The 72,089-nt window shown below is 44.3% G+C and overlaps 1 pseudogene and 3 gene segments (V, D, J or C); 1 reads left to right on the top strand and 3 right to left on the bottom strand.

Moving 5' to 3' along the window:
* Window positions 1-19,763: 19,763 nt before the first annotated feature.
* LOC130037494 (immunoglobulin kappa variable 1-39-like) lies at window positions 19,764-20,240 on the bottom strand. The segment is given in 2 exon segments: window positions 19,764-20,080; window positions 20,192-20,240. Coding segments are annotated over 2 exon segments (366 nt in total).
* Window positions 20,241-34,617: 14,377 nt separating this feature from the next.
* Window positions 34,618-57,162, bottom strand: LOC130037486 (immunoglobulin kappa variable 1-39-like). The segment is given in 3 exon segments: window positions 34,618-34,937; window positions 55,637-55,723; window positions 57,099-57,162. Coding segments are annotated over 3 exon segments (471 nt in total).
* A 5,621-nt stretch (window positions 57,163-62,783) lies between these two features.
* On the top strand, window positions 62,784-63,453 carry LOC130035433 (high mobility group protein B1-like; annotated as a pseudogene).
* An 8,190-nt stretch (window positions 63,454-71,643) lies between these two features.
* Window positions 71,644-72,089, bottom strand: part of LOC130032021 (immunoglobulin kappa variable 1-27-like) — a 479-nt gene continuing 33 nt past the window's right edge. Inside the window, 2 exon segments of the V gene segment in view lie at window positions 71,644-71,963; window positions 72,074-72,089. The exon segment at window positions 72,074-72,089 is cut by the window's right edge and continues 33 nt beyond it. Coding sequence covers window positions 71,644-71,963; window positions 72,074-72,089 — 336 coding nt within the window.

Raw genomic sequence — 72,089 nt, 5'->3', positions numbered from 1 at the left:
ACACAGAAGGACTGTCCAAGATTTAGGGTGGCCTGGGCAGCCCCATTGAGCTCTCCAGAAGCCGTTTATTCAATGTTGTGTTACTCTCTTAAAACTGGGTCTCAAAAGGTTAGTCAGTGTTTAAGTTGACAGGGACATTAAGAACAGTTGGTGAGCACATCCACATTCAGTGGGTGCATGAACAGCAGAGGCTGGGGTGTCTCATAGAGACAATCAGAAGGCACCTGACAGCACAAAGTCTGGACACTTTCTGATTATATTCTTGCTTCTGATGCCCTCTACATCCATAAGACCAAAGCTTTTATTTTAGCCTTTTATTGGTGTATTTATGTTTCTTTCGGCTACAGTTTTGCATGCCTGATTATACACTCTCAGTCTCAAATTGTTTTTCCCAGGGACTATCACAAACTTGGGATTTGTCACAAGGGAAAAATTTCCAACAAGACCATGTGGGAACGAAGTGGTTCATATTCCTAAAATAATGGTCAACTAGTTGAGGAGAAATGATGACCAAGTAACCAGGATAGAGAGGAGATGTTCATCACAGGTAGGTAAGTGCTAAGCATTATGATCCCAAGTGATGTGATGGGTGTTACTTTGGAAAATGGAGGAGGGTCCAGAGATGAGGAGGAGCCTGTAAGGATAATGATAAAGATGTGGGTGGGAAGGCAGAGAGAAGAGGTCTCCTGGCTCCTCTCTAGTGTGGTTAATCCAGGCTCATTCCTCCTCTAGGATAACCCAGACCAGCTCTGATAGGATAACCCAGGGCCCGACTCTGATGCACCATAGGAGGCATCATTTAGAAGGCCTCGAGGCCATTCGCTCTAGACCAAGACTCATAAGGATTGTTTCCATGGCTTCATGAGAGACCCAAAGTAACTATCCATCCACCATTGATTCATAATGCTTCCTTGGTGTGTTAGGATTGAAACCCAGGGCCTCAAACATGGAAAACATTTTTCTATGACAGTTACATGTCTGGACCTAGAGTAATTTTGTCTTGAGATGGTGCTCCTGTTTTTTCACAGTCTGACTGTCTCTATAATAATTATTGTGGAGAGATAGAAAATACAACTGGCGTACGCAGTAGCTGTTTTGCATTTGAGTTTAGTATAAATTGAGACAATGCAGCCATGTTTTTAATGCATATTTTATACACTATTCAACACTCTTGTAGACTATTTCCCAGCTAACAATTGTGCTTTTTAGACACAAAAAAGCAACACCAAGACAACCAGACTGCCCATTGTTAATTATAGACTCTGCCCATGTTCATGACACCTCTCTGGAGTGTCAGAGACCAACGAGAATAAATCCCTTGGTGCATAATTGTAACTTGTCCTAATATAAGTTATTTCTAGTGCAGACATGGAGACCCTCTCTCTTAGGAACACAGAAAAAAAGAAGCTTTAGGCTTGCTTGAGCTATGCAAAGTTGCACTGAATTACAGAGATGGAGAAAAATCACAATGAAACAAATATGAATTTTGTCCCTCCCTGTAATTTTGAAGTAAATTTGCTGCCTATTCCAACCGGGCTTGGCTGTTGAAAATGAATGACTTTATTCCTTGGTGATTACCGAACACCTAGTGAATGTTTCTATGGGAGAAAGATGAAAGACGAGGGTGGTATTAGATAGTTAATTTCTATATGACTAGATGTAAAACTAATGGTTGCTATAATGTATGCTTTTATCTTTTAAATGTTTCCACAAATGTGTAAAATCATCAATGTTCTCAGCTCTCTGACCCACCCACCAAACAGCCAGCATCATGCGGGACAAGTCCGCACCAGGGGACTTTATGAGCCCATAGGAGCTGGACACAGCTCTGGACTAAGTTACATGGAGGATTGGAGCCCTGGGACTCAGCAGGAAACTGAAGTGGAACCCTGAGACTCATGGGTCCCTCTAGAACCCAGCTTGGGACAGAATCTATCATAAACATTGTCTGACTAGAGCAGCACAGGGGGCTCAGGCCAGCCTGGTCCCAGGATAAGACCACCCTCATTCCATTGCCAGATTCCCATGGGAACCACAGTGAGAAAGGTTCCCTGCCTGCCCCATTGTCCCTCTTGCTACAAGGTCTCAGCTCTCAGAGAACTGTGACTGCCCCAGTGAGAAAGAGTCAGGGAATTGAGAAATGACTAAACGGGGGACAAGGGTAGAAAGGAGATATTCATCACAGATAGATGAGTACTATGATCCCATGAGATATAATGAACGATATTTTAGAAAAAGGCTGGAAGATCCCAGGGATGAGCTGAAGCCTGTGAGTACAATGGCACAAGTTGGGGGGGATCCTGCTCTACATTCAGCTTCCATGACCCCACTGACCAAGAATATCCTGCACAGGAGTCCACGGAAAAGGTCAGAACCACGGAGACAGTTGGCAGGAGTAAGAGAAGCCAGGGCCCGACTCTGAAGGCACTCGGACCCCTGTGTGAGCAGGATGAACTGGGGGCTGTGAGTTCAGGACAGGAAGTCAAGCTGACACACTGGCGTCTCCATTGGGGATGCAGACGAGAAGCCCTGGAGGTGCAGGTGGAGAAGGTGAGAGGGTCTGGGGAAGGGTGGCCTGGGATGTGGGAGCTGTGAACTTCATTTGTTTCATTGTTTTGGAGCCACACCAGGCAGTGGTCAGCCTTCTTTCTGTCTTAGAGAAAACTCTTGAAGGAAACAGTATGGGATCCCAGGAATGCAACATGGGTTGACCACATGCGAGATAAGCATCTTACCTGCTGTACTATTACTTTGACCCAATAAAAAACATTTTTCAATAAAATTGTAAATGCTATTATTGTTTAAGATATTCTTGAAAAAAACTGTGCCACTCAATTGATACATAGGTAACAGCATTTCCCTTACAAATGTGGACAAAGCAGGGAGGATCTTCTGGGGTTTCCCATCAGCTGTCAGTTCACTACAACTGGTTATTCATGGCACAGACCCCCCTGCATATTTGCTGCCCTGCCAGGCCAGCCTTTGCCTCTGACCAGGTCCTAATGTGGGGTGTCTGCAGTACAGCAGGGACTCTCAGGGTCCAGACCCACAGCTGCAGCCTCCTCTCCTGAGACCCCCAATGCCTCCTTGCACTGACTCAGAGACTCTGCTGTCTGTTCATCAATAAAGAACATGTGTGGCCTCTCACCAAGGCCACAAAAGGAGGTTGATGTTGGTGCTGTATCACTGTGGAAGGATACTTTATATCTTGCATGCAGTAGATATAAGTTGCGTACAACATCCTCAGGCTCCATCCTGCAAATCTGAAGAGTGAAATCTGTCCCTGACTCACTGTCATTGAACCTGTCTGGGACCTCAGGATCTCGACTGGAAACTCTGTAGATCAGGAGCTTTGGAGGCTTTCCTAGATTCTGAAGAAACCAGTAGAGATAGGTATTTCCATTATTTTCTGGGTTAGCACAACATCAACTCTAGGTCCTGAAAAAAGAGGATTGGAAATACGGCAAGATTCTATTGAAATATAATTAACATATATAATTAATATAATTAACAACAATGTTTCCATTCTTTAATGAATTTAGTCAAAATACTCCCTTCCCTTATTGCAATTCTTGAATGGTTTGATTTATATATCAAAACCATGCAATGGAAGAAGAGAGTTTAATGAAGAGAAAACAGTCTCTGACCATCTGTGTCATCTCTACTTTCTTGTCTCATCTTGTCCCAACTCTCCAGAGTGCAGCCCTTGTTCCTTCCAGAATGTGTCTCACTCTCAGCTCTAACCATCACTTCCCCATCGGATCATAAATGTATCATCCAACACACAGATAGATGTGAAAGGCTCTCCCACTTTCCCCTCCTGAACTGTTTCCATTTCTCATTTTCTCTGTGTCCTTTCCTGGGATCCAAAGTATCAGCAGCCCCATGACCTGAGCAAGGAACCTCATTTTGAGAAGTTGACTTGAGGAGTCCTGCTGAGGGAAAGCAAGAGCAGAGCTGACCTTCATGTAAGACTTAAGCATAATTCCTTGTAGGATAACATTGGTTTGTTCTTCCAGCCTTACCTCAGGGAGCTTAGGTTTATTGGGATACTCCCATCACAGTGCTCCCATTCCTCTGTGTTTATTTGTAACTTCTTTCTTTGTGTGCTGTTGACTTGTAAATATTGTTTTCTAGTCTCTTTAAGTCCTTTGCATAGTTTATTCAGAGCAATGTCCTTTTTGTTTGGGCACAGGAAGACAATGAGTTGGAGGAATAGCACAGTGGGTAGGGCATTTACGTGGCCGAGAAGGCCCACCTGAGTTCCATACCTCTGCCTCTCTTGGAGAGCCTGGCAATGTACCTGTGATGTATTTCATATGCCGAACACAGTAACCAGTCTCACAATGTTACTGTGCCCACTAGAGCAAATCGATGAACAACAGGAGGACAGTGACAGGAAGACAGTAAATGCTATGTTTTTGTAATATTAGTAATGAGGGAGTTAATTGACTCTCAATGATATTTTTCTCCTGGGCATCTGTTCTCTTTTTTTTTTTTTGACTTTTTGGGTCACACCCGGCGAAGCTCAGGGGTTACTCCTGGCTCATGTACTCAGGAATTATTCCTGGTGGTGCTTGGGGGACCATATGGGATGCTGGGAATTGAACCAGGTCGGCCTCATGCAAGGCAAATTCCTTACCTGCTGTTCTATCGCTCCAGTCCCGTATCTGTTCTCATGACCTAAGTCTCAGCTGCGCTTACTTCCTAGCACCCCCAAAAGCAGGGTCCCGACAAGGGCAAGCCGTGAGCTATGTACTACCCTGGCATCGAGATGAGCCTGGTCAAAGTGCCTAATGCTTAGTTATAAGTTAAGAGCTTGGTCAAGGACAAATGATGTCATAATACAAAAAGCAATATCTAGATTTTGACCCTGCTAGGGTTAGGAATGACTAATCTGGCCTAGCACTGTAGTCTGAGTCTGTGGCAAGATATTCTCAAGAGAGCTGCCCTACAAGCCTCAATGTATCTCTTACTGTGTACAAACAAAAATAACTAATTTTAAGATGTTAATGAAGGTGTTAGGAGAAGAGGAATAGCCCTAGGTGGTGTTTCTGGCCTTGAGTCTGATGGGTAGTCAGGAAGGGCTTTCTTATGTTGATTTTGCTACCAGACTGGGTTTAGCTTGTGCCCAGAGGGCAAAGTGTGGAGAGACAAGTAGGGGTGGAGAGACTAGTGGGGGAGAGGCAGAATCCTGGGAGCTGAGATCTAGAAATGGGGGACTAGGAAGGAAGAGTGTGTGAGATGAGAGAGACAAGAGATTGAATAAAGGGCAACTAATCAGCAACCAGCTTGGTTCTCATTCTTCCTTTGCCTGCCCATCACCAATAGCTGTTCTGATCCAGTCCATACACAGAGGCTTGAGAGCACTGAATGCAGGCAGTGAGAAAGAGCCGCCTGAAGAGCCCCAGAACGCAGCCCTTCTGCGTGAGTATTTTATACAATTCCTCACCCAGGAAAACATGTAAATGCTTGAGTTGGTGTATCTGTGCAAAAACATACCAAGGGAGGGACGCCTCTTATATGAGCAAAGTGACTATGTTTTCAGTTTTTTATATATAAAACAACCAAAATCCTTGGGGATTGCTCAAAAGGTAGAGGCTTCAATAGGAACTTTTCTTTCATTCTTCATGTAGAATGACTGTGATTTTCTCCCTTTATCTTTTACAAATAATAGATTTCTGGTGCATCAGATACTTTAATCCTGTGGAAATGTGTCCACATCATCCTTAGGAAAACTCTGGCCATGTTGCATATCCATCTCCCACATGTCCAGTATGAGATAATTCCCTGCTCAGATATTCAAAGTGTAGGATTTTAAGACAGTCATGGGAGTCAACAATTACTTGCTGTCTTTTGATATAGCAGGTTAACAAAGTTTCATATTAGAAACAAGAACTAGAAACTGCCTTTTCCCAGACCTAGTGAATAGAATTCATTATGTTTATGTACAACAAGTTTGACAGAGAATGTATAGCCCTCTCTCAGTGACAAGGCTTTGTAACTTTGATAAGATAAAAATAGAAGAAATGAAGAAATGCTCACCTGTTTTTCCCTACATAATAAAGCAACTCGAGTCCTACTCCTTCCTGCTTCCTTTCCCTAGTGTCTGACCATTGAGCTATGAGAGACCCTGCTGTCTGTGGAACAGTGACTGCCTGCAGGACAATCACCTAGGAGCAATGTAAGACCAATTACCCAAGAGTTAATCCTGATTCTTCTTCCTCTGCAGTAGGAGCAGTGAGGGGTGAGAGTGGGGAGAACAGTGAAGCTCCCATGCCCTGAGATGCCCCTGAGGCTGATCCTGCTCAGCAGGTGCCTGGTGTAAAGCCTCAGTTCAGGCTCCCTCACAGGAACACACAGGCTGGGGGTTCACACCACACACAAGGGATTCCCTTACTCAAAGAGGCTGAAGATGAGAGGTCTAGATCCCTCAGGGTCACTTCTGGTGAGACCCTCCTCCTGTCAGCAGGAGTCCCTCCCTCCTCTTGTCTTCATAGGCCTCTCCTCTGTGGTACCTGTGGGGACAGAGGGTGTTTCCCTCGTCTCTTTATATTCTCATCTAATTCCCCTTCTGGGACCTAATTTCACATTCAGTGATGGTTTATCTTCTCTATCACTAATGGTCATAGTGAAATTAAGTCATTATGGAGATGTGGGGACCATGGGTGCCCCCACAAACGTTGATAGCAGACAGCTTGTACTGCACATGCGTTCACACTTCAGAGAACATGATCATTTGTGTAAAATCAGCCTCTGAGAGCTACTTTTACACATTTACCCTCACACCCACAAGACCCGCTGCCCCTATTGACCACAGGACACTAACTCAGTTATTGTCCCAGCACTTCTAAGATTCAGCTCTCTGCTTTGCCAGTTCTGGGTTCTGCCTCCCAATTAGTGGCTGTTTTCTGATACAGCAGCTGAAATGATTTCAGGTGCTTGTGCCAGTGATTCTGTTTGAGACTTTTTATAACTATATAAAATAGATTGTCACTGTCACCGTCACTGTCCTGCCATTGTTCATCGATTTGCTCGAGAGGGTCCAGTAACATCTCCATTTTGAGACTTGTTGTTACTGTGTTTGGCATGTTGACTACGTCACAGGTAACTTTCCAGGCTTTGCCGTGTAGGTGAAATACTCTTCGTAGCTTACTGGGCTTTCTGAGAGGGGCAGAGGAATCGAACCCGGCTCGGCCGGGCTGGCTGTGTTCAACGCAAACTCTCCACTGCTGTGCTATTGCTCCAGCCCATAAAAAATAGATATTACAATAAATATTATCAGTCCAGTCAGTAAGAACAAAAATGACTCCTCTTCTACATAAACTGCTCAACTAGTTGGGAAGCAACGACTAACAGAGGACAGGAATTCAAGAGTGTTGTGTGTCACCAGGAGTTAAGTGCGAGTTTCATCGTCACATGACATGGATGTAATTTCAGAAAGATTTTCAGGAAGTAGGAAGAAATAGCAGGTGCGCATGGCAAAATGTCAGGGAGCAGAGGGCTCCTGACTCCTGATGTCGACTTCTCAACCCAACTTCATGCCTCTTCTGAAATTATCCAGACCCAGTAAGAACCCATAGAACCTACTTGAGCAAGGAACCTCTGGGGAGTCAGCCTATCATCCCACATCAGACAGGACATCATGGCAGGGGAGGATGCACCCTGTGAGCCTCCCTCAGTGTGAGGCTATGAAGCTGCTCACGTGTCCTCACAAGTGGGATGGCAATGTGTGTGATTATTAAAAATATCTATTAAAACATGGATTCTTGGCCTTCTAGAGTAACCAGACCAGCACATATAAACTTTGAATGACACAGTCACCGATTACTTCATGAAAATTATCTCTATAAATTCAATCAGCATATCTGTTGTCATGTCTGTTCTGCTGGGATGAGAAGGAGAACAATGGAGCCTAAAACTGTTCCTTCGACATGTAGCAGAACTCTGCAGCACTGCACAGTCTGGCTGCATCTGACACACATTCAGCCGCGGAGACTCTGGGAGAAGCAGCTGGGGCAGCCCAGCCTCACATAGCTGCTCTCTGGGGGTTTATCTTCTGACATGTATCTCTGTCGGAGGGAGCTTATCATACTGTAGACAGTAATAAGTGGCAGCATCTTCAGGCTTGAAGCTGCTGATGGTGAGAGTGAAATCTGTCCCAGAGCCACTGCCACTGAACCTGGGAGGGACATCTGTTTGTAAATTGGTTGCCCTATAGATCAGGAGCCTGGGGGCTTTCTCTGGTTTCTGCTGATACCACTTTAACCAATTATTAACACTGACTGGCCTTGCAGGTGATGGTGACTTTCTCTTCCAGAGATGCAGACATGGATGGAGGCTGAGACATCTGGATATTACACCTGGCACCTGAGATAATATACATATATATGGACATCATTTTCATTAATCATAAATAAGATAATTTCCCTGAAGAGTCAGGCAGTCCAAATTCATGTAAACCAGTATTTCATGCTTATCCTGGAGCCAGAGAAGCAGGAAGCTGAGGAGCTGCACAAGGGACCTCATGTCCACTCTGGGTGTGACAGAAACTGACCCTGTAGGGTAACACAGACTATTATTGTGTGTCCTGGCATGAGCTCTGGGGACTTGCAAATGAGAGGGGGCTGGGCAGGCAGAGCATGGGAGGGTGTCTGTGGGGACCAGCTCAGCTGCACGGAAGTCAGGGGTGTGGGTCCCTGTGGGAAAGCAGAACTTTGCCCACAGAGAACATGCTCCTCCCTTGGACCCAGGAGGACCCCAGTGTGAGCACAGAAGGGCGAATCATCTGGTCTCCTGAGAATCAGTATAAAGTCTCTTGCTCTCTCTGCCCAAGGACAGGCACTGTCAGGCCACAGCCACACAGACGCTCTCAGGAATTGTAGACCCCTTCAATTTCACATCTTTGTATCAAATTCAGGTCATCCAATCTTCCGATTAGCTTTGATATCCTGGTATTACTGGTTTTAGAGATGTCATCACTACCAACCAGAAATGTGCGTTAACAGCAGAAAACCTGTGGGGCCGTGGTTAACAGTCTGTATCCAAATTAATTCCTGAGAGACAGTCTCACCATTTCAAGCTCAGCCTCAGATTGTGGGGTTTATTCTCCATGTTTAGAAAAGTCCTCTGCCTTCCCAGAACCACTGACATTCACTCATTTCTCTTTGAACAGCTTTCCATGTCTTTTAGTCCCTCTTTCCCTGAAAGATTCCCTTCTGAGCTGACAAGATAGAAATGAGTCCAGAAGGGATAGGTGAGATGAGTCGCCTCCATGGAATTCCCCTTCAATGCACTGTACTCCTTCAGCTCACATCCTACATCACACATCTCTTTTTCTTCTTTTTGTTTTTGTTTTTGTACCACACATAGCAGCTCCCTAGGCTTACTCCTGGCACTATACTCTGGAATCACTCCTGACAAAGCTCAATGATGGGGGTCTGGGGTGCCCTATGGGATGCCAAGGATTAAACCTGAGTTGGCCACATGCGAGGCAAACACCCTACAGACTGTACTATCTTTCCACACATCTCTTCTAACTTTGGAAGCTCTCAGCAAGCTGAGGTGCAGGGCATTGAGACTCAAGTAAGGTTAGGGTATAACCCCAAAGAGAAATGACTCACAGGTCATAAATTGGGCATCAAAGAGGGCATGAGGGAGTGCCCAACCTGGGACCTAGGCTCTTACAGGAGCCTATGGGCTGGTGAGGGTAGAGTGCTGGGTGAGATTAGTAAGTATAGTCTCTAATGATGAATTCCCCATCCTCACCACCCCCAAGTCCCTTCAATCACTGTTTCTTCTTTCAGTAGAATGCCACTGGGAATGCAAGCCAGCAAAATATTGAAAGGCCCCTGGACAATCTAAATCATCGAATTCAAGCTTCTTGATATCTGAGAACTCTCCTCCATGAACTGCTGGCCCAGCTGGTAGCTTTCTATTTTTGAGAATTCCAGAGTCCTGGGCAGGGTCTGAGATCCATTAAAGGTACCACAGTAAGTACCTGGATTCTAGTGGAGACAGGTTTCCTCCCAGTGATCAGCCTGTGACTGGGGCCTCACCCGGTGCTTCTGTCAGATAGCGGCAGCATAGGGAGCCTCACATTCTACAGGGCCCCTGACAGGACCCTAGAGAGTCATTTGAGGCAACACACCTGACTCAGGCGGGAAAGATCTCATCCTACTCCAATACACATACACACATACATACACACACACACACACACACACACACACACACACACACACCAATCCACCACTAATTTTTAAAGCTGCCAAGGTTCTGCCATCACTGGAACACCGGAGGCGAATGAACAAACTTCTAATCAATTCCTACTCCAAGATTCTTATCAGCTCACTTACCACAATCCTGCACAGGGATTCACTGAGACAGGACAGAATAAGGGTTGCTAATGGCAGGATGGAAGAGAAAAAGATCTTAATTACAAATGACACCAGAGGAAGACTGGTGAACTGGGTGTGTGTACTCAGAAGAGCAGCTCAGATCAGACACACACCTTTGCCTGTACTGTCGGCTCCAGAGGAGTTGCCCTGAGGTGGTTATGACAGCCAGGGGAAGGGTTGGGGAGAAGGAGGATGAGACTCCAGGGTGTTCACATAATCCTGTTGTCACAAGAGGCCTGCCGTCACCATGCAGCAGAGCCCCGGGGGGAATGAGCTGAGAAGAACTTCAGAGCAATATTTAGTCTCTGTTGCTCTGAACCCTCATCTTGGCCCTGCAGGGACACTGATCTTCTGGAACAGCCAGGGGGACTGGAGGTGGGTTGCATTTTGTTCCCCATGGCATCTGAGTGGAGCAGCATAAGGACACCCAAAACATAACTGTCAAGGTGATCGTTCACTCAGTTTGGTGGAATTCTGGTCGAAATTAAATAGCATCAACAATGCTGCCTGACAAGGTGAAAATGATTTCTGAGTTCTTCTCAGCAGTCAGAAGAGAAGAAAACAGAGGAAAGTTTCCTCAGGGCCACCTTCTCTGGGTGCCCCTGAGGCAGACCCTGCTCAGAGGGAGCCAGGTGTGAAGCATCAGCTCAGGCTCCCTCACAGGAACACACAGGCTGGGGGCTCACACCAGACACATGGAATTGTCACACTCAGGGAGGCTGGAGAGTGAAGGTCAAGGTCTTTCAGGGACACTTCCTGTGAGACCCTCCTCCTGTCAGCAGGAGCCTCTCTCTCCTCTTGTCCTCACAAGCCTCTCTTGGAATTTGTGCCTGTTGGGACTGGGAGGGTAGTGGGGATGGTGTTCTATGGTTTCCCTATACTCCCCTCCCACCCCCTCCCGTGAGCTCATTTTACCTTATGTGACTCTACTGCTCTATTTATGAAACATCACAGAGGAATTTAAGTCAAATTATGAGCATTGGATGGGGATCAAATGTCCACAGCAGAAAGGCAGGACAGGACTTCTATCCCCACAGCAAGAAAGGATGAAAATCTGGCTACAACTCAGATTCTAACAGCTTTCATACTTTCCCACCACAGCTGCTGACAATGTATCTGTTACCATATCAGGTTTCTGGGATTCAGGGTCTTTCTTGCCATGTATGGGGTTTGTCTACCATCTCGTGGCCATTGTTTGGTACAGCAACTTAATAGGTTTCAGTTGATGGTGATCTCTTTTTCATTTTTTTAAATCACCGTGGGATAGTTATAAGCTTTCATGTTTGGGTTACAATCACACAATGATCAAACACCCATCCCTCTACCAGTGCACATTCCCCACCACCAATATCCCCGATATAACCCCTCCTTTCCAACCCTCCCGAAGCCTCCTTGGCAGACATGATTCCCCATAATCTCTCTCTTCTTTTGGGCATTATGGTTTGCAATACAGACCCTGAGAGGTTATCATGTTTGGTTCTTTATCTACTTTCTGTGCACGTCTCCCATCCCGACCCATTCTTCCTCATTTTCTTAGTGATTCCTTCTCTATTCCAGCTGCCTTCTCCCCTTTGCTCATGAGGCAGGATTCCAGCTATGGAGCAATCTACCTATCCCGTGTATCTACTGGTGTCAGCCTCTTGTTATATTGTTTTATACTCCACAAATGAGTGCACTCCTTCTATGTCTGACCCTCCCTTTCTGACTCATTTCACTTAACATGTTACTCTCCATGTCTATTCATTTATAAGCAAAGTTCATGACTTCATCTCTCCTGACAGCTGCATAGTATTCCATTGTATAGATGTACCAAAGTTTCTTGAACCAGTCATCTGTTCTAGGGCACTTGGGTTGCTTCCAGATTTTGACTATTGTGAACAGTGCTGCAGTGAACATATAGATACAGATGTCATTTCTACTGTGCCTTTTGCATCCTCGGTTTATATTTCCAGAAGTGGTATAAGTGGTATATGGTGATCTCTGAGCTACTGCGATTTAGAGACGTTCCCCAATCCTTTGGAACAGATACTGTAAAGTCTGTCAGCAAGCCGGAGCATGCAGAAATGTACCTCTCTAAAGCCAATCAGATTGTCACCTTCTACTTCAGTCCATCCGTGTCAGTTGGTGAGAATGAAACCAACAGACACACAAGTGATAAACAATCACACAAACAAGGACTGTGCAAGATATAGTGTGGCCTGGGCACTCTCAGGGAGCTCACAGGGAGTCAAGTATTCAAGACAATGTCATTGCAAACTGGGCGCCAACTGCTGAGTCATTGTTTGGCAGAGACATTAAGGACAATGAGTGAGTACCTCCACATCACATTCAATGAAGAGCAGAGGCTGGACTGTCTTAGAGCCAATCAGCAGGAACCTTCAAGCATAAAGTCTGAACTCTCTCTCTCTCTCTCTCTCTGTCTCTCTCTCCTCTTTGTGGTGCACTCTATAACTCAAAGATAGTAAACGGAGTACATTTTTGTGTGCCTGGTTATATACTCTCAGGTCTAAACTGTTTTTCCCAGGGGACTAGCCAGACCTTGGGCTTTTTCCTAAAAGAAAAGTTTCACACAACAGTGTGAGACAACAAAGTGTTCATATTCCTAATAGAATAGTCAGCTACTTTAGCAGAAATGACTAACAGGTGATCAATGTTTATTTTCCCTCTTTTTATTTTCCTCCTGATTCCCCACCCCACCCTGCTTCTATAACAGGCAGTTTTCTCTCTCGCTCTTTCTCTTCTCTCTTTCTTTCTCTTTGAGCAATATGGTTTGCAGCACAGATACCAAATAGTTATCATGTATATCCCTTTGTCTGATTTCAATATTGAGTTCTGATCCTGAGTGAACATTTCCAATTCTTGTTGTCTTATTGGAGGTGACTGGAGTTTAGAGGAGAAGTCAGGCTCAAATAGGAAAGTAATAGAGACTGTGATGCCAGGATGTGTCATAAATGTTATTTTTGAAAAGGCAGGAGTGTCCTAGGGACAAGGAGGAGCCTGTAAATATAATGGCACACTAGGGGGTGGGTTGGAAAGTAGCAGAGGGCTCCTGGCTCCTCTCTAGAGTGGCTAATGCAGCCTCATTCCTCCTCCAGGATAACACAGACTAGCTCCAAGAACCACAGTGGCTGCACCACTGAGGAGGCCTTGGGGTCATGAGCTCTAGACCAAGACCGATGAAGTTTATTATTATTTCTCCGTGAAAAATCAGGGAGCCATTCAACCGCTATTACCCATAATGCTTTCTTAGTGTGTTAGGATTCAATCACTGATCTACATACATGGGAAACATATTTTTTATCACTTCACTTGATCACTTGACTTCCCATTAATTGTCGATTTGCTCGAGTGGGCGCCAGTAACACCTCCATTTGTCCCTGTCGCGATCTAGTGTAGTCCAATGGCGTCTGTTTGTTCTAGGAACACGAAGAGCCTCAAACTGATCGTTCATGATCTTGATTAAGAAGTCTGACCATCTTATATGTGGGCGGCCACGTGGTCTTTTGACATCCCGTGAAATCCAGTCACTAACGGCTCTAGTCCAGCTGTAATCTCCAAATCTCATTACGTGTCTAGTCCACCTGATTTTCGAAGCCTTGGCAAAAGACACAGCATTCCTGATTCTTTTTTTTTAATTAAAAAATTTTTTAATAGTGAGACATCATGATGTACAGTTGCAGACTTACACATTTTTGTGCTTGGGTTTCAATTATATAATGATCAAATACCATCCCTCCACCAGTGCCCACTTCCCACCACCATGCATCCCAGTGTCCCTCCCCCCCATCCCCCGCCACCCCACCCTGGCTTTGTGGCCGGGCATTCTCCTCTGTTCTCTCTCTCCTTTTGGGTGTTGTGGTTTGCAAAAGAAACATTGAGTGGCAATCATGTTTGGTCTATAGTCTACTTTCAGCATGCTTCTCCCATTCTGGGAGGGTCCTCCCAACATCTTTATTTGGTGTTCCCCTCTTTATCTGAGCTCTCTTTTCCCTAGTATGTGTGGTTGGCCTTCAAGTCATGGAGTAGAATTCCTGGTACTAATCTCGGCCATTCTTGGGTGTTAGTTTCCTATTTTGTTACTTTATGTTCCCCAGATGAATGCAATCTTTCTATGTCTATCCCTTTCTTTCTGAGTCATTTCACTTAACATGATACTTTCCATGTAGTACCATTTGTATGTAAATTTCATGACTTCATATTTTCTAACAGATACATAGTACTCCATTGTGTAAATGTACCAAAGTTTCTTTAACTAATCATCTGTTCTCGGGCACTCAGGTTTTTTCCAGATTCTGGCTATTGTAAAGAGTGCTGCAATAAACAGGCAATTGCAGATGTCACTTCGACTATACTCTTTTGCCTCTCTGGGATATATTCCCAGGAGTGGTATTGCTGGATCAAATGGGAGCTCAATTTCTAATTTTTTGAGAATCAACCATACTGTTTTCCAAAAGGGCTGAACCAGTCGGCATTCCCACCAACAGCGAAGGAGTGTCCCTTTCTCACCACATCCTCGCCAGCACCGGTTGCTTTTGTTCTTGTGGATATGGGCCAGTCTCTGTGGTGTGAAGTGATATCTCATTGTGGTTTTGATCTGCATCTCCCTGATGATTAATGATGTGGAACTTTTTCTCATGTGCCTTTTAGTCATTCGGATTTCTTCTTTGTGAAAGTTTCTATTCATTTCATCTCCCCATTTTTTGATGGGATTGAATATTTTCTTTTTGTGGAGTTCAACCAGTACTTTGTATATCCTTAAAATTAACCCCTTATCAGATGTGTATTTGGTGAATATCCTTTCCCATTCTGTAGACTGTCTTTGTATTTTGGTCACTGTTTCTTTTGAGGTGCAGAAGCTTCTTAGTTTAAGATAGTCCCATTTGTCTATCTCTCTTTTCACTTGCTTGGCCAGCGGTGTGACATCTTTGAAGACACCATTAGCTTCTATGTCATGAAGGGTTTTGCAAACATTTTCCTCGATGTATCTTATAGATTCCGGTCTGATGTTGAGGTCTTTAATCCACTTAGATCTTACTTTTGTACATGGAGTTAGGCAGAGATCTGAGCCCATTTTTTGCAGGTAGCCGTCCAGTTTTGCCAGCATAATTTGTTAAAGAGGCTTTCTCTGCTCCACTTCACTTTTCTTGCCCCCTTATCGAAGATTAGATGCTCATATGCTTGGGAGGAGATATCAGTATATTCAACCCTGTTCCATTGGTCTACAGCTCTGCCTTTGTTCCAGTACCATGCTGTTTTAATTATTACTGCCTTGTAGTAGAGTTTGAAGTTAGGGAGGTTGATTCCTCCCATTTTCTTTTTCCCAAGAATTGCTTTAGCTATTCGTGGGGGCTTATTGTTCCATATAAATTTCAGGAGTGTTTGCTCCACTTCTTTGAAGAATGTCATGGGTATCCTAATAGGGATTGTGTTGAATTTATACAGTGCTTTGGGAAGTATTGCCATTTTGACAATGTTAATTCTCCCGATCCATGTACAGGGCATATTTTTCCATTTCCTCATGTCCTCTTTTATTTCCTGAAGTAGCGTTTTGTAGTTTTCTTTGTACAGGTCCTTTACTTCCTTAGTTAAAGTGATTCCTAGGTACTTGATTTTCTGGGGCACAGTTGTGAATGGGATTGTTTTCTTCATGTCACTTTCTTCTCTTTCACTATTTGCATATAGGAAAGCCATAGACTTTTGGGTATTGATTTTATAGCCTACCACTTTACTATGCAAGTCTATTGTTTCTAGAAGTTTCTTATTCCTGATTCTTGACCATCAGTGGAGGTCAGAACTCCGGATTCTTTCTCTCACTTGAGTGAAACGTGATACTCCAAGCATAACTCTTTCAATTCCTCTTTGGGAGCCTTCTCATCCTGTTTGCTTAGGGCCCAGCATTCTCATCCTGTTTGCTTAGGGCCCAGGTCTCTGAGGCGTATGCTAATGCAGGAAGAACAGTGGAATCAAAGAGATGTGCCCAAAGCCAGAAGTTCTTCGTCCTCTTAGCTATTTCTTCGACGTTCTTGAAGGCGTTCCAAGCCGCTCTCTTCCTCCTGCGCAGCTTGGGTCCCAGGTCATTTGTCATGTTGACTTCTTGACCTACGTACACATAACTGTTGCATTCAGAGATGGTCGTTCCGTTGAGAGTGAATGGAGCATCAGGGACAAGGTTGTTTCTCATAAACATTGTCTTTGTAAGATTCAGCTGTAGTTCAACCTTTCCACACTCATGGTCGAAGTCGGCCAGCATTTGTGCTGCTTGGCTAATGCTTGGTGTTATTAAAACAATGTCATCAGCAAAGCGGAGGTGGTGTAATTTTCTATATCAGAAATATTTATTTCTGGTCCTAGAGTGATTTTGCTGCTTGTCCTTCTCCAGTGTGTGACGACTCTACAAATGCTCCTAGTGGAGAGGCTACAAATACAACTAGTGTAACTCAGTACTGGCTTTACATTTGAGTTCATTACAATTTTAGACTATAGTTAGGTTGTGTCTTAAATGTAGCCGTGTCTATACAACTCTGCTGTGCACTACTATTTGGTGGTAATAATGTATTTTAAGGAAGCTATAAAGAACTCCAGGAAAACCACGCTGCCACTTGTTAGTCACAGAGTCAGCCCCATGCTCAAGTCACCAAACTGGGGTGTCAGAGACCAACAAGGATAAATAACATGGCGAGTAATTGTAACCTGGCCTCATATGTGCTACTTCCTGTAGGAGCAGAGAGACGCTCTCTCTAGGGGACATGGAGAAAGAATCTGTAGGCTTCCTTGTGGTCTATAATATTGCCACTGCATTACATAGATGGAAAATAAACACAAGGAAATGAATGTAAACTCTGTCCCACCCTCTTGTCTTTGTAGTGAGTTATGCTTCCTCTTTCAACAGGACCAGGAGAGTTGTCTTTGTTGTTGAGGATGAAGGACTGTTACAAAGATGATTATTTCTTTGCGAGTAAGAAGGCAGTTAGGCTGTTAATTTATATCTGTCTATTTACAAAATTGATAATTGCTATAATATATGGTTTTACCTTTATCCAGCAGTGTCCCCAGCCCTGTGGCCCACATGCCACCCTGTCCAACCTCATGAAGGGCAGGTCCCCACACAAGGCCTATGTGAACCAGGCGGGAGGTAGACACAGCTCTGGACTCAGAGTGTCATGGGGATTCTGGAAACCTGAGACTCAGCAGGTGCTGGGAAGGACCTGGAGGACTTGGGTCCTCTCTAGAGCCTAGTTTGGGGACAGGGTCTATCATGTGACTTATCTGACTAGAGCAGAACAGGGTTGCAGGGTCAGCATCTTCCCTAGACAAAACCACCCTCAGTCCATTGCCATCTTTGATTGGGACCCCAGTGAAGAAGTTTCCAAGCTTGCCTCCATGTCCCACATAAAACAAGGATTCCATTCTTGGGGGATTGTGTCTGTCCCAGTGAGCAAGCATCAGAGAAACTGTTACTCTATAATCTGCTTTAGAACTACAGTTAACAAGGGCAGGAATGACAGAAACCAGAGCCCCACTCTGAAGGCAACAGGACCCTTGTGTGAGCAGGATGAACTGGGGCCTGTGAGGTCAGGACAGGGTGTCGGAGCTGACATACTAGAGTCTCAATCAGGGACTCAGAGGAGAGTCCCATGAGGTGCAGGTGGAGGAGACAAGAGGGACTGTGAAGGGAGGCATATGATTTTGGAGTGAATCACTTTTATTTACTTGCTTGGGATTTTTTTTCACTGCCCCTGGCAGTGCTCAGGGCTTATTCCTGTCTTAAGGATCACTCCTTAATTGGAACACTACAGGATGTCTACTATCCAACCTGGGTCAACCATATGCAAGGCAAGACCTTACCTGCAGTGCCATCCTTTGAGTGCACATAAAGCATTTTTCTATAGAATGTACATCACATAATAAATTATATTATGCTTTAATATCTTCTTAAAATTGTGTCAATTTTCTGCTAATTAGGTGATATTTTTACCATACAAATACGCTGCACTAGGACCCAGACATGGAGACCAAACTCCAGAGTATCCCTGTGTTGATTGTGTCCCCAAGGTCTTGCTGGTACCATAGATGTGCTAGAGCAGCCAGGGCTGTGACACTACATGAGCTGAGTCAAGGTCTCATATCAGTGCCCAGGTCACAGGCACCTGCCCCTGAGTCCTCACATTCCTGTTCTCAGCTGGAGCCAGAGCCCAGGGTCTGAGGGACTCAGAGCCCGTCTTCAGGAAACAGCTCAGGGGCTTCCTGCCCACAGGTCGGGACCAGTTTGGCAAAGGCTCTGAATGGTTGTTCTGTGCTTAGGAAAGTGTGAAACAAAACATGGAATGCAGATTTGGGCATCTGTCTTTTAAAAAGAGGTCAATATTTTCCCACCAATGTCACCCCTTATTTTATGTTCCTATTCTAGGGATTCAAATCCAAGGAAAATCAATATTGCTAGATAAAATCGTGGGCTTTTGGGCAACAAGACTGGGAAAATATCATCAATAATGTGGAATTTATTAAGGTAGCAATGGTTTCCGTAGATTTACATTCCCTTTGAGAGTGTCAAGGCCTGGCTGTGCAGGGAAGCTCAGGCACTGTGATGCAGGGTATTTCCCACGAGCCCTCGGAATAAGACTTTGGCCTAAGTACAGGGTGTTGACATTTTCCTTTTATATATTTACTTTTTACTTACTTGAATTCCCCACCACCACCCCCACACACATTGAGATGAAATTTACACCCCTTTACAACGTCAAGTGTATCCAGAATAGTATACCATGGTTCCTGTCACTAAAATTGCTTTAGTTCCCATTAAGATTTCAGGATCAAAATCCTTCAGTCAAAGGAGAAGATCTCAGTCCCCTCTGACCTTCGCTCTCCCCCCACCACACACACACACTGCAGGATTGTGTGGGTTTGTCCCCTGGTGAGACGCAGTTTCTCTCTCTGGCCACATCAAACAGGACATCATGGCAGGGGAGGATGCACCCTGTGAGACGCCCTCAGTGTGAGGCTATGAAGCTGCTCACGTGTCCTCACAATTGGGATGGAAATATGTATGATTAAGAAAAAAATCTATTAATGCACGATTTCTAGGCCTTTTAGAGTGCTCAGGCCAGCACATATGAACTCTGGATGACACTGTCACCTACTTTCTTCAAGGAAAATAATCTCTATAAATTCAATCAGCAGATCTGTTGTCACTTCTGTGCTGCTGGGATGACAAGGAGAATAATGGAGCCTAAAAATGTACCTTTGACATGTACCATAACTGTTCATCATTGAACAGCCTGGCTGCATCTGACACACCCTCAATTGGGGAACCACTTGGAGGTGCAGCTGGGGCAGCCCAGCCTCACACAGCTGATCTCTGGGGGTTTATGTTCTGGCCTGTATCACTGTGGGAGGAGTATAACCTTGTTGACAGTAGTAAGAAGCAACATCCTCAGGCTTGAAGTTGCTGATGGTGAGAGTGAAATCTGTCCCAGATGCACTGCCACTGAACCGGGGAGGGACGTCTGGTCCTAAACTGGTTGCACCATAGATAAGGAGCCTGGGAGCTTTTCCTGGCTTCTGCTGATACCAGGCTAAGTAACTGCTAACGCTCTGACTGGCCTTGCAGGTGATGGTGACTTTCTCTCCCAGAGATGCAGACATGGATGGAGGCTGGGTCATCTGAATATCACACCGGGAACCTGGGGATTAAAATATACAACACATCATCACCACCATTCATTGTACTTTAAGTTATTTTCCCTGAAGCACGGGTAGTACTAGGTCCAGTAAACCCTCATTTCCCTCCTTACCTGGGAGCCAGAGCAGCAGGAAGCTGAGGAGCTGCACAGGGGCCCTCATGTCCACTCTGTGTGTCACAGACACTGACCCTGCAGGGTGACTCAGACTATTATTGAGTGTTCAGGCATGAGCTCTGAGGACTTGCAAATGAGAGGGGGCTGGGCAGGCTGGGCAAGCAGACGAGGGAGGGTGTATGTGTGTGGGGACCAGCCCAGCTGCAGGGAGGTCAGGGGTGCGGGTCCCTGTGGGGAAGCATAACTTTGCCCACAGAGAACATGCTCCTCCCCGGACCCCAGGAGGGCCCCAGTATGAGCACAGAAAAGCAGGTCCCTGGTCCCCTGAGAGTCAGAACAGGGCTTCTTGCTCTTCTGCCCAGGGAAGTCTCTATCATACCACACACTGTTAGACACTGACCCTCTCAAGGAATGGTACAGACACCTTTATTTCACAGCTGTGGGCATATTTGAGACAAAGAGATTTTCTTTTTGATCTGGAATACCAATATATTTTACTCTGTTTTGGAAAAACTTAAAATTTTATGATTTAAATTTCTTTGTGTGTGTACAGTGGGCTGGAGCAATAGCACAGTGGTAGGGTGTTCACCTTGCGTGCAGCCGGCCCGGCTGAGCCGACTTTGATTCCTCCACCCCTCTTGGAGAGCTCAGCAAGCGACCAAGAGTATCTCACCTGCATGGCAAAGCCTGGCAAGCTACCCGTGACGTATTCAATATGCCAAACACAGTAACAACAAGTCTCACGATGGAGAAGTTACTAGCCCCACTTGAGCAAATCGATGAACAACAGGAGAACAGTGACAATGACAGTGTATGCAGCGAGACTCTCAGTGCTCAGAGAACCTGATGGTTACTCTGAATATTAGGCAGCCATCCGGGATAAGCAGTTCAATATTGGGGCGTATTCATGCAAGGCCATTGCGTGGCTGCAGTGGCAGGAATTGTCAGGCTTTTATCTCCAGGTGCTCTGGGCCATGTGGGTCCTGTGCTCACATGTGAACCACAGCACATGCTTTGCTGAGTGTCAGTCTCTCTCCCAATTGCTGGTATTATTTTGTCTGAGAACTTGTTTTCATTAGCAGACACAAATGCAATGAGGTAAAAGGTTTGTACAAAATTTGGGGGTCTTGATTCAAAAATTTTTGCTAGGCAAGAGAATATCTGATAGGCCAACCCATTCTCCTGCTCATTATTCCAAACTTCCTCACCTGAGATACTATCCCACTATTTCCACTTCAGCCCTCTTCATCTTCAAAAAGTTGCTTTCTTTCCAGCTCTATTTCATGACAAGAACAGACAATTCCTTGCCCTCCTTGAAATCTCCTCCTATCTTCTCTTCCTCTATCCCTGAACTGGCCGGCTGAGAAGGTGTTCAGATGGGGTAACTGAGACAAACCAATTTGACTTGCTGTACATTGAATATCCTCTATCTCATCTCTTATTTCCCCTAAATCAAAGGAGCTGTCAGAGACCAGAAGAAAGACTCAATGTCTTGACAAGACTGAGGTGATAACACTACAGGAGCACGAATGAGAAGGTCTTCACAGTTTATGGGATTCACAGACAGTAGACAAACACCTCTATGGGATGCAGGGTGCCACAAAGGATAGGAAATCAGTATGGAGTTAAGATAGAACCACACAAGGAGAAGTATCCCTCGGGTGTGCAGAGAGCTGTTCTGCATCTGGATTCCTAAGGGTGCCATCCTACCACCCCATCAACATCACTGTTCTGTCACTGCAGAGGCTATCCTTGGAACTGCAAACCAAGCTCTCTCTGCACAGTCCTGTGGTCTCCCCACCACTGAATTCAGCACCTCACCAGACCCCCATAAACCACTAGTTCAGCAGAACATGCAAATACCGAAGTACTGAGTATACTGAGGAGGGTCTGGAATGTTTCCCAGTAAGTGGCAGGTTCCAGGGGAGCCCTGCAGTGATTATGGAGTCTACTGTAGATGGTTTCCTCTCCAGTGATCAGCTCTTGACTGGGGCTCCCCTTCTGCAGGACCAAGGGCAGAATCCTCCAGAGCCATTTGCTGATTCACACCTGACTGAGCAGGAGAGATCTCCCCACCCTGCCGCCTTTTGCTCCTAGTCAGTGTCATCTGCCCTCCCGAGGTAGCTTCAAACCAATCCCTACTTACTGTTCCCTGAACCACATTTTCCAAAAGCTGAGGTCAATAACAGACTGGATGTAAGAGAAACCTGGGCGCCAACTCTTCAGGCAGCACAGCAAACTGAATGAACTGATTTCCAGGTATTAATGTAGGAGTTGTCCTGTTTGCGTGTACACTAAGATGTCAGTGAGGATGTTGTGTGGCCCTTTGCAACCTCCCTCCCTGTTTCCCATCCCACCATAGTGTGACGGAGAATCTGGGGTTTTAGTTCAGAATAGAAATTCAGAGAATCCACAAATGACAGATTCCATCAGGGAGGCAGAGGAATGCAGAGGGGCTCTGTATTGAGGAGAGGGGAAGGGAATGGGAGGAGAGAGAGTGAGATTTCAGAGTTGTCCCCGCTCATGTTTCTATCAGAGACCCCAAGTCCACAGAGGCCCCAGAATAGAAGTAGCTGGGGGGAAGAGGGGGTAGTCCTCCAAGTGGGATATCTGTCATCAGGAGCACTTTCCTGGTGAAGGTGAGAGAGTCTTGTCTGCAGTCACTTGCAGAGCACCAGTTATAGCCAGGGATAAAATCATGATTATTTTCAGATTATTTGATTTGTGTGTCTGGGAGTGGTGCAGTAAGTAGCAGCTCACCAATGCTGGGAGTGTGTTTTGTCCCTCTAGACAATTCTTGGCCAGCTGAGCCACCAGTTCAGTGTAAGACCTGATGATTTGCAGCTTTTCAGGGCTTATGATGCTGGAGACCACCAGGGAACACCCCCATGCCTGTGCCTACCAAGGTTAGCCAAATGGTACTCAAACACTGCCCGGAATGCCCCATAGACTCTTGGGGAAACTGTGGTGTCAGGGATCATCTGCGAGACTTGAGGCATAAACCGCAAGCCCTGTACTTTCTCTCCACACTGGCTTGGGCTTGTCTCAGGATGAGATGCTCCTCATACTCTGTATGGCCCTAAAGGTGACAGGGACCCTTGCCTGGGAAGCAGTCAGGGAGGCTGGAATGGGCCACACAGTGCCTCCACTGACATATTATTGGACAAGCAAATAGGACAATCCTTACATTAATACCTGGAAATTAGTTAATTCAGTCCGATGCATTCCCCATCCATTTCATGTAAATACTGTGGTTTACAAAGTTGTTTATGATGTTTTCTGACAGACACTCATCATTCTAACACTATTTCCACTATCATTGTATCATTCTGCCACCATTATTTCCATTTTTTCAAGCACCCCTTCAGCTGTCCTCATAGAATGCCCTCAATAATTCATTTTACGAGACAAGGATGTCCACTCTCTCCACTGCTGATCAATATAGTACTGGAAGTACTTGCAATAGTGATTAGGCAAGAAAAAGACATTAAGGGCATCCAGGTAGGAAAGGAAGAAATAAAGATCTCACTATTTGCAGATGATATAATACTATACTTAGAGAACCGTAAAACCTCTACCAAGAAACTCCTAGAAAAAAATAGACTTGTATAGTAAAGTAGCAGGCTATAAAATCAATATCCAAAAGTCCATGGCTTTCCTACACGCAAATAGTGAAAAAGAAGAAAGTGACATGAAGAAAACCATCCCGTTCACAATTGTGCCCCAGAAAAACAAGTACCTAGGAATCAGCTTAACTAAAGAAGTCAAGGACCTGTACAAAGAAAACTACAAAATGCTACTTCAGGAAATAAAAGAGGACACGAGAAAATGGAAAAATATCCCCTGTTCATGGATCGGGAGAATTAACGGTGTCAAAATGGCAATACTTTCCAAAGTACTGTACAGATTCAATGTGATCCCTATTACGATACCCATGACATTCTTCAAAGAAATGGAGCAAACACTCCTGAAATTTATATGGAACAATAAGCCCCCACGAATAGCTACAGCAATTCTTGGGAAAAACAAAATGGGAGGAATCAACCTCCCTAACTTCAAACTCTACTACAAAGCTTGAGGCCCCTACTACAAAGCAGTAATAATTAAAACAGCATGGTACTGGAACAAAGGCAGAACTGTAGATCAATGGAACAGGGTTGAATATACTGACATTTCCCCCCAAGCATATGCTCATCTAATCTTTGATAAGGGGGAAAGAAAAGTGAATTGGAGCAAGGAAAGCCTCTTTAACAAATTGTGCTGGCAAAACTGGACGGCTACATGCAAAAAAGTGGGCTCAAATCTCTGCCAACCGCCACGTACAAAAGTAAGATAAAAGTGGATTAAAGACCTCAACATCAGACCGGAATCCATAAGGTATATTGAAGAAAAAGTTGGCAAAACCATCTATGTCATTGAAGCTAATGGTATCTTCAAAGATGTCACACCACTGGCCAAGCAAGTGAAAACAGAGATAGACAAATGGGACTATCTTAAACTTAAGAAGCTTCTGCACCTCCAAAGAAACAGTGACCAAAATACAAAGACAGTCTACAGAATGGGAAAGGATATTCGCCTAATACACATACGATAAGGGGTTGATATCAAGACATAGAAAGTACTGGTTGAACTCTACAAGAAGAAAACATCCAGCACCATCAAAAATGGGGTGATGAAATGAATAGAAACTTCTCAAAGAAGAAATCCGAATGGCTAAAAGGCACATGAGAAAATGCTCCACATCATTAATCATCAGGGAGATGCAGATCAAAACAACAATGAGATACCATCTCACACCTCAGAGACTGGCCCAGTTCCAAAAGAACAAAAGCAACAGGTTCTGGCATTGATGTGGTGAGAAAGGGACCCTCCTTCACTGCTCATGGGAATGCCGACTGGTTCAGCCCTTTTGGAAAACAGTATGGACGATTCTCAAAAAATTAGAAATTGAGCTCCCATTTCACCCAGTAATACCACTCCTGGGAATATATCCCAGAGAGGCAAAAAAGTATAGTCGAAGTGACATCTGCACTTGTTTGTTCATTGCAGCACTCTTTACAATAGCCAGAATCTGGAAAATACCCGAGTGCCCAAGAACAGATGAGTGGTTAAAGAAACTTTGGTACATTTACACAGTGGAGTACTATGTAGCTGTCAGAAAGGATGAAGTCATGAAGTTTACATATGTGGTACTACATGGAAAGTTTCATGTTAAACGAGATGAGTCAGAAAGAGAGGGATAGACATAGAAAGATTGCATTCATCTGGGGAAAATAAAGTAACAAAATAGGAGACTAACACCCAAGAATGGCTGAGACTAGTACCAGGAGGTTTGCTCCATGGCTTGGAGGCCAGCCACACATGCTAGGGAAAAAGGCAGCTCAGATAGAGAAGGGAGCATCAAATAAAGGGCGTTGGGAGGATCCTCCCAGGATGGGAGAAGCATGCTGAAAGTAGACTTTAGACCAAACATGATTGCCACTCAATGCCTCTTTTGCAAACCACAACACCCAAAAGGAGAGAGAGAACAAAAGGGAATGCCCTGCCATGGAGGCAGGGTGGGATGGTTGGTGGGAGGGATACTGGGATCCATGGTGGTGGGAAATGGGCACTGGTGGAGAGATGGGTATTTGATCATTGTATAATTGAAACCCAAGCACAAAAATTTGTAAGTCTACAACTGTACCTCATGGTGTCTCACTATTAAAAATTTTTTAAAAATTCATTTATATTGCTTGCTATAAATAATTTGCTAAAAGAATGATCAAAAAATGTTTCCTTAGAGGAAATTTAGTGAAGATTTTTGTATCTCACCATGCAGTCATTAAGCCATTGTACAAGAGATTACTATGACGTTGTGACGGGATAGCCCTTTGCTTTTACGTTTTGTTAATTTAGATTGGTTGTTTTCTACATTACATCACATCCAATCTGGTGTGCTGCTTCTGACTTATCAGCATTGTAGAGTTTTAAATGTTGCTCCTAGAAGCAAAAATGTTTAATGGAGTGATACAGCTACAGTTAATATTTAACTAGGTAGCAGCTTTGGGTCATGTTCGTGACTACTGGTTCTTCCCAAAGTATAGGGAGGTGGGGGCAGGTAGTCCATCCCGACCCTATGACAGCCTGGAGATTTCAGTCAGAAAACCTTCAAACCTGAGTTTTTCAATTTTTTGGATGAGGTTTGTTTTGAGCAATGGACTCCGGCTGGGTGCATGGCAGTGATTGTGAAATGTGGAGGTTTTTTTACTGCTTGGAGTTCACCCACCCTCCTCCAGTCTTCCCCTTAAGACTCAGCCATACATGAGGTCTAGAAGAATCTCTACAATTTATTGATCTCTTTCTAGATTTATTCCCGAGTCTCTGGATCATGGCTGGGATGATGAATTCTGAAGCACTTTCTAATCAGAAAACAAAACGTTCAACAGTTTTATCTCAAAGGCCATGTTGGTCTTTTAGCCAATAATTCAAGGATGAATACTAAATTTCTTTTTCTCAGCAAGCACCAAAGCAAGTGGTGAAGGTGAAGAAAATAGCGAAACCCCTTCCCCCACTCCCTTCTTCTCTCCCCACTACTGTGATATTTCCCTGAGGCAGACCCTGCTCAGAGGGTGCCGGGTGTGAAGCATCAGCTCAGGCTCCCTCATAGGAACACACAGGCTTGGGGCTTACACCACACACACGGAATTCTCTCACTTTGGGAGACTGGTCTTAGAGTGATTTTTGACTTGTGCTTTTCCAATGTGTGATTCTCTCTACAAATTATTGTGTAGAAAGTCAAGGTACCATCAGGTCACTTGCAGTGAGTCCCTTCGCCTGTTAGCAGGAGCCCATCTGTCCTCTGGTCAAACTGGTCATTCCTGAGTGGGAGCTGTGAGGACAAAGGGAGTTCCCAGGTTTCTCTATACTTTCACATAACTTCCTTACGTAATATCATTTTACTTTAAGTGACTCTAATGAACTATCTCCAACTATGAGCAACAAATATGGGATCAGAAAAGTCCATAGAAGACAGGCAGGGCAGAAAAAAAAATAAAAAAATAAAAAAAATGTAAGAAACACAATTACAAAATCATTCATGATCAGGTTTCAGTCATAGAAAGATTCAGCAGTCAACCCTTCACTCAAAGTACATTTTGCACCAGCAATGACAAAAACACTTTTATCTTAATGTCAGAGAAGGGTGAAAATGTTGCTGCAACTCAGATCCTAACAGCTTTCATACTTGCCCATCTCACTGATAGAATCTCCTTCTATTCTGACAAGACATATTACTCTGTCAGATTTCTAAGATACAGTGCCCCCCTTTTGTCACTTAAGGGTTCTGTCTGCCATCTACTAGTACACTGTCATACAGCAACTTAATAGGTTTCAGGGCCTGGTGCTGGTGGTCCCTGTGATTCAGGGGCATCCAGAGAGACTTTTGCCAGGTGTTTGGAAAACACAATGTAAAGTTCACCGCCAAGCCAGACTATGTGGAAATTTACCATGCTAAAGCCAAACGAATTGGAGCTTTCAACCTTTATCCATCAGGGGTCAGTGACAAGAATGAGAACAAGAGACATACAAGGAGACCAGCAAACATACTACAAGGACTGTGCGCACATTATGGGGCCTTACAAAGCCCCTGGACTCACAGGAAGCTGATTATTCAATGCAAAGTCGCTTCCCTACTTCGGTCCCAAAGAGTGAGCTACTCTTTAAGTTGGCAGGGACATTAAGGACAGTTAGTGAGCACATCCACATTTAGTGGTGCATAAAGAGCAAAGGTTGGGGGTGTCTCACAGAGACAGTCAGCAGGGACCTTAAAATACAAGCTTCTGATGCTTTAATTATATTCTTTTCTTTGATGCTCTGTACAGCTCAAAACCCTAAACTTTTTCTCCTTTTCAAGGTGTGCTATGCTGCCATTGGGTGTATATTTTGTACTCCCAAGTATATAATCTAAGACCAAACCCATTTTACACATGAGACAGTCCTGACCTTAGGATTTTTTACTATGAGGACAATTTCCCACGAGACTATTGGGGAACAAAAAGTGATTCTTAATAACTTGGTCAAATAGCTGAGGAGAATGACAAACAGGTGACCAGGAGTTCACAAGTGCTCTAAGTCACACATAGGTACATCCCAGGGGGTATCATCCCAAGAGATGTTATGGGTGCTGTTTTGGAAAAGGCAGAATGGTCTCAGAGACAATAAAGAGCCTGTAAGTATAATGGAACACTTCGGGGTGGAATGGAAGGAAGCAGAAGGTTCCTGCCTCCTCTGTAGAGTGGCTAATGCAGCCTCATTCCTCCTTCCAGGATATCCCAGACCTGCTCTAAGAATCACAGTGGATGCACCACTGAGGAGCCCTCCTAACCTTGAGCTCTAGACTAAGACCAATGAAGTTTATTCCCACAAATCTAATAGAAGCAAGGATATAACTCAATCACTTTTGACCCAGAATGCTTTCTTGGTGTGTTATGATTCAAACCCAGAGCTTCATACATGGGAAGCACATTTCTAATATCCGAGTTAAATGCCTGGTCATAGAGTGCTTTTCCAATGTGTGATACTCTCAACAATTTATTGTGTAGGAGAGACTTGAAATGCAACAAGCACAACTTGGTAGTAGCTTTACTTCTGAGGTCATTATAACATTAAACTATGCAGTTGTGCCTTAAATGCAATCATGCCTCATATCATACACTCTGTGACTCTGTTGTGACTCATTCCTCCTTCCAGGATATCCCAGACCTGCTAACAAAGTGTTTTTAGGAAATAATAAATAACATCATGACTACCAGACTGCCAATTGTTAATCAGAGAATAGATCCCCTCTCATGTCACCAATCTGGGGTGTCAGTGACAAACATGGATAAATCATCTGGTGGGTAATTTTAACCTGCCCTCATTTGTGTTGCTGCTTGTATGGAACAAATATCCTCTCAATTGGGTTATTGGATAAAAAAAAAGCTGCATGCTTTTTTACGGGGTCTGTAATGTTGTATTATAAAGTTGGAGATTATAAAGCTATTATAAATTTGGAGAAAAGCACACAGAAACAATGGTAAAATTTGTCCACTTTCTAGTCTTTTCAGTGAGTTGTGATGCCTGTTTTGAGATTTTTAATAGAGCTGCCTTTTCTTTAGGATGAATGACTTTGTTCCAACATAATTATAGAACATATTGTATGTTTCTCTGGGACTAAGAATGGGATTAGGCTGTTAATTTATACTTGACCACATGTTAAATTAACAGTTACTCTAATGTATGATTTTATCTGTAATCATCAATGTGCCAAGGCGTCTGGTACACCTACTACCCTGCCCAGGACCATGAAGGGCGTGCCTGCAGTACAACAGGGGCTCTCATGGTCCAGAGCCCACAGCTGCAGCCTCCTCCCCTTAGATATCCAGTGCCTTTCTCTCACTGACTCAGAGACTCTGCTTTCTGTTCAGCAGCAAATAACAAGTGTGGGCAACAGACCCAGGCCATGTGGTTCATTTTGGGGCTGTATAACTGTGGATGTAAACTTCCTAAACTGCATACAGCAGTAAACTCCAATGTCCTCAGGCAGACAACTTAGACTGGACTCATGCCCCCACTGAAAAGAACCTGATCATTTGTGTAAAATCAGTCTCTGAGAGCTACTTTCACACATTTACCATCACACCCAGGGAACCCACTGACCCTCTTGACCATGGGACACTAACGCAAAAGAACTCCAGGGAGTCCCTGTGTTGATTGTGTCGCCAAGGTCTTGCTTGTGCCATTGATGTGCTAGAGCAGGCAGTGCTGTGACGCTGCACAGCTGAGCCAAGGTCTCATCTCAGTGCCCAGGTCACAGGCACCTGCCCCTAAGCCCCAACATTCCCATACTCAGCTGGAGCCAGTGCCCAGACTCTGGGGGACTCAGCCCGTATTCAGGAAAGAGGAACTCCATGGCCCAGGAGCTTCCTGCCCATAGGACGGGACCAGTTTGGCAAAAAGAGTGGTTGGTCTGTGCTAGGGAAAGCAGAAAACAAAATGTGAAGTGCAAATCTGGGTATCTGTCTTTTGAAAAGAGGTCAACGTTGTCCCCACCAATGTCAACTGATATTTTATGTTCCCATTCTAGTATTATTGGAAGCAGGTAGCTAAGGAATGCCAGATACCAAGTCAATGACAAAAGCTGACCTCACAAAAAAACAGGAAAAAACAGGAACTAAGGCCTGTAAGACCTGAATCTATCCATAGGAAAAACAGACCCAGAGTAACTCCTGCAGAAACAAAAGACCCAGGAAGGAATTTCAAAGACCATCACCAACCTAACCTCCCTGATAACTTCCTTAGCAATAGACTTTTACCTAGGGAGAAGCCCCACACGAAGGCAGGTTGGAGAAACCTACTATAAACACCACCTAGAACAAAGGAAGAGCACACATATGCTGACTATGCCCATGTGCTGCTTGTACCCACATGGCAGAGCACATGTGGTGCCTGAGCACATGTGTCGCCTGCATCTCCTCTCTTGATACTTTTGCTTTCATGCTTTCATATCCAATGCTGGGATGTGTGTAGGGGCTCTCTCCACCCTTAGAGAAGCCCGGGTTCTTGCTTGAGCCCACTATTCTCCTCTCTCTCTCTCTCTCTCTCTCTCTCTCTCTCTGAGTGTGTGTGTGTGTGTATGTCTCTATATTTCTTTTCCTCCTTCACTTTAAAACCTCCAAATAAAATCTGCTTTACTTTACTGCTTGACTACTCCTGAAATTCTTTTCTGTGAGGCAAGACCAGAACCTAGTAACCCTGGGTTCCGGGTGGCAGAAGCAGATTGAAAGAAAGTGTTAGGCAGAGTTCTGAGCCCATTTTTTTGCATGTAGCCGTCCAGTGATGCCAGCACAATTTGTTAAAGAGGCTTTCCTTACTCCACTTCACATTTCTTGCACCTTTGTCAAAGATTAGATGATCATATGATTGAGGGGAGATGTCCGTGTATTCAACTCTGTTCCATTGGTCTGAAGTTCTGCCTTTGTTCCAGTACCATGCTGTTTTGATTATTACCGCTTTGTAGTAAAGTTTGAGGTTAGGGAGGTTGATTCCTCCCATTTTCTTTTTCCCAAGAATTGCTTTAGCTATTCGTGGGGGCTTATTATTCCATATAAATTTCAGGAGTGTTTGCTCCATTTCTTTGAAGAATGTCATGGGTATCCTTATAGGGATTGTGTTGAATTTATACAATGCTTTCGGTAGTATTGCCATTTTGACAATGTTAAGTCTCCCGACCCATGAGCAGGGGATATCTTTCCATTTCCTCATGTCCTCTTTTATTTCCTGAAGTAGCGTTTTTTAGTTTTCTTTGTCAGGTCCTTTACTTTCTTAGTTAAGCTGATTCCTAGGTACTTGATTTTCTGGGGCACAATTGTGAAAGGGATTGATTTTTTTTATGTAACTTTCCTCTCTTTCACTGTTTGCGTATAGGAAAGCCATGGACTTTTGGGTATTGATTTTATAGCCTGCAACTTTACTATACAAGTCTATTGTTTCTAGGAGTTTTTTGGTGGAGGTTATTGGGTTCTCTAAGTATAGTATCATATCATCTGCGAATAGTGAGAGCTTGATTTCTTCCTTTCCTATCTGAATGCCCTTAATATCTTTTTCTTGTCTAATCGCTATTGCAAGTACTTCCAGTACTATATTGAACAGCAGTGGAGAGAGTGGGCATCCTTGTCTTGTCCCTGATCTTAGAGGGAAGGCTCTCAGTTTTTCCCCATTGAGGATGATGTTTGCTGTAGGTTTGTGGTAGATGGCTTTAACTATGTTGAGGAAAGTCCCCTCTATACCCATTTTGGCTAGGGTTTTCATCATAAAGGGTGCTGGATCTTGTCAAATGCTTTCTCTGCATCTATTGATATGATCATATTCTTTTTATCTTTTCTTTTGTTGATATGATGGATTATGTTGATTGATTTCCGAATGTTAAACCATCCTTGCATCCCTGGGATGAATCCTTCAGAACTCTGCCTAACACCATGTACAAAAGTAAGATCAAAATGGATTAAAGACCTCAACATCAGACCAGAAACCATAAGGTACATTGAAGACAAAGTTGGCAAAACCCTCCATGACATTGAGTCTAGTGGTAATTTCAAAGATGCCACGCCACTGGCCAAGCAAGTGAAAACAGAGATAGATAAATGGGACTATCTTAAACTTAAGAAGCTTCTGCACCTCCAAAGAAACAGTGACCAAAATACAAAGACAGTCTACAGAATGGGAAAGAATATTCGCCGAATACACATCTGACAAGGGGTTGATATCAAGGATATACAAAATACTGGTTGAACTCCACAAGAAGAAAACATCCAACCCCATCAAAAATGGGGCAAGGAAATGAACAGAGACTTTCTCAAAGAAGAAATCCGAATGGCAAAAAAGCACATGAGAAAATGCTCTACATCATTAATCATCAGGGAGATGCAGATCAAAACCTCAATGAGATACCATCTCACACCCCAGAGACTGGCCCACATTCAAAAGAACAAAAGCAACCATTGCTGGCTCGGATGTGGCGAGAAAGGGACACTCTTTCACTGTTGGTGGGAATGCCGACTGGTTCAGCCCTTTTGGAAAACAGTATGGACGTTCCTCAAAAAATTAGAAATTGAGCTCCCATTTGACCCAGCGATACCACTCCTGGGAATATATCCCAGAGAGGCAAAAGAGTATAGTCGAAGTGACATCTGCACTTGTTTGTTCATTGCAGCACTCTTTACAGTACCCAGAAACTGGAAGAAACCTGAGTGCCCAAGAACAGATGACTGGTTAAAGAAACTTTGGTATATCTACACAATGGAGTACTATGTAGCTCTTAGAAAAGATAAAGTCATGAACTTTACATACAAGTGGTACAATATGGAAAGTATCATGCTAAGCGAAATGAGTCAGAAAGAGAGGGATAGACATAGAAAGATTGCATTCATCTGGGGGATATAAAATAACAAAATATGAGATTAATACCCAAGAATAGCTGAGATCAACACCAGGAGGATTACTCCATAGCTAAGAGGCCAGCCGGGTATTCTAGGGGAAAGGACAGTTCAGATAGAGAAGGGAGCACCAAATGGAGGGTGTTTGGAGGATCCTACCAGGAGGGGATATGCAGGTTGAAAGTAGACTGGACTGAACATGTTTGCCACTCAATGCCTCTTTTGCTGATCACAACAACCAAAATGAGAGAGAAAACAAAAGGAAATTCCCTGCCACAGTGGCAGGGGGGGGATGGGGGGAATTGGGGGGGGGGGGAGGGATATTATCCTTGGTGGTGGAAAATGGGCACTGGTGGAGGGATGGGTATTTGATCATGGTATGACCGAAATCCAAGCACAAAAATTTGTAAGTCTATAACTGTACCTCATGGTGTTTCACTAATAAAAATTAAAAAAAAAAAAAAAGAAAGAAAGTGAACATCATTCTCCTCCCCATTTCATGTGAGTCACCATGGATCCCACCAGCATCACTAGGGATTCAATCCGAGGAAAATCAGTATTGTTAGATAAATAAATGGTGGACTTTTGGCCTACAAGAGTGGGTGAATATCAACAATAATGTGGAGTTTCCTAGAAACAATGATTTCCTTAGATATACATTCCCTCTGAGTGTATCAAGGTTTGACCATGCAGGGCAGCTCAGGCACTGTGATCCAGGGTATCTCCCATGAGGCCTTGATATAAAACTTTGGGCTAAGTATAGGGGATTGACATTTTCATTTTCTATATTTTCTCTTACTTGCCTGAATTCTCTGCACTCCTCCACCTTGAAACTTCAACTTTACAACTCCCCTTTACAACTTCAAGGGTATCTAGGATAGTATAACAGTCACTGAAATTGTTTTATTTCCCATTAAGATTTCAGGATCAAAATTCCTAAGACAAGGGAGTAGATCTCATCCCCCCAGTCCCACACTCAACACACACCACAGAATTGTAAGGGTTTGTCCCCTGGTGAGATGCAGTCTCTCCCTCGGTCCCACATCAAACAGGATGTCATGGCAGGGGAGGATGCAACCTGAAAGACGCCCTCAGTGTGAGGCTATGAAGCTGCTCATGTGTCCTCACAAATGGGGTGGAAATAAAAGTTATTATTAAATAATGTCTTTTAAAACATGGTTTCTAGGCTTCCTGGAGTGATTGGGCCAGCACATATGAACTCTGAATGACAATGTCACCCACTTACTTCAGAAAAATCATCTATCTCTATAAATTCAATCAACAGATCTGTTGTCATGTCTGAGCTGCTGGGATAACAAGGCGCATTATGAAGCCTAAGATGATTCTTCGACATGTGACAGAACTGTCCATCATTGCACAGCCTGGCTGCACCTGACACACCCTCAGCGGGGGAGACACCAAGAGGAGCAGCTGGGTCAGCCCAGCCTCACACAGCCCATCTCTGCGGGTTTATGTTCTGATGTGTATCACGGTGAGAGGGAGATTATAAAAATGTTGACAGTAATAAGTGGCAACATCTTCAGGCTCCAGGCTGCTGATGGTGAGAGTGAAAACTGCCCCAGATCCACTGCCACTGTACCGGGAAGGGACGCCTGGTTGTAAAAAGGTTGCAGCATAGATCAGGAGCCTGGGAACTTTTCCTGGTTTCTGCTGATACCAGGAAAAAGCACTGCCAATGCTCTGACTGGTCTTGCAGGTGATGGTGACTTTCTCTCCCAGAGATGCAGAAACGGATGGAGGCTGGCTCATCTGGATATCACACATGGTACCTGAGATAAAAATATAAGTGGACATCATTATCATGAATCATAAGTGAGGTAATTTCTCTGAAGAGCCAGGCAGTTTAAATTCATATAAACCCACATTTCCCTACTTACCCTGGAGCCAGAGCAGCAGGAAGCTGAAGAGCTGCACAGGGGCCCTCATGTCCACTCTGGGTGTGACAGACACTGACCCTGCAGGGTGACACAGACTGTTATTGAGTGTCCAGGCATGGACTCTGAGGACTTGCAAATGAGAGGGGGCTGGGCAGGCTGGGCAGGCAGAGGGGGGAGGGTGTGTGTGGGGACCAGCCCAGCTGCAGGGAAGTCAGGGGTGCAGGTCCCTGTGGGGAAGCAGAATTTGCCCACAGAGAGCAGGCTCATCCCCCAGTCCCAGGAGGGCCCCAGTGTGAGCACAGAAGGGTGGGTCCCTGTTCTCCTGAGAGTCAGGACATAGTTTTTAGCTCTCTCTGCCCCAGGGCCAGTCTCTGTCACACTACACCATTACTGACACTCTCAAGAATTGTACAGACTCCTTTAATTCACAGCTGTGGATATGCTTGATATAAAGAGATTTTATTTTTGATCTGGAATACCTATATATATGTATATACATATATATACATATGTATATATATATGTATACATATATAAATATTTTATATGATTTTATATATATATTTATATATATGTATACATATATACATAAATATTTTATATATTTTTATATATTTATATATATATGTATAAAATATATATGTGTATACATATATATATTTTATACATATATTTTATACATATATATAAAATTGTGCTTTGGAAGGGCTTAAAATTTTATGTTTTTAATTTTCTTTTGCTGGGGTGGAGACTCTCTTTCAGTGCTCAGAGTACCCAACAGTCACCTTGAACATAACTCAGTTATTCGGGATGAGCAATTCAATTCTGGGGCCTATGGATGCAAAGCTATTGTGGTTCTGCAGTGTCAGAAACTGTCAGGCTTTACTCTGCAGGTGCTCTGGGACATGTAGGGCCTGGGCTCATATGTGGACCCCAGCTCATATGAGGTGTCAGTCTCCTTCACCACTTACCGGTATTATTTTGTTTAAGGAGAAGCTACCACTACCTCCACTACCCAGCCGCTGCCACACTCCAGGATGCTTCTGAAACCACACGGCCGCTCCCGCCGAGACTCACACACGACTGAAGCCCCACAGAACAAGATAAGCAGAACTCTGAGACCTTGGACTCCAGGCTCAATGGACCCAGGGACAGAGATTCTCTGCTTGCTCCCACCAACCACAGGTGACAAAGGGATTAAAATCAGGAGCCCCACCCTACTCTGCCCTGTCTGCTTTCACCAACCACCAGAGACCCAGGGATTGGATTGCACACAGAAGACCCACCCTACCCCTACTGGATCAGATAAATACCTCACTGGCAGACCTCCACTATCTCCACTACCCAGCCGCCTCCACACTCCAGGACGCTTTCCGGACACATTATAAGACACAAAATACCCATCTTCCAGAATTGCCGTACCATATTTGATAAGGTTCAAATCTGGTAACACCTACAAGGGCGATTAGAGGTCGCCCCAAAAGCTTCTATCCCTCTCGGAAAGCCTGGCAAGCTACAGAGAGTATTCCGCCCGCACGGCAGAGCCTTGCAAGCTATCTGTTGTGTATTCGATATGCCAAAACCAGTAATTACAATGGGTCTCATTCCCCTGACCCTGAAGGCATCACCAAAATGGCAGCATTGAGAAGGATGAGAAAGGAGAGGCCAATAAAATCTCAAGGCCTAACAAGGCTGCCACAACGAAGGAAGACAAAAATGATCGTCTGTACTTTCAATGCATGTACGCTAGCATCAGATGCATCCATCGAGGACCTGATGGTACAAGTGCAAAAGATCAAGTAGACATCACTGCTCTTACCGAGACAAGAAGGCACCAATCTCATCGCCCCGTTTTCGACACTGGAGAAGAATTGTTCCTCGGATCATGTGATAAAAGAGGTGTTGGAGCGTCGGTGTCCTTGTCAACACAAACTTGGCCATGAGCATTGATTCATTCGAATGCCTAGCAATCTGATTCAGATGTCTACATTTGAATAGATGTGGCTCACTGCCGGCAGTTTCTATCCTCGTTGCCTACACCAACATCCAATTATAATGAAGAAAAAATTGAGAAGTTCTACGTGGAGCTGGAGAAGTTCTATAAAGAAGACCACACCTTCTACAAGATCATTGTGGGTGATTTTAATGCCAAGATAAGACCAAGAAGATCAGGTGATGAAATTCACATTGGGACACATGGTCTAGAATGGAACGAACAGGGTGAGAGACTGTCTAAGTTCATCATGCTGACCAAGACCATTCATGGAAACTCAAGATTCCAGAAGGCTGAATCTAAACATTGGACATGGGAGTCTCCCAGTGGACGATTCCACAACGAAATAGACCACATCATATTCAATCGATGGTTTTGCCTGACCCATGTCGCTGTTGTTCCAAAATTCCAAACGGGATCAGATCACCATCTCCTTCGTGCAAAATTCTACTTCACAGAGTGGGGAGAAATGGCTGCAAAGTTTAAAAAGAGAACTCCCAGAACGACCACCAACTGGGAGCTCTTTGGCACTATTGCGGCAATATGAGAAGATGCCATTGTTGACAACATTGACGAGGAATACGATCGACTGGTTCAGCACCTCCATGAATGTGCAAGGAACGCCAAGAGAGAGATAGCCACAAAAAAAAAAGGCCTGTCTTCGAAAACTCTTGAGCTTATTCTCCAATGTGGTTTGGCGCATGCCTCAGGCAACCGCAAGCGAACATCTGAGCTCGCAAAGCAGTGCAGAGATGCGATCAAGTAAGATCTCAAAGAGAGAAGAGCAGAAGTGCTGGTAGATGCGGCAGAAGCCGGGAAAAGTATTCGTAACGCCCGCCTGTCCTTCGCCAACTACAAGACCAAGATGATTGCCCTCCGATGTCCTGATGGATCTATCACATCTTACAGAACTGCAATGGAGAAGATTATCCATGACTTCTACTCAAATCTCTTTGATAGCCATGTCCACTTGCTAGCATACCAAATTCCATAGGATGCATATGTCGTTCCCAGTTCCCAATGTTCTCCCTTCTGAAATCTGATACACCATTTCGTCAGTAAAGAAACGAACAGCACCCGGCCCAGACAAGGTCAGAACTGAACACCTGAAGAACCTGCCGTCAGTACTCATCAATATGCTGGTTTGACTCTTCACATGCTACCTGTCTGAATGCAAGGTTCTGTCCCAGTGGAAAACCAGCAGGACTGTACTACTGTACAAAAGGGAGACGTCCACGACATTGGCAACTATTGCCCGATCTGCCTATTGTCTGTCATCTACAAGTTGTTCACTCGAGTCATCCTGAATAGAGGATTAGCAGAACACTAGATGAAGGACAACCATGTGACAAGCCGGGTTCCGCAAAGGATTCAGCACCATCAACCATATCCACACGATAACCAAGCTCATTGAAGTTTCTCGGGAGTTCAAGATGCTGCTCTGTCTAAAGTTCATCGATTTAAAGAAGGCCTTTGATTCTGTTGAAATGGAAGTGGTCATTGAAGCCCTAGCCAATTAGGGCACTCAAGCTCAATACATCAAGATCCTTCATGAGCTGTATTACGGATTCACTACCAGGATCTCACCATTCTACAAAGAACTAATCATTGATGTCAAGAGAGGGGATCGGCAGGGTGATACCATTTCACCGAAACTCTTCAGTGCCACCCTCGAGAACATCATGCGACAACTGGAATGGGAAGGAATAGGAGTGAAGATAGACGGTCGGCAACTACACCACCTCCGCTTTGCTGATGACATTGTTCTAATAACACCAAACATTAGCCAAGCGGCACAAATGCTGGCCGACTTTGACCGTGAGTGTGGAAAGGTCGAACTACAGCTGAATCTTACGAAGACAATGTTTATGAGAAACAGCCTCGGTCCTGACACCCCATTTGCTCCTAACGGAACAACCTTCTCCGAATGCAACAGCTATGTGTACCTAGGTCGAGATGTCAACATGACCAATGACATGGCACCTGAGCTGCACAGGAGGAAGAGAGCGGCTTGGAATGCCTTCAAGAGTTTCGAAGAAATAGCTAAGAGGATGAAGAAACTCTGGCTCTGGGCACATCTCTTTGTTTCAACTGTTCTTTTCGCATTAATATATGTCTCAGAGACCTGGGCCCTAAGCAAACAGAATGAGAACGCTAGCTATTCAGGTCTCCCAAATAGGAATTGAAAGAGCTTTGCTTGGAATATCACATTTCACTCAAAAGAGAGAAAGAATCTGGAGTTCCGACCTCCACCAATGATTAAGAATCAGGGACGCTGTCTTGTTTGCCAAGGTGTCAAAAATCAGATGGGCTGGTCACATAATGAGATTTAAAGACGACCCGCTGTACTAGAGCTGTTACCGACTGGATTCCACGGGATGTCAAAAGACCGCATGGCCGCCCACCTACTAGATGGTCATACTTCTTCATCAAGATCATGAACGATCGGTTTGAGGCTCTTCGTGTTCCTAGAGCGAACAGACGCCATTGGGTATATTAGCACGTGACAGGGACAAATGGAGACGTTACTGGCGCCTGCTCGAGCAAATTGACAATTAATGGGAAGTGATCAAGTGATCAAGTGATCAAGTGATTTTGTTTGAGAAATTGTTATTATTAGCAGACAGAAATGCAATGAGTGGAAAAACTTTTACAAAATTTTGGGGTCTTGATTCATACTTTTTGCTGAGATAGAAAATATTGAATAGGCCAAACCATTCTCCTGCTCATCCCTCCAAACATTTTCACCTGTGATATGATCCCATTACTTCCACCTCAGACTATTGTGGGATTTTACCTTGTCACACAACTTGTTCCTTTCCCAGGTCTAATTTATGACACAGACCTGAAAATTCCTTGGCCTCCTTGAACTCTCTTCCTATCCTCATCCTCTTCCCCTGAGCATGTGTTCAGATGCGGTGGCTGAGACAGTCCACCTTGATCAAGTTCTCATTGAATTTCCTCTGTCCCTTCACAGGTAAGTCCCTTGCTTGAAACTCCTGTTGCGCCAGAGACACAGAGGCTCTCAGATTCCACATATAAAACCAAGTGTCTTAAGAAGATTGAACTGATAACAGTACCGAGAGCATATGAGAACATCATCATAGTTTATGTGATTGACAGACAGTAGACAAACACCTCTATGGGGTGCAGGGTGCCAAACAGGTGGGAAGTCAGTATGGAATGAAGATAGAACCACACAAGGAGAACTATCACTTTGGCCTGGGGCAGAGAGCTGTGCTGCATGAGTCAGCATCTGGGTTCCTAAGATTGCCATCCCACCACAACATCAATATCACTGTTCTTTCATTCGGGAGGCTGTCCCTGGAACTGCAAACCCAGCTCTCCCTACACAGTCCTATGGTCCCACAACCGAATTCAGCACCCAATAGGCCAAACCAGACCCTCATGAAACACTAGTTTAGGAGGACATACCCATGCTGAAGTACTGAGTATCCTGGGAGGGTCTGGAATGTTCCCCAGGAAGCGGCAGGTCCCAGGGAAGCCCGGCAGTGATCATGGAGTTTAGAGGAGACGGTTTCCGTTCCAGTGTTCAGCCAGTGACTGGGGCCTCCCCGAGTTCTTCTGTCAGACAGGAGACTCTCCAGGGGCTCCCCTTCTGCAGGGCTCAGGGCAGGACCCCCCAGGGCCATGTGCTGCATCACACCTGACTTGATTAGGAAAGATCTTCCCACCCTGCCACCATTGCTCTTCCTGTAGCAGGATATTGTTCCAAATGGATCTTGTTGCCCCTCTGAGGGAGTTTGTATCCAATTCCTATATTATTAACTGCTCCCTGTACGCACTTACCAACAAGGATCCTGTCAGGGATTCATGGAGTCGGTCAGAACACGGGGTCAGCAATGGCAGCATGTAAGAGAAACCTGGGCTTAACTCTGCAGCCACCACAGCCTGTGTGATGCAGGATGACCTGGGGTCAGAGAGTCCAAAACAGAAGTTCCAAGAACCTACATATTCAGGCTCTATCATGGATTCGAGGAGATAGGGTGGGGGTGTGTGGAAGGGGTTTGGAGGAGAAGAGAGAGTGAGATTTCAGAGCTGTCTCCCTGTCATGTTGCTATTGGAGACCCCAAGTCCACAGAAGCTTCAGCATAGGTTCTGAGGGTGTGAGGTGACTGACCCGAGGGGGTGTTTGTGACCCTGCAGCACTTTCCTGGTGGTGGTGAGAGAGCCATGTGTCTGCGTTCATTGTCCCAATCCTAACAGAGCAGCAGGGTAGAAACTAATAAAAAGTAACCTAGGAACAAATACTGATTTTGTCTGTGTATCTGAGATGTGCAGAAGTTCCTGCCAGTGCAGGGCTGGGTGTTGGCCACTCTCGGCAATTCTTGGGCGGTTGAGCCAAACAGTTCAATGCTAAGAGTTGAGTACTTGTAGCTGTTTGAGGCTAATTGCGCTAATGACATCTAGGCAATCCCCCCATGCCTGTCTACCAAGGTTGGCCAGGTGGTCCTAGAAACCTCTAGCAATGCCCCCATTGAAAATCGGGGAAATTGAGCTTCCAGGAATCATCTGGTTGAATTAAAAGCATAACCCTCAAACCATGTACTTTTTCTGCAGCCCTGGCTTAGGCTGATCTCAGGATGAGATGCTCCTCATGCTGTCTGGTCCTGCGGGTGACAGGGACCCCTTCCTAGAAACAGTCAGGGAAGCTGGAGAAGGGTCACACAGTGCCCTACCTGACATCTCAGTGGACAAGGAAACAGGACAACCCAAACATTAACCCCTGGAAATTAATTCATTTAGTCTGATGCATTTTCTGATCAGTAACAAAAGAGCCAACAGCTCCATCTCCAAGGCAATGTTGGACTTTTAGCTTTTAAGCCCGAACTAAATTCTGAGGCCTTTTCCCACAGAAATTAGAGCAGCAAAAAAGGGGTGAGGATAAAGAGAAGGCCAAGTCCTCCACCACTTCCATGATGTCCTCATGAGGCTGACCCTGATCAGAGTGTGCTTGGGTATAAAGCATCAGCTCAGGCTCCCTCCCAGGAACACACAGGCTGGGGTTTCACACCACACACCCGGGATTCTCATACATTGGGAGGCTGGAGAGGAGGGTCAGGGTCCCTCAGGGTCACTACCCCAGAGACTCTCCTCCTGTCAGCGGGAGCCCCTCCCTCCCCTTGTCCTCATAGGCTTCTCCTGGGTGTGTGGATACAGAGTGGGATCCCTGGTGTCTCTATTCTCCCACCTGTGCCCTCCTGTGACCTCATTCTACTTTAAGTGACTCTACGACTCTATCTCCCATTGTGAAACTGGTTGGGGCATTAAAGTAGTCCACAGCAGAAAGGTAGGACAGGACTTCTATCCCCAAAGCAAGAAAAGGGTGAAAATCTCGCTCCAACTCAGATTCTAAAGGTTTCATACTTTCCCACCACACCACAGAGCCCCTTTCCCTGTTAACCACAGGCCTGTGACTCTCAGTATTTCTGAGATTCAGGGACTCTCTTGTCACTTCTGGGGTCAGTCTGCCATCTGGTGGCCTCTGTGAAATACATCAACTTTAATAGGCTTCAGGTGCTTGTGGTCCCTGTGCTGTTAGAAGATTCAGCCAGACTTTCCCTAAGTCTTCGGAGCAGAGACTATAAAGTCAGTACCCAAGTCAGACTATGTGGAAATGTACCTCATAAATCCAATCGATTTTTCAGCTTCAACCTCTGTCCTTTGGAGTCAGTCACAGAGAATGAGACAAACAAACACACATAGAAGGACTGTACAATATTTAGGGTGGCCAGAGTAGCCCCACTGAACTCACAGGAAGGCGTTTATTCAATGTAATGTCGCTCCCTACTAATAGGTACCAATAGGTGAGTCAGTGTTTAAGTTGGCAAGGACATTAGGACAGTTGGTGAGCCCATCCACATTCAGTGGGTGCATGAGGGGCAGAGGCTGGGGTGTCCCACAGAGACAATCAGCAGGCACCTTACAGTACAAAGTCTGGACACTTTCTGATCATATTCTTGTCTCGGATGCCCTCTATAAGACCCTACACTTTTATTTTAGCCTTTTATTGGTGTATTTATATTTCCTTTGGCTACACTTCTGGTGCATGTTTACATATTCTCAGTCCCAAATTGTTTTTCCCATAGACTATCACGAACTTGGGGTTTATCACAGGGGAAAATGTCCAACAAGACCATGTAGGAAAAAAGTGGTTTATGTTCCTAAAGAAATGGTCAACTATTTAAGAAGAAATGGTGACCAGGTAATCAGGGTAGAGAGGAGATGTTCATCACAGGTAGATAAGCGCTAGGTGCTATGATTCCAAGACATGTAATGGATGTTACTTTGGGAAATGGAGGAGGGTCCAGAGATGAGGAGGAGCCTGTAAGAATAATGGTAAAGGTGGGGGCAGGACGTCAGAGAGCAGAGGGCTCCTGGATCCTCTCTAGAGTGGTTAATACACCCTCATTCCTCCTCTAGGATAACCTACCCTAGCTCTGATGCACCATTGGATGCGTCATTTAGAAGGTCTAAGGGCCATTCGCTCTAGACCAAGACTCATAAGATTGTTTCCATGACTTCACAAGAGACCAAAAGTAACTACTCATCCACTGTTGACACATAATGCTTCCTTGGTGTGTTAGGATTCAAACCCACGGCCTCAAACATGGGAAAAATGTCAGTTACATGTCTGGACATAGAGTGATTTTGATCTTGAGATGGTGCTCCTGTTTTTCCAATGTCTGACTGTATCTATAGTAAATATAGTGGAGAGATATGAAATACAACTGGTGCAACTCAGTACCTGTTCTACATTTGAACTTTGTTTTATTGCTTTGGAGCCACACCAGGCAACGGTCAGGGCTTCTTCCTGCTTTGAGAAAACTCTCGAATGAAACAGTATCGGATCCCAGGGAAGCAACATGGGTTGATCACATACGAGATAAGCATCTTACCTGCTGTACTATCACTTTGACCCCTTATAAAGTACTTTTCTCTACTTGGGTGTGGTGCAGTAGCAGCTTACCAATACTACTAGTGCATTTTGTCTTCTCAGGCAATCCTTGGCCGACTGAGCCAACCAGTTCAGTGTAAAGTTGATGACTTACAGCTTTTCGGGGGTTATTGTGCTGGAGACCACCAGGGTACACCCCCCATGCCTGTGCCTGCCAAGGTCACCCAGGTGATACTCAGAGACTTCCAGGAATTCCCCATAGACACTCCGGGAAACTGTGGTGCTATGAATCACCTGGGTGGATTGCGACATGAACCACAACCCCTGTACTTTCTCTACTCACTGGCTTGGGCTTATCTCAGGATGAGATGCTCCTCACACTCTGTGAGGCCCGGAAGGTGACAGGGATACCTTCCCAGAAAGAATCAGAAAGGCGGGAAGGGGCCCATACTGACATCCTATTGTACAAGCAAACAGGATCATCCCTACATTAATACTTAGAAATTATTAGAATGAACTTCTATCTGATGTTCAATGTCTTCTGATGTGTTCCCCTTATACTTTATACAAAATCTGTGGTTTGTAAAGTTGTTTATGATTATTTCTTACATACATTCTATATTCCAACACCATTCCCACCACCACTGCATCATCCTCCCACCATTATTTTCAATTTTCCAAGAACCCTTTCATCCTGACCACACAGAATTCATTCAGTAATTCATTTTATATAGCTTGTTTTTAAATTATTTGCTAAAAACATCAAAAAAGTTCTCTTAGATGAAAGTTAGTTGGGGGTATAGTGCCCCCTGGCGCCGTGTAATCCCATCAGCGGACAAGACTCAAGACTCAGAGACTATAAAAACGAGCTCCTGGAACCGCGCGGCCGCAAATGCGGCCGCGCAACATCTTATTATGACATCTCATTCCTACTTTGACAAACTGGCAGGCTACCAAATGTAGCCTGCCCACACGGCAGAGTCTGGCAAACTCCCCGTGGCGTACCCAATATGTCAAATACCAGTAACAATGATGGGTCTCATTCTCCTAAAGAGCCTTGAATATAATCTCAGGGCTAGGATGAAGGAGATGTTACTGGGGCCTGCTCGAGGCAATCGACGAATAACAGGATGATTTGTGATTTGATTTGTGATAGTACCGCCAGCAGGACAATCTGTACCTGTGAGGTGAGTGCATCAGCAGCCTGATGGCACCGTCAGACTTCCAGATATCCTCAAATTGCTGCTGTGTCATTGGCCAGATCCCAACAACTTGGGACAAAGTTTACCAAGAAAGTAAACTGCCAAATGTTAGGTATGTGGGAGACACCCGCACAAACCACCTCCAGCTCAGCTATATAATTGGAGGCATGGCCTCTCTGGTTCCTGATTGAACTGCTTAATGGCCATGATCCCAGAGACTCAGAAACAAATCTCAAAACCCAACATCTTTTGGCAGAAATGTGTCCGGTCCCTGCAGTAGGTTACTGGCGCCAGGCCACCCAGGTGGAAACAGGTTTCATGCCTTGACCTGTTGCCCCTAGCGGCCTGGTGCCCATCATCCTCCAGAGGCCACTGGACACTCAGGTTTGGACCCACAGTGATGAGACACGTGGGGCATCATGGGACGGGAGTGGACCCAGCCCTTTCCTCCCTGTCCCAATGAGACCCGGTGTTGCCACCCATGAACGGCCTCTCTGGTTTCTGATCAAGCTGCTTAATGGCCATGATCCCAGAGACTCAGAAACAAATCTCAAAACCCAACGGCTTTTGGCAGAAATGCATGCAGACCACGCAGTAGGTTACTGTCACCAGGCCAACCCAGGGGTGAAAGGGTGCTGTCCCTCTGCCTCCTCCTCCTAGGAGGCTCTGTGGCTGCCATCTTCCAGAGGCCATTGGACAGTCAGGTTTGGGCCCGCAGTGATGAGACACGCAGGGCCTCATGGGATGAGGGTGGAGCCAGCACTTTTCCTCCCCACCTCAATGAGATCCCAAGTCACACCCCACAAATGGCCTCTCTGGCTCCTGATCAAGCTTCTTAATGGCCGTGATTCCAGAGACTCAGAAACAAATCTTGAAACCCAATGGCTTTTGGCAGAAATGCGTCTGGTTTCTGCAGCAGGTTACTGGCACTGGGCCACCACAGGTGGGAATAGGTTTCATGCCTTGGCCTGTTCTCCGTGGCAGCCGGGTGACCAGAGGTCACTAGACAGTCAGGTTTGGGCCTGCAGTGATGAGATATGTGAGGCCTCATGGGATGGGGATGGAGCCGGCCCTTTCCTCCCCGTCCCAATGAGACCCGGAGTCCCCACCCATGAATATGCTCTCCGGCTCATGATCAAGCTGTTTAACGGCCATGATCCCAGAGACTCAGGAACAAATCTTGGAATCCAGCAGGTTTGGGCAGAAATCCCTCCGGATTTAACTGTTAAAATTTCAAAATTCCAAAATCACGCGGTCACTACTGTGGCCAGACACAATATGTTATTCATAACCAGCAATAGAAAACAAATTGTCTAGTGTTCCCTTTTCAGCAGATCTGAGTGTTGGGGTAAAATCCCAATTAATAATGGTGGGTCTGGTGTCAAAATATTGAATATAATCAAAGAAGAGAGAGAGTAATGTGGAAATCATCTACCCCACGGGTACGGGGAGGGTGTGGGATAGGAGTATACTGGTTTTTTTGGTGGTTGAGAAAGGGCACTGGTGAAGGTATGGGTGTTTCATCGTATGACCAAGACTTAAACCCAAAAGCTTTGTAATTGCTCTCATGGTGATTCGATAAATAAAATTATAAAAAATAGAAAAAAAGTAAGGTGGAGTTCATGCCCAATTCAAGCAGCTAAACTAGTGGCTAAACAAATAGCAGTACTCCTACATTAAAAAGAAAAAAAGAAAATTAGTCAAGATTTTTGTATCTCACCATGCAGCCATTAAACCCTTGATAAGAGATCACTATGAAACTGTGACATATAAAACCTTCTGTGTTTACATTTTGCTAATTGAGGTTGGCTGTTTTCTATATTACCTCACACCCAATCTGGTGTGCTACTCCTGGTTTATCAGTGTTGTGGAGTTGAGATGTTGCTCCAGGAAGTCAAAAATTTGTAATGGGATGATACAGTTGCAGTTAAATATTTAACTGGGTGGCAGTTTTGGGTCATGTGAGTGACTACTAGGGCCTCCAGAAATACAGGGAGAACAGGGGAGGTAGACCACCCAAACTCTGTGAAAGCCTAGAGCTCAGTCTCAAAACCCACATATATACCCTGATGACTCAGTTTTACATTGGATCCAGAAGAATCTCTGAAACTTGTTGATCTCTTTCAATATTTATTCAAGAGTCTCTGGATCACGGCGCGTGAATCCTCATGCACTTTCTGATCAGCAAACAAAATATTCAACAGTTTTTATGTCAAAGGCCATGTTGTTCTTTTAGTCAATAAGCCAAGGATGAATACTAAATTTCTTTTTCTCAGAAAGCATAAAAGCAAGTGGTAAAGATGAAGAAAAGAGAAAAACTCCTTTCCCTATCCTCCCCTTCTCTCACCACTACTGTGATATTTCCCTGAGGCAGACCCTGCACAGAGGGTGCCGGGTGTGAAGGATCAGCTCAGGCTCCCTCACAGGAACACACAGGCTGGGGACTCACACCACACACACAAGATTCTCACACTCTGGGAGTCGAGAGAGGAAAGGTTAAGATCCCACAAGGTCACTTTTGGTTAGAACCTCCTTCTGTCAGCAGGAGCCCCTCTCCCTCCTATCCAACAGATCATTACTGAGTGGGTGCTGTGGTGACAGAGGGGGTTCCCTGGATTCTCTACACTTTCACCTAATTCCCTTATGTGACCTCATTTTACTGTAAGTGACGCTAAAGTTGCATCTCCAATAATGAGCAATTAAAATGGAATCAGAACACTCCATAGAAGACAGGCAGGACAGAACTTCTGTGACTTTTATTTATTTATTTATTTATGTATTTATTTATTGAATCACCATGAAATGCACAATTACAAAATCATTTGTTCATGACCATGTTCCAATAAAAGAATGGTTCAACAGTCAACCCTTCACTAGTGTACATTTCCCACCAACAATGACAAAATCGCTTTTATCCCAATGTCAGAAAAGGATGAAAATGTCGCTGCAACTTAGACTCTAGCAGCTTTCATACTTTCCCACCACGCCTATAGAATCCGCATCCATCCTGACATGGTACCCTCTCAGTTTTTCTAAGATGCAGTGTCCCTCGCTTGTCACTTATGGGGTCTGTCTGCCATCTACTGGGCAACTGTCACACAGCAACTTAATAGGTTTCAAGTGCTGGTGTTGGTGGTCTCTATGATGCAGGGGCATCCAGAGAGACTTTTCCCAGGTGTTTGGAAAAAAAGACAAACAGGTGTTCAGGAATTCACAAGGACACTGAGTCACACATAGGTACACCCCAGGTGTTATAAAACCAGGAGATGTCATGGGTATTGTTTTGGAAAAAGCAGAAGGATTTCAGAGACAAGTAGGAGCCTGTAAGGATAATGGCACATGTGGGGATGGGATGGCAGAAAGCAGAGGGCTCCTGGCTCTTCTCTAGAGTGTCTGATAAAGCCTCATTCCTCATCCAGAATAGTCCATACCAGCTCTGAGAACCTCAGTGGTTGCACCACTGAGGAGCCTTCCTGACCTTGAACTCTAGACCAAGACTGATGAAGTTTGTTCCTATGACTCTATGAGAAAACCAGGGTATAATTCAACAATTTTTGACCCAAAATGCTTTTTTTGGTGTGTTATAATTCAAACCCAGAGCTTTATACATAGGAAACACATTTTTTATATATCGAAGTTACATGCTTGGTCCTAGAGTGATTTTTGGCTTGTGCTTTTCCAATGTGTGATTTTCTCTACAAATTATTCTGTAGGAGAGACTTGAAATGCAACTAGAACAACTTGGTAGTAGCTTTACTTCTGACATCATTATAATAATAAACTATGCAGTTGTGTCTTAAATGCAGCCATGCCTCTTGTCATACACTGTACGACTCTGTTGTAGTTTATTTACCAGCTAACAAAGTGTTTGTAGGAAGTAATAAATAACACCAGGATTACCAGGCTGCCAATTGTTAATCACAGAGTAGGTCCTCTGCTCCTGTCACCAATCTGGGGTGTCAGTGACAGACATGGATGAATCAAGCAGGGGGTAATTGTAACCTGCCCTCATATGTGTTCCTTCCTATAGGGAACAGAGTCCGTTTCCCTTGCGGTATTGGAGAAAGAAGCTGCATGCTTTTTGGGGGTGTCTGTAATTTGTAAAGCATTAAAGAGTTGTAGAAAATGCATACAGAAACAATTGTAAAGTTTGTCCACCCTCTAGTCTTTGCAGTCATATGTGCTGCCCGTTTTGAGATTGCTAAGAGAGTTGCCTTTGCTTGACGATGAATGACTTTCTTCCAACATGATTACTGAACACTTACTGGGTGTTTCTTTGGAACTAAGAATGCGATTAGGCTGTCAATTTATGCCTGGCTACATATGAAATTGGTAGTTACTCTAATGTATGATTTTATCTTTAATCAATAATATGCTAAGTCCTCTGGTATACCTACCACCCTGTCCGGGATCATGAAGGGCATGTCTGCAGTACAGCAGGGGCTCTCATGGTCCAGAGCCCACAGCTGCTGCCTTCTCCCCTGAGGCCCCCAATACCTTCCTCTCACTTAGAATATGAAACTCACTGTTACTGTCTGATCAACAGCAAAGAACACGTGTGGCATCTGTTCCAGGCCATGTAGGAGGTTTGTTTCGGGGCTGTATCACTGTGGATGGAAACTTCATTAACTACATGCAGTAGTAAACTCCATGTCCTCAGGCAGACAAATTAGACTGGACTTGTGCCCCCACTGAAGAGAGCCTGGCCTTTTTTTGTGTAAATCTCAGCCACTGAGGTCTATTTTTGTACATTTATCCTCACACCCACAGGACCCGCTGCCCCTGACAGTAACTCAGTTGTTATTGTCCCAGCACTTGTAAGATCCAGGCTCTCCGCCTTGTCAGTTCTGGGTTCTGTCCCCCATCTAGTGGCTGTTTTCTGATACAACAGCTGAAATGATTTCAGATACTTGTGCCAGTGTTGCTGTTAGAGATTAATTTTTTAATAAATGTTTGAAATAAATATTGCAATATATATTATCAGTTCCATTAGTAGGAACAAAAATGACTCCCTGTCTAAATAAACTGCTCACATAGTTGAGAAGTAACGACTAAGAGGGGACAGGAATTCAGGCAGTACATGTGTCACCAGGAGTTAAGGGCTAGTTTCTTTCATTCTCACATGACATGGATGTAATTTCACAAAGATTTTCAGGAAGGAGGAGGAAATGACAGGGGAACATGGGCAAATTGTCAGGGAGAAGAGGGCACCTGACCCCTGATGTAGACTTCTCAACCCAGCCTCAAGTCTACTCCTAGAACCATCAGACCAGATCAGAGACCCATAGATTCGACACCAGTGAGGAGGCCTCTGGGCCATCAGCCTATGGATATGCTGGCTGTGTCCATAGGATGATGACTGTGCCCTTAGCTGCTTTAGAAACCAAATGGAATGATCAAACCATTAGTGCCCAATAGCAATATTTTAATTTTTAGATGTGCTAATGAACTGGGGCCTCAGGCTTGTGAAACGTGGTCCACATCATGTGAATTTCTGGCACTAGACTATTTTTAGCATTATAAAATTGTGCTTTGTGAATAGCAGTGCCCACATATGGACTTTGATACTTGAAATATATCACGTGAAAATAATAGCTGATTTTTAAATGTAATAAAAATATTAGTTTGGTAAAGGTAAAGTAAAGGCCCCTCCCGTTGATCGTCGATTTGCTCGAGCGGGCCCAGTAACGTCTCCATTGGAGACTTTGTTGTTACTGTGTCTGGCATGTCGAATACTCTCGGTAGCTTGCCGGGCTCTCCGAGAGGGGCGGAGGAATCGAACTCGGGTCGGCCATGTTGGCTGCTTGTAAGGCGAACGCCCTACCTGCTGTGCTATCGCTCCAGCCTGAAAAATATTAGTTTAGTCCAATTTAATACTTTCCACACTATTGGGAATTTCTACATTAATTGTGAGGATTTATGCAGTAAAATCTAGACAAATTGGCTGGACAACAGGGTCCATTAGTTATTCCTGATCCCTCAGCCAATTATGTGTGATAAAAGTGTCAGTGAGGATGCTACACTTGGCAGATCTCTGGGAACTTCCCAGGTTTCTGCTGCTGTTGGACATGTATGGAGACTCTGTTGAGTCCTGAGGGAAACTGGATGTTGGGTCCACAGGCTGCACTAGAACTCAGACATGGAGACTGATCTCCAGGCTGTCTCTGTATTGATTGCGTCCCCAAGGTCTTGCTAGTGCCATTGATATGCTAGAGCAGGCAGGGCTGTGACACTGCACAAACTGAGCCAAGGTCTCATCTCAGTGCCCGGGTCATAGGCACCTGCCCCTGAGCCCCCACATTCCCGTTCTCAGCTGGAGCCAGAGTCCAGGGTCTGGAGGACTCAGGGAACAGCAACTCCATGATCCAGGGGCTTCCTGCCCAGAGGCCAGGACCAGTCTGGCAAAGGCTCTGAGTGGTTGGTCTGTGCTTAGGGAAAGTGGAAAACAAAACATGGAATGCAGATCTTTGGCCAAAAAAAGTGGGAAAATATCAATAATGTGGAGTTTCCTAAGGTAACAATGATTTCTGTAGTTTTACATTCCTTCAGAGAGAGTCAAGGCCTGGGAAGCTCAGGCACTGTGATCCAGGGTATTTCCCATGAGGCCAGATCTGCATTCCATGTTTTCTAGTAGGTTTCAGCTGATGGTGATCTCAGTGCTGCTGCAATTTAGAGAGACTTTCCCTACGTCTTTGGAACAGATACTGTAAAGTCTGTCAGTAAGCCGGAGTATACAAATATGTACCTCAATAAAGTCAACCAGACTGTCAGTTTCAACCTTGATCCATCATTGTCAATGAAACAAACAGACACACATGTGATAAACAAGCACACATAATGCCAGGGCTGTGCAAGATTTAGTGTGGCCTGGGCACTCCCAGGGAGCTCACAGGAAGCCACATATCCAATGTAATGTCATCCTCAACCTGGGTCCCAACATGCGAGCCATTGCTTGACAGAGACACTGAGTGAGAATGGACAGTGAGTGAGAATTCCACATTCAATGAAGAGCAGAGGCTGGACTGTCTCAGAGCCAATCAGCAGGAACCTTCAAGCATAAAGTCGGAAGACTCTCTCTGCATCTCTGTCTCTCTGTTTTTCCTCTGCCTCTGTTTCTGTTTATCTGTCCGCTGTCTGTCTGTCTGTCTCTGTCTCTGTCTATCTCTCTCTCTTTCTCTTTCTCCTTTGCCTATGGTGCCCACTACAACCCAAAGACAATAAACAGTTTAATATATCATTTTCAGGTATAATTATGCTGTTTGGGTACATATTTGTGTGCCTAGTTATGTACTTTTGAATCTAAACTGCTTTACTCAGGGAACTGTTTAGACCCTGGACTTTTCCCTAAAGGGGAAGTTTCACACAACAATGTGAGAAAAAAAAGTGTTCATGTTCCTCATAAAATGGTCAGCTAGTAGAGGAGAAATGACTAACAGGTGATCAGAATTTTTCCCCTCTTTTTAATTTTTCCTCCTGACCCCCAACCCCACCCTGCTTCTATGACAATCATTTCTCTCTCTCTCTTTCTCTCCTCTCTCTCTTTCTCTTTGGGCAATATGGTTTGCAACACAGATAATGAAAAGTTATCATGCATATCCCTTTACCTGCTTTCAATACCCAGTTCTTATCCTGAGTGAACATTTCCAATTCTTACTGTCATATTGAAGGAGACCTGAGTTTAGAGGAGAATTCAGGCACAAATAGGCAAGTAATAGGGAATGTGATGCCAGGACATGTCACAGATGTTATTTTGAAAAGGCAGGAGGGTCCTAGAGACAACGAGGAGCCTGTAAGGATAATGGAACACGTGGGGGTGGGATGGCAGAGAGCAGAGGGCTCCTGGGTCCTCTCTAGAGTGGCTAATGCAGCCTCATTCCTCCTTCCAGGACAACCCCGATCAGTTCTGAGAACTACAGTGGATGCAACATTGAGGAGCCCTCCTGACCTAGAGCTCTATACTGACTCATAAGGATTGTTTCTATGGCTTCCTGAGAGACCAAAAGTAAAAATTCAACCATTGCCGTTCTAGAGTGCTTTCATGGTGTGTAAGGATTCAAACCCAGGGCCTCAAACACGAGAAACATGTTTTCTAGGTCAGTAACATGCTTGGTCCTAGAGCAATTTTGGTCAAAGGTGGTGCTGTATTTTCCAATGTATGACTGCCTCTACAAATGATAGTAGTGGAAAAGATTAGAAACAACTAGCTCAACCCAGAAGCTATTTTATATTTCAGTTTAGTATAATTTGAGACTCTGCAGCCATGTCTTTAATGCAGTCATGTCTTGTTCTATACACTATTCAACACTGTAGTAGACAATTTCCCAGCTAATAATATGTTTTAAGGAAGCAGTAAGCAACACCAGGAAAAACCAGGCTGCCAATCAATTATCACATTTTGTCCATGCTGTCATTGTTCTGGGTGTCAGAGACCGACGTGGATATATCACATGGTGGATAATTGTAAGCTGCTCTGATATGAGGTACTACCAGTTCTGACATGGATAGCCTCACTTTTAGGGACACAGAAAAAGAAGCGGTAGGCTTCTTTGGGGTCTGCATGTTACACTGTATTAGAGAGATGGAGAACAAACACAATGAAACAAATGTAAACTTTGCCCCACCATGTGATATTTGCAATAAATTGTGCTGCCTGTTCCTACAGCGCTCTACATTTGACGATGAATGACTTTTTTGCTTGACAATTACTGAAAATTCATTGGAAGTTTCTTTGGGAGTAAGACAGAGGCTGGTGTTAATTTATTTCTGTTTGACTACATGTGAAATTGATAGCTGTTGTGATGTACGGTTTTGATTTTATACAAATTTTACAAAGGTTTAAAACCAATACTGTGCCCAGCCCTCTAACCTAGTTGCCACCCAGTCCAGCATGTAGGAAAGGTCCCCACACAGGGGCTTCTGTGAGTCACTGGGAGCTGGACACAGCTCTGGGATCAGAGTGACATGAGGGTTCTAGAATCTTGGGACTGAGCAGGTATTGGACAGGATCTAGAGGAAAAGGTACTCTCTAGAACTGAGCTCAGGGACAGGACAAGATGACTTGTCTGTCAGGAGCAGCATGAAGGCTCAGGGTCAGCCTGGTCCCTGGACAAAACCATGCTCAGTTCATTGCCAGTTCCTTAAGGGACCTTAGTGAGAAAGTTTCCCTGCCTTTCCCATTGTCCCTCTCACTACAAGGGTTGAGCTCCCAGAGGACTGTGTCTGTCCCAGTGAGAGAGTGTCAGAGAAACCCCTACTCTATATTCTGCTTCTCAGGACCCCACTCAACAAGAGGAAACTTCACAGAAATCCACAGAAAAGAGTCAGAAGTGATCCTAAGCCTTTGGAATAAGGGTGATTGTGGCAGGAATGAGGAGGATGAGGGCTCCACTCTGAAGGCACCGGGACCCATGTGTGAGCAGAATGAACTTGACCTTGTGAGGTCAGGACAGGGAGTCGGAGCTGACACAATGGAGTCTCCTTCAGGGACGCAGAGGAGAAGCCCTGGAGGTGCAGGTTGGAGAGGGTGAGAGGGTCTGGGAAGGGTGGCCTGGGATGGGGGGGGAGACATGAATCTACTTTTTTGGTTTGTTAGTATTTTTGTTTGTTAGTTAGGTTATTCATTTGTTCATTTTTAATTTGTTATTTTTGTTTGTGAGTTTTTTATTTGTTAGTTAGAGGCCACACTTGGCAGTATTCAGGACTTATTTCAGGCTTAGGATCACTCCTGGAAGGAAAAATAAGGGGTTCCAAGGATGGAAAATGTGTTGACCACATACAGGACAAGCACCTTACCTGTTGTACTCTCTTTGACCCACATGAAGCCCTTTTCTGTAAAAATGTACATTTCACAGTAAATTCCATTATGCCTTAAAATATAGAAAATGTTGTGTCAATAATCTGATTCTAGATGGTAATATATCCCTTACAAATGTGGGCAAAACTGGGAGGGTGAAGTGGGGTTGCTCATCAGCTGTGAGTTCACTAAAACTGGTCATTCACAGCTCACAGAGCTCTGCATACCTGCTGCCCTGCCAGGACAGGACTGTGCCTCTGACCAGGCCCTAATGTGGGGTGTCTGCAGTACAGCAGGGTCTCTCAGGGTCCAGACTCACAGCTGCAGCCTCCTCCCCTGAGATCCCCAACGCCTTCCTCTCACTAACTCAGATATTCTGCTGTCTGCACATCAGCAAGAACAAGTGTGGCCATCTGGGATGGTCATGTGGGGAGGTTTATGTTCGGGGCTGTATCACTGTGTGAGGTAACCATGAACCTTGCATGCAGTAGTAAACGCCAGTATCCTCAGGCTCCACCCTGCTAATCTGAAGAGTGAATTTTGTCTCTGACCCACTGGCACTGAACCTGTCTGGGACCCCAGGCTGTCGTTTAGAAACTTGATAGAACAGTTGCCTTGGAGGTTGGCCTGGCTTCTGATGGAACCAGTTCAGAAAGGTTCCTTTACTATTTACGATGCTCTTACTAGACGTGCAGGAGATGGACGTTGGTTCTCCCTTGACGATGGACAGGGAGAGTGGACTCTGGGTCATCACAACATCACTTCTGGATCCTGGAAAAATGATTTTTTAAATTGTTAGGTTTCATTCAAGCATCACAGGTCAATTTTATTGCTTCCATTCTGTAATTTATTTTTGGTAAAATATTGTTTACTACTAAAGTCATTACTTGAATGATTTATACTCCTATACCAGAAGGATGTCATCCCAGTGAAGAGACCTTAGGGATGGAGAAACAGCCTCTACACCTTCTGTGGGCCATCTCCACTTTCCTGATGTTTCTCTCTAAAACAGTCTGACACACAGAACACACAAGGATACCAGTAAGTTCCCAAACCCCCTCCTGAACCCATTCTTTCTCTTCTTCCTGCTCCTCTTACCTGGGATGCACAACATCAGCAGACCCAGAAACTGAGCAGGGAGTCTCATTTTGAGAGTTGATCTGTGGATACCTGATAGCTGAAAGCAAGACAGAGCTGACTCTTATGTGAGACTGCCCAATATAGACCCTGCCCTGGGGACAGCATGCAAATACACGGGTGGGTGCATTAGTGTGAAAAGACCTCCAGGAAGGAGTCTCTCTCTTGAGCAAAGTGACTCCTGTTTCTTCTAGTCTATGAAAAGTAGCGGAAACATTCACTTAGCCTATATGGTAGTGGTTAAGATGAAACATTTCTCAGTCTAACTGTGCATGACACAGATGTGTGTCAATGTTTCTTCACCAGGAGCTAAGGACCAGGTGCTATGATCCTCATGAGATACCGTGAATGTCATTTCAGAAAGAATTTTAGGAGCATCAGGAAGCTGCAGGTGAAATGACAGGTGAGCAGTGGGGGAGGTCGGGAAGCAGAGGGTACCTGACCCGAGGGACAGACCTGTCAACCCATCTCCATGCTTCCTTCCAGAACGATCCAGACCAGCTTGGAGTCCCACAGCTATTGCACCCTAAGGATGTTCTGGGCCCAATAGCTATGGACCATGTCTGGTTATGTCTGTCCTCATCACTAGGAGTGAAACACATTGATGTAGTGCCAATTGTGCTTTTTGTTGTCGTTGGTGGTGATGCTAGGTCTCAAGTTCTGGGCCTAAGATATTAATTTTACTTTAGTCTGAATCATTTCATTTCATTATGTTTGACCATATTATTATGATGTTTTACACAGTATATTCCACTAACATGACCAGAACAAAAGATCAGAGTATTATTCACTTTCGCTACCACAATCAACTTTGATACATACATTAATGTGAATGATATATGAGATAGATTGTGGAAATTCTCCAGATTTCTGCTGCTGTTCAATAGTCATGGAGAGTTTCAGGATCACAGGTATGTCCACATGAGTCACTCATGTTCCCTTTCTCAGAGGAATCCAGAGCTCAGGACTCTGAGAAATCAGAGACCGGTGGCCAAAAAGTAACAAGTACCTGACTGAGGTGCATCTGCATAGAAGCTGGTACCAGATTTTCCAAGACTTTGAGCTGTGTACATGGGTTTAGCAGAGAGAAAACAAAAATGTGGAATGTAGATTTGGACTTTTTCTATTAAAATTGGTTAAAATTTGATTTATAGATGTCAAAACACACTAAAGTTACCCTTTGTAGTAAATAAAATCTAAAGAGACTCAATATTTTTGCAAAATGGTTTTTATTGACTTACTACTGCATAAAATATAAAACTAATAAGGACTTCTGAAGATAATGAATTTCAGACACTTATATTTACTCTAGAGTTTCAAGTGTCTTAGAAGCAGTAAACACAGTCACTGTGATCAATTGTATATTCCTTGTGAGGTGATTTTATTTTATTAAGGCAAAGACTTTATTGTGCTTAATCACACATTACATAAAATAGTACACATAAACAAATTTATTCTTAGACCATAGATACAAAAACCATCATTTACATATAATAATAATTAATAAATCAAGAAATGTATGGGGTGAGGCAGTGAGTCAGGGAGGCTGGAGGAGGGCCACACAGTGACCCCGCTGACATCTAAGTGGGCAAGCAAAGAGGACACCCCCTATATTAATACCTGGAAATTCATTCATTCAGTCAGAATTTTCTAATCAGAGAACAAACAAGTTAACCACTCCTTCTACAATAAACCAAGGATAAACACTAAGGCTCTTTTCCTCAGCAATCAGAACAGAAAAGTGTTGAGGATGAAGAGAGTAGCGAAGTTCCCCACCCCCTCCATTCAACATACTTCCATGAGGTGCCCCTGAGGTAGATCCTGCTCAGAGGATACCAGTGTGTGAATATCATCTCAGGCTCCCTCACACGAACACACAGGATGGGGCTGACACCATACACACAGGATTCTCACACTCTGAGAGGCTGGAGATTGAAAGTCAACACCAAGAATAACTTCCCCTGAGGCCCTCCTCCCATCAGCAGGGCCCCCTCTCTCCTATTGTCCAACAGGCCACTCCTGGGTGGGATGCCTGTGTGAGCAGATGGGGGTCCCTGGTGCCTCTATACTCTCACCTATTTCCATTCCCCCTCCTGTGATGTCATTTTCCCTCAACTGACTCTACAGCTCTATCTCCAATTATGAGCCAGTCCAGAGCAGACAGGACTGGACTTCTGTGACTCTTTATTGTATTTATTTATTAAATTATTGTTATTAAATCACCATGAGATACACAGTGACAAAGTTGTGGATGATCGAGTTTCAGTCATACAATATTCAAACAGGCATCCTTCACCACTGTACATTTCCCTCCACCAATGACAACGAGATTTCAATCCCCAAAGCAGAAAATGGTGAATATCTAGCTCCAATTCAGTCTCTTAACAGTTTTTATATTTTCCCATCACACCCATACAGCCCCCTGTGCCTGCCCACAACAGCCCTGGTACTGTCTCAGTAATTGCTAAGAAAAAGCACCCCCAGGCCTTCTTACTTGTGAGATCTTTGCGCCATCTAGTGGCTACTGTTTAATACAGCAACAGATAGTTTTCCAGGATTGGTGCTTCCTGTGATCTGGGGGGGATCCAGGGAGAATTTCCTAAAGTATTTGGAATAGACAATATAAAGTTTGTCACCAAAGTTGACTGAGTTTAAATTTACCTGGCTAAAGCCAATTATACCTGTTGGTACCTGCAATCTCGGTGAGAGAAAATGAGATCAAGAGACACAAAGCAAAACAACAAACACACACATACAAGAAGTGTCCAAGCTTGAGGGGGTCCTGGGTGGTCCCAGTGAGCTCATAGGAAGCCATTTATTCAACGTGATGTAGCTCTCCCGCCCTGGGTCCCAACAAGTGAGTCAGTGTTTAAGTTGGCAGGGACATTAGAACAGTTAGTGATCACATCCATATTCAGTGGGTGCATGAGGAGCAGAGGCTGGAGTGTCTCACAGGCACCTTAAAATACAAAGACTAGATACTTTCCAATTCTATTTCTGCCCATAATGCCTTCTACTGCTCAACAACCTTAAACTGTTTTATTCTCGCTTCTCTGGAAGTTCCTGTGGTTCCATTGGGTACATTTTCCTATTCCCAATTATAAATGTAAGACCTAAACTGTTTTACTCAGGGACTATTTCACCATGGGGATTTTTGCTGAGGGGACAGTTTCTCACTAAACTATATGGGTAATACAAAGTAATGCATATCCTCAATAAACTGGTAAAATAGCTTGGGATAAATGACAATTTGGTGACCAAGAGTTCAGAGGAGATGTCAGTCACAGATAGGTAAGTCCTACGTGCTAGGATCCCAGAAGCCGACATGGGTGTGATTTTGGAAGAGACAGGAGTGTCTCAGAAATGAGGAGGAGTCTGTAAGGATAATGGCACACGTGTGGATGGGTTGGCAGGAAGCAGAGGGCTCCTGGGTCCTCCCTAGAGTGACTATTCCATCCTTATTCCACGTCCCAGGATAACCCTGACCAGCTCTGAGAATCACAGTGGATGCACCACTGAGGAGGCCTTGGGGTCATGAATTCTAGACCAAGACCAATGAAGTTTATTATTATGACTCCATGAAAGATCAGGGAACCATTCAACCACTATTACCCATAATGCTTTTTCAGTGTGTTAGAATTCAATCACGGAACTACATACATGGGAAACACGTTTTCTATATCAGAAATATATATGCCTGGTCCTAGAATGATTTCGGTGCTTGTGCTTTTCCAATGCTCCTAGTGGTGAGACTTCAAATGCAACTAGTGTAACTAAGTAGTGGCTTTACATTTGAGTTAATTACAATTTTAAACTCTATGTTAGATTGTGTCTTAAATGTAACCATGTCTATACAACTTTGTTGTGCAGTAATATTTCACTGGTAATGGTGCATTTGAAAGAAACAATAAACAACTCCAGGACAACCATGCTCCCTCTTGTTAGTCACAGAGTCAGCCCCGTGCTCAAGTCTCCAAACTGGGGTGTCAGAGACCAACATGGATAAATCACATGATGAGTAACTGTAACCTGCCCTCATATGTGCTGCTTCCTGTAGGGGTAGAGACCCTCTCTCTTGGGGACATGGAGAAAGAAACTGTAGACTTCCTGGTGGTATGTAATATTGCCACTGCATTACATAGATGGAAAATAAGCACAAGGAAACGAATGTAAACTCTGTCCCACCCTCTTGTCTTTGCAGGAGTTATGGTTCCTGTTCCAACAGGGCTGGGAGAGTTGTCTTTGTTGTTGAGGATGAAGGACTTTTACAAAGATGATTACTGAACGTTTATTGGGCGTTTCTTTATAAGTTTCTAAGAAGGCAGTTAGGCTATTAATTTTTATCTGGCTATTTTAAAAATTGATACTTGTTATAACATATGATTTTACCTTTACCCAGCAATGTTCTCAGCTCTCTGCCCCACATGCCATTCTGTCCAGCCTCATGAAGGGTAGGTCCCCACAGAGGGTCTATGTGAGCCAGGTGGGAGTGGGACACAGCTCTGTACTCAGAGTGTCATGGGGGTTCTGGAACCCTGAAACTCAGCAGGTGCTGGGCAGGACCTGGAGGACTTGGATCCTCTCTAGAGCCTAGCTTAGGGACAGGGTCTATCATGAGACTTTTCTGACTAGAGCAGAACAGGGTCGCAGGGTCAGCTTGGTCCCTAGACAAAACCACCCTCAGTCAATTGCCAGTTTCCATTTGGACTCCAGTGAGGGAGATTTCCTGCCTGCCTCTGTATTCCACATGCCACAAGGATTCCATTGTTAGGGGATTGTGTCTGTCCTAGTGAGCAAGCATCAGAGAAACTGTTACTCTACAATCTGCTTTAGAACTACCAGTGACCAAGGGCAGGAATGAGTGAAACCAGGATCCCACTCTGAAGGTACCAGGACCCCTGTGTGAGCAGGATGAAGTGGGGCCTGTGAGTTCAGGGCAGGGAGTCAGAGTGACATACTGGAATCTCCATCAGAGTCACAGAGGGGAAGCCCTGGAGGTGCAGGTGGAGGAGATGAGAGGGGATGGGAAGGGAGGCATATGATGTTGGAGTGAATCAGTTATATTTATTTGCTTTTTTGTTTGGGATTTTTTTTTTCGCTGCACCTGGCAATTCTCAGGGTTTATTCCTGTCTTAGGGATCACTCCTGCATGGGAACACTACAGGATGTCTGCTCTCCAACCCGGGTCAACCACATGCAAAGCAAGTACCTTACCTGCTGTACCATCCTTCGACCCCACATAAAGCATTTTTCTATAAAATGTACATCACACAGTAAATTATATTATGCTTTAATATTTTCTTAAAGTCGTGTCAACTTTATGCTAATTAGGTGGTATTTTTACCATACAAATGGGCTGCACTAGAATCCAGACACAGAAACTGAACTCTAGGGAGTTCCTGTGTTGATTGTGTCACCAAGGTCTTGCTGGTGCTATTGATGTGCTAGAGCAGGCAGGGCTGTGACACTGCTCGAGCTGAACCAAGGTCTCATCTCAGTGCCCGGGTCACAGGCACCTGTCCCTGAGCCCCACATTCCCGTTCTCAGCTGGAGCCAGAGCCCAGGGTCTGGGGAACTCAGAGCCCGTGTTCAGGGAACAGCAACTCCATGGCCCAGGGGCTTCCTGCCCACAGGCTGGGACCAGTTTGGCAAAGGCTCTGTTGGTCTGTACTTAGGGAAAGCGGGAAACAAAACAAAAAATGCAGATCAGGGTGTCTGTCTTTTGTAAAGTGGTCAACAATTTCCCCATCAATGTCACCCCATTTAAAAAATTTTAATTAGTGAAATACCATGAAGTACAGTTTTAAACTTACAAATTTTTGTGCTTGGGTTTCAATTATACAATGATCAAGTACCCATCCCTCCACCAGTGCCTGTTCTCCACCACCACTGATCCCAGTATCCCTCCCACCCCCCATCCCACCCATCCCACCCTGCCTCTGTGGCAGGGCATTCCATTTTGTTCTCTCTCTCCTATTGGGTGCTGTGGTTTGCAAAAGAGGCATTGAGTGGCAATCATGTTTGGTCAATATTCTACTTTCAGCATACTTCTCCCATCCTGGGAGGATCCTCCCAACACCCTTTATTTGGTGCTCCCTCCTCTATCTGAGCTGCCATTTCACCTAGCATGTGAGCCTGGCCCCCAAGCTGTCAGTCCATATTTTATGTTCACATTCTAGGGATACAAATCCAAGGAAAATCAACATTGCTAGATAAAATCATGGGCTTTTGGGCAACAAGACTGGGAAAAGATCATCAATAATGTGGAATTTATTAAGGTAGCAATAGTTTCCATAGATTTACATTCCCTTTGAGAGCGTCAAGGCCTGGCCATGCAGGGAAGCTCAGGCACTGTAATCCAGGGTATTTCCCATGAGGCCTTGGAATAAGACTTTGGTGTAAGTACAGGGTGTTGACCTTTCCTTTTCTATATTTACTTTTTACTTACTTGAATTCCCCACCACCACACCCCACAGACATTGAAATGAAATTTACACCCTTGTACAACTTCAAGGGTATCCAGAATAGTATACCATGGTTCCTGTCACTAAAATTTCTTTGGTTCCCATTAAGATTTTAGGATCAAAATCCCTCAGTCAGGCAGTACATTGAGCTCCATAGAGACAGCGCCGGGGAAAGTGAGAGCCGGAAGGGCACTGGGCTACTCTGTACCTCTCTGAGGAAAATAATAAGCATGGGCAAAGGAGATCCTAAGAAGCCAAGAGGCAAAATGTCATATATGCATTCTTTGTGCAAACTTGCCCGGAGGGGCACAAGAAGAAGCACCCAGATGCTTCTGTCAACTTTTCAGAGTTGACAGTGTTCAGAGAGGTGGAATACTATGTCTGCTAAAGAGAAAGGAAAATTTGAAGACATGGCAAAGGCTGACAAGGCCCGTTTTGAAAGAGAAACGAAAACTTATATCCCTCCTAAAGAGGAAACAAAAGAGAAGTTAAAGGATCCCAATGCACTCAAGAGGCCTCCTTCGACCGTTTCTTTGTTTTGTTCTGAGTATCGCCCAAAAATCAAAGGAGAGCATCCTGGTCTGTCTATTGATGATGTTACAAAGAAACTGGGAGAGATGTGGAACAACACTGCTGCAGATGATAAGCAGCCTTACGAAAAGAAGGCTGCCAAGCTGAAGGAGAAATACGAAAAGGATACTGCTGGATACCGAGCTAAAGGAAAGCCTGATGTGGCCAAGAAGGGAGCTGTTAAAGCTGAAAAGAGCAAGAAAAAGAAGGAAGAGGAGGAAGATGAAGAAGATAAAGAGGATGAGGAAGAAGAGAAGGATAAAGAAGACAAAGATGAAGAAGATGATGATGATGAATGAGTCAGTTCTAGCGCAATTTTTTTTTCTTGTCTATAAAACATATAAAACCTCCACTACCTCCACTACCCAGCCACCGCAACGCTCCAGGATGTTTTCTGGACCACGCAGCTGCAAGCAGCCTCGCGACACACTATAATACACTTAATATCCATCTTCCAGAATTGCCATACCATATTTTATAGGGTTCAAACATGGTTTGAACCATGGGGACACCCACAATGGTGATTAGAGCCTGCCCCAAAAGCCTCTATCCCTCTCAGAGAGCCTGGCAAGCTACTGAGAGTATTCCTCCTGCATGGCAGAGCCTCGCAAGCTATCCGTTGTGTATTTGATATGCCAAAACCAGTAATCACAATGGGTCCCATTCCCCTGACCATGAAGGTGTCACCAATATGACAGCATTCAGAAGGATGAGAAAGGAGAGGCTGATAAAATCTCAAGGCAGAACTAATCTGCCAAAACGAAGAAAGACAAAAATGATTGTCTGTACTTTCAATGCACATACGCTAGGATCAGATGCATTCATCGAGGACCTGATGGTACAAGCACGAAAGATCAAGTACGACATCATTGGTCTGACTAAGAAAAGAAGGCACCAATCACATCATGCCGTTTTCCACACTGGAGAAGAATTGTTCCTCGGAACATGCGATAAGGTCGGACTACAACTGAATCTTAAGAAGACAATGTTTCCCTGATCTGCGTGGGACGGGCACAGAGGCCCAGCTCTGAGCAACAAAGCTGAACGGCTCCAATTCCAACAGGTACAGCCCGCCCCCAAGGGCCTGGGTTCCTCTCTGGGCACGCGCAGCTAGAAACAGCCCCTAGACAGCCGGTTTTCAACCCCTGATCTGCGTGGGACGGGCACAGAGGCCCAGCTCTGAGCAACAAAGCTGAACAGCTCCAATTCCAACAGGTACAGCCCGCCCCCAAGGGCCTGGGTTCCTCTCTGGGCACGCGCAGCTAGAAACAGCCCCTAGACAGCCGGTTTTCAACCCCTGATCTGCGTGGGATGGGCACAGAGGCCCAGCTTTGGGCAACAAAGCTGAACGGCTCCAATTCCAAACAGGAGACATTCCCAACTCCTCGCCCACTGCCAGGGATTCTTTCCGGAGCCGCGGCCGCTAACGCGGCCGCGAAATATTTTCCCACTACATATGCCATAGGAACCATAAGCTAACTTCTTAGATGGAAACTTCTCTATTTTAGCTCAGCCACTAGAAACACAGTTGCCAATAACTCATAAGCCTATCTTAACTCACACTGCATATCAAGCAGAATAGTATCATTGAACGTGAAGGACTAAACCACACCTCTCACAATGGTAAAGCAACGCAAAAGCCCACCAAACATTCATATTAAAGAGTCTAGCCCAGATGACACCAACAGTACTGTAGTGTTAGACAACCTCTCTGACAAGGAATTCAGAAGGGAGCTACTTAGGATGCTTAGGGAATTAAAAGAAACAATGGAAACCAATGCCAATAGAAGACAAGAGGATCTGAAGGCAGAAATGAGGAAAATGCAATCAGAAATGTCAGAACTGAAAAATCTCGTAGGCGAATTGAAAAGCTCAGTGGAAGGCCTCAGCAGCAGAGTAAGAGCGGCTGAGAACAGAATCAGTGAGCTCGAAGATGAAGTTCAGAGACTCTCCAGAAAAGAGCAGAAAATGGAAAAGAGACTCACAATTCAGGAACAGATGGCAAGAGAAGATCGTGATGAAGCCAAGAGGGGTAACATAAGAATTATTGGAGTCCCAGAGGGACAGGAAGAAAACCTCGATGAAGAAGAAACTGTCAAAGACATCATTGCTACAACATTTCCAGAGCTGAAGAAAACTTGTGACCACATTCAGGAGGCCCGAAGGGTACCAGCTAGAAGAAATCCGAATAAAAATAGCCCAAGACACATTCTGATCAAAATGACCAAAACCTTAGACAGAGACAAAATTCTGAAAGCAGCAAGATCGAAGAAAGAAATCTCTTACAAAGGAGCATCCTTAAAATTCACAGCTGATTTTTCTGATGAAACCCTCATGGCCCGAAAACAGTGGTGGGACATAGTAAAAAAACTCAATGAAATAAATGCCTCCCCCAAAATACTTTTCCCAGCAAGACTCTCATTCATAATAGAAGGAACAACACACAGTTTCACAGACAAACAACAGCTCAGGAACTTCATAGACTCAAAACCATGGTTACAAGAACAACTAAATGGGCTACTTTAAGGCAAGAAAGGCCCCTCAAATACACCAAATTTTAACAGAACAATGGGACAAAATCCCATAACAATAATCTCTCTCAATGTCAATGGGCTAAACGCACCAATTAAAAGACATAGAGTGGCAGGATGGATTAGAAAATTGAACCCAACATTCTGCTGCCTGCAAGAAACGCATCTCAATAGTCAAAGCAAACACAGACTCAGAGTCAAAGGCTGGAAAACAATCCTACAGGCAAACAGCTCCCATAAAAAAGCTGGGGTAGCCATCCTTATATCAGACCACATCGATTTCAGAGTGAGGAAGGTCATAAGAGACAGTGAAGGCCATTTCTTATTGATCAGAGGATCTGTACAACAGGAAGAACTTACAATAATAAATGTATATGCACCTAATGAGAGACCAGCAAAGTACTTAAAACAACTACTCATAGATTTGGAAAAAGACATCAATAGCAACACAATACTAGTGGGAGACTTCAACACTGCTTTGTCACCTCTTGATAGATCAACCAGACTCAAGCTTAGCAAGGACATACTTCATTTGAGGGAAACAATGGAAGAAAGGGACTTAGTAGATATATACAGGACACTTCATCCACAAAAAGCTGAATACACATTCTTCTCAAGCGTACATGGAACATTCTCCAAGATAGACCACATGCTGAGCCACAAAACATGCCTCCATAAAATTAAGAGGGTAGAGATTGTATCAACAATCTTCTCAGACCATAATGCGCTGAAATTAGAAGTAAATCACACACAAAAACAGAAAACTAAATCAAACACCTGGAAATTAAACAGTGCACTATTGAACAACGAGTGGATTAGACAGGAAATCAAAGAGGAAATCAAAAGATTCCTAGAAACGAATGAAAATGAGAACACGAGTTACCAAAACTTATGGGACACAGCAAAGGCTGTGTTAAGAGGAAAGTTTATAGCTCTACAAGCATTCCTCAGGAAGGAGGAGCGAGCACACATAAGTCACCTAACATCACAGCTTAAGAGCTTGGAGAAGGACCAAAAAAGGGAGCACAACCCGAACAGGAGAAAGGAAATAATAAAACTCAGAGCAGAGATTAACGAGATGGAAACCCAAAAAACAATCCGAAAGATCAATGAAACCAAGAGCTGGTTCTTCGAGAAAATTAACAAGATCGATAAGCCTCTAGCAAAACTCACAAAGAAAGGGAGAGAGAAAACCCTAATAAATCGAATCAGAAATGAAAAGGGGGTCATTACAACAGAAACCACAGAAATTCAGAGGATCCTCAGGGAGTACTTTGAGAAGCTTTATGCCACGGAACATCAAAACCTCGAGGAAATGGATAAATTCCTAGACTCCTACAGACTCCCAAGGCTGAACCAAGAAGACCTGGAATACCTGAACAGACCTATCACCATCAAGGAAATTGAACTGGTAATAAAAAGTCTCCCCAAGCACAAAAGTCCTGGCCCGGATGGATTCACTAGTGAATTCTTCCAAATCTTTAAAGAGGACTTACTCCCAATGCTCTTTAAGCTTTTCCACGAAATTGAAATATCAAAAACACTTCCAAACAGTTTCTACGAAGCAAATATCACACTGATACCAAAAGCAGACAGAGATACCACAAAGAAAGAGAATTACAGGCCGATATCCCTGATGAACACAGATGCAAAGATCCTCAACAAACTACTAGCAAATAGAATCCAACTACTCATTACAAAGATCATACACCATGACCAAGTAGGATTCATCCCAGGGATGCAAGGATGGTTTAACATTCGGAAATCAATCAACATAATCCACCATATCAACAAAAGAAAAGATAAAAAGCATATGATCATATCAATAGATGCAGAGAAAGCATTTGATAAGATCCAGCACCCCTTTATGATGAAAACCCTAGCCAAAATGGGTATAGAGGGGACCTTCCTCAACATAATTAAAGCCATCTACCACAAGCCTACAGCAAGCATCATCCTCAATGGGGAAAAACTGAGAGCCTTCCCTCTAAGATCAGGGACGAGACAGGGATGCCCACTCTCTCCACTGCTGTTCAATATAGTACTGGAAGTACTTGCAATAGCGATTAGGCAGGAAAAAGATATTAAGGGCATTCAGGTAGGAAAGGAAGAAATCAAGCTCTCACTATTCGCAGATGATATGATACTCTACTTAGAGAACCCAATAACTTCCACCAAAAAACTCCTAGAAACAATAGACTCGTATAGTAAAGTTGCAGGTTATAAAATCAATACCCAAAAGTCCATGGCTTTCCTATACGCAAACAGTGAGAGAGAAGAAAGCAACATGAAAAAAACAATCCCATTCACAATTGTGCCCCAGAAAATCAAGTACCTAGGAATCAGCTTAACTAAGGAAGTAAAGGACCTGTACAAAGAAAACTACAAAACGCTACTTCAGGAAATAAAAGAGGACATGAGGAAATGGAAAGATATCCCCTGCTCATGGGTCGGGAGATTTAACATTGTCAAAATGGCAATACTACCGAAAGCATTGTATAAATTCAATGCAATCCCTATAAGGATACCCATGACATTCTTCAAAGAAATGGAGCAAACACTCTTGAAATTTATATGGAACAATAAGCCCCCACGAATAGCTAAAGCAATTCTTGGGAAAAAGAAAATGGGAGGAATCAACCTCCCGAACTTCAAACTGTACTACACAGCGGTAATAATTAAAACAGCATGGTACTGGAACAAAGGCAGAACTGCAGACCAATGGAACAGGGTTGAATACACTGACATCTCTCCTCAATCATATGCTCATCTAATCTTTGATAAAGGTGCAAGTAATGTGAAGTGGAGTAAGGAAAGCCTCTTCAATAAATTGTGTTGGCATCACTGGACGGCTACATGCAAAAAATAGGCTCAGAACTCTGCCTAACACCATGTACAAAAGTAAGATCAAAATGGATTAAAGACCTCAACATCAGACCAGAAACCATAAGGTACATTGAAGACAAAGTTGGCAAAACCCTCCATGACATTGAAGCTAATGGTATCTTCAAAGATGCCACGCCACTGGCCGAGCAAGTGAAAACAGAGATAGATAAATGGGACTATCTTAAACTAAGAAGCTTCTGCACCTCCAAAGAAACAGTGACCAAAATACAAAGACAGTCTACAGAATGGGAAAGGATATTCACCGAATACACATCTGACAAGGGGTTGATATCCAGGATATACAAAATACTGGTTAAACTCCACAAGAAGAAAACATCCAACCCCATCCAAAAATGGGGCAATGAAATGAACAGAAACTTTCTCAAAGAAGAAATCCGAATGGCAAAAAAGCACATGAAAAAATGCTCTACATCATTAATCATCAGGGAGATGCAGATCAAAACCACAATGAGATACCATCTCACACCTCAGAGACTGGCCCACATTCAAAAGAACAAAAGCAACCGATGCTGGCGTGGATGTGGCGAGAAAGGGACACTCCTTCACTGTTGGTGGGAATGTCCACTGGTTCAGCCCTTCTGGAAAACAGTATGGACGATTCTCAAAAAATTAGAAATTGAGCTCCCATTTGACCCAGCAATACCACTCCTGGGAATATATCCCAGAGAGGCAAAAATGTATAGTCGAAGTGACATCTGCACTTGTTTGTTCATTGCAGCACTCTTTACAATAGCCAGAAACTGGAAGAAACCTGAATGCCCAAGAACAGATGACTGGTTAAAGAAACTTTGGTACATCTACACAATGGAGTACTATGTAGCTGTTAGAAAAGATGAAGTCATGAAATTTACATACAAGTGGTACAATATGGAAAGTATCATGCTAAGCGAAATGAGTCAGAAAGAGAGGGATAGACATAGAAAGATTGCATTCATCTGGGGGATATAAAGTAACAAAGTATGAGATTAATACCCAAGAATAGCTGAGATCAGCACCAGGAGGATTACTCCATAACTTAGAGGCCAGCCAGGTATCCTAGAGGAAAGGGCAGTTCAGATAGAGAAGGGAGCACCAAATAAAGGATGTTTGGAGGATCCTCCCAGGAGGGGAGATGCATGTCGAAAGTAGACTATGGACTGAACATGTTTGCCACTCAATGCCTCTTTTGCAGACCACAACACCCAAAAGGAGAGAGAGAACACAGGGGAGTGCCCTGCCACAGAGACAGGGGGGATGGGGGGATGGGGGTGGGAGGGTTATTATCCATGGTGGTGGAAAATGGGCACTGGTGGAGGGATGGGTATCTGATCATTGTATAATTGAAACCAAAGCACAAAAAATTGTAAATCTACAACTTTAAAAAAAATAAAATAAAATAAAGGGGAAAAAAAAAGAAGACAATGTTTATGAGAAACAGTCTAGTTCCTGATGCTCCATTCGCTCTCAAGGGAACGACCATCTTCGAATGCAACAGTTATGTGTACCTAGGTCAAGAAGTCAACATGACAAATGACCTGGCACCCGAGCTGCACAGGAGGAAGAGAGCGGCTTGGAACGCCTTCAAGAGCATGGAAGAAATAGCTAAGAGGACAAAGAACCTCCGGCTCTGGGTACATCTCTTTGATTCCACTGTTCTTCCTGCATTAACATATGCCTCAGAGACCTGGGCCCTAAGCAAACAGGATGAGAATGCTATTCAGGTCTCCCAAAGAGGAATGAATTAAAAGAGCTATGCTTAAAGTATCAGGTTTCACTCAAATGAGAGAAAGAATTCAGAGTTCTGACCTCCATCAACAGTCAAGAGTCAGGGACTCTGGGGGTCAAAAATCAGATGGACTGGACACATAATGAGATTTGGAGACAACCACTGGACTAGAACCATTACAGACTGGATTCCACGGGATGTCAAAAGACCACGTGGCCACCCACCTACCATATAGTCAGACTTCTTCATCAAGATCATGAACGATCAGTTTGAGGCTCTTCCTGTTCCTAGAAGGAACAGACGCCATTGGGCTACACTAGCACGCGACAGAGACAAATGGAGACGTTACTGGCGCCTGCTCGAGCAAATCTACGATTAAGGGGAACTCAAGTGATCAAGTGATCAAGCACAGTTTTATTTTCTTGTCTGTAAAACATATTTACCTCCCTGTACACAACTCACTCCTTTTAAAGAAAAAAATTGAAATGTAAGGCTGTATAAGATTTGTTTTTAAACTCTATAATGTCTTTTTTTGTATAGTTAACACACTACCGAATGTGTCTTTAGATAGCCCTGTCCCAGTGGAAATTTCAATAGCCACTAACCTTGCCTGGTACAGTATGTGGGTTGTAAATTGGCATGGAAATTTAAAGCAGGTTCTTGTTGTGCACAGCACAAATTAGTTATATATGGGTATGGTAGGTTTTTTCATCTTCAGTTGTCTCTGTTACAGCTTATACGAAACCACTCTGTAATTGCAAAAGAAAAAGAAAAAAGTTGCAGCTGTTTTGTTGACATTCTGAATGCTTCTAAGTAAAAACAAGTTTTTTTTTATTAAAAAAAATCCCTCAGTCAAAGGAGATCTCAGTCCCCTCTGACCACCCCCCCTGCCCCCCCCCCCAATAAATACTGCAGGATTGTGTGGGTTTGTTCCCTGGTGAGACACAGTCTCACCTTCTGGCCACATCCAACATGACATCATGGCAGGGGAGGATGCACCCTGTGAGACGCCCTCAGTGTGAGTCTATGAAGGTGCTCACAATTGGGGTGGAAATATGTATAATTAGTAAAAATTATCTATTATCAAATGGTTTTTAGGCTTTCTAGAGAGACCAGGCCAGCACATATGAACTCTGAATGATACTGTCACCTACTTTCTTCAGAAAAATAATCTCTATAAATTCAATCAGCAGATCTGTTGTCATGTCTGTGTTGCAGGGATGACAAGGAGAATAATGGAGCCTAAAAATGTTCCTTTGACATATATCATAACTGTTCATCATTGCACAGTCTGGTGCATCTGACACACCCTCAGCTGGGGAAGCATTTGAGGTGCAGCTGGGGCAGCCCAGCCTCACACAGCTGATCTCTGGGGGTTTATGTTCTCGCGTGTATCACTGTGGGAGGGTAACTATTATGCTGTTGACAGTAATAAATGGCAGCATCCTCAGGCTTAAGGTTGCTGATGGTGAGAGTGAAATCTGTCCCAGATCCACTGCCACTAAACCGGGGAGGGATGCCTGCTTCTAAGTTGGTTGCTCTATAGATGAGACACCTGGGAGCTTTCCCTGGTTTCTGCTGATACCAGGCTAAATAATTGCTAATGCTTTGACTGGCCTTGCAGGTGATGGTGACTTTGTCTCCCAGAGATGCATACGCGGATGAAGGCTGGTTCATCTGAATATCACACCTGGAACCTGGGGAATAAAAAATAAACAAGCATAATCAGCACCATTCATTGTACTTTAAATTATTTCCCCTGAAACACGGGTAGCACTATCCAGTAAACCCTCATTTCCCTCCTTACTAGGGAGCCAGAGCAG

The sequence above is a fragment of the Sorex fumeus genome, unplaced genomic scaffold, assembly GCF_029834395.1.
Source record: "Sorex fumeus unplaced genomic scaffold, SorFum_2.1 ptg000006l, whole genome shotgun sequence".
NCBI classification, from domain to species: domain Eukaryota; kingdom Metazoa; phylum Chordata; class Mammalia; order Eulipotyphla; family Soricidae; genus Sorex; species Sorex fumeus.
The sequence above is the reverse complement of the archived record's forward strand: the minus strand, read 5'-3'. Positions and strand labels throughout refer to the sequence as shown.